The sequence below is a fragment of the Rhinoderma darwinii genome, chromosome 1 (genome assembly GCF_050947455.1).
Source record: "Rhinoderma darwinii isolate aRhiDar2 chromosome 1, aRhiDar2.hap1, whole genome shotgun sequence".
NCBI lineage: Eukaryota > Metazoa > Chordata > Amphibia > Anura > Rhinodermatidae > Rhinoderma > Rhinoderma darwinii.
Window position 1 is genome coordinate 412,686,579 of NC_134687.1, and position 72,089 is coordinate 412,758,667.

Genomic DNA, 72,089 nt, shown 5'->3' on the forward strand with positions numbered 1-72,089 from the left:
TTGCTGCGATTTTTGTTACTTTTTCGCCTGCGGCCATTGAGCGCGGCAAAAAACACAGCTAAAAACGCTTTTTCTGCCTTCCATTGATTTTAATGGGAGGTCAGAGGCGGAGCCACGGTAAGGAAGAGCATGACACTTTTTTTTACTGTGAGCAGCTAAAAACCGCTGCGGAAAATAAACTCCTCCACCTCCCATTGAAATCAATGGGAGGCGGTTTCGGACGTTTTTTTGCTGCTGATTCCGACGCGGCTTCCACGTCAAAAGCTCTGTGTAAATTGGGCCTTATATTAGCGTTTACTTTTTATTCACTTGTATGAATCCCTCCCAGAAAAGAAAGCACTATTAGGTTCTAACTGATAGTCGGGCATCCCCTGTATCGGCAGGGATCCCCACCGTTTAACTCCTGAGATGCCTCACCACAACAGGGATTCCTCTGCATCCACGACGAGACCATGCATACAGCAGAGACAGCATCACAACAGCGCATGCGTGTTCACTTCGGCAAATAATTTTATTGTTTAAAAATAGTCCACCATAAAAAATACATATAAGGTATTAATGCTATTATAGAAACCCAGATAATGTATGATTTATGCCGCATGGCTTAAAAAAAATAATTGCAAAAACTTTTCTATTTTTGTTCCCACTCCCCAGAAAAAAAAATTATTATAAATTATACGGTACATGCACCAAAATAGTGCCAAGAAAAACGACAACATGTCTGGCAAAAAAAAAACAACAAACCTTTACACAGCTATGTCAACGGGAAAATAAAAAAGTTATGAATGTGTGAATAAAAAAACCAAAAAAAACAATAGGTCGGTTCTGCAGGGGTTCACTTTATTTTTTCTTTTGTGCCTTTATTTATTTTTTGTATATAGACAAGAGAAGACTGTTCATATATAAAGGCAAACCCCAGAGATCACCATGACAACTTCACAATAGGAGCCCTCTCCATATGTTATCACCCTAATCAACATTGATTTAGGTGCTGAAGGGATTAAATGGGCTTGAGGTTTTGTATTTTATGTGGCAGAGAAGTCCCTAAGGCACTAGGGTCCGGGTGCAACTGCTACCTCTGCACCCTGTAAAACTATGCACCTGCTTACTCCTCTAACAAACCAGAGATATGATGAGGAAGAAAGAGAACACAATCCAAATCACAATGTAAAAGTGAATGTATTGCGCCACCTAGTGGCTGTGAAGTTGTATTACACAGTGTTTTTAACATTGGACACAACTACATGTTCACCACTGTGCACCATCACCCAGAGCACAAAAGTACAAGGCAGAATCAGACACCTCTAGGCTGGAGATGGTTAAAGATGTGGTTGTATCGCTGGTCTCTGACTGGAATTTTTCAGGCTCCAGATCTGTATTATAACGGTGGATGCTAGAATAGCTCTTGGCTCCCCGGGTGAGCATATACTGCATTTCTTGAATGTATTGACGATACCAGTACAGATATGGGCTAGAGCTACTAGTTGTATAGTTACAGGATAATATTACTGATTCCCCGGGATTAGCCTCCGCTTGTTGTCTTTCGGAGTTGATGACATTTCCTAGCACTGAACCTGTTACCAGAAGAGAATTGAAGATTTATAAACTGAGAAAACTTCTGCTTCATTTCTTAGAGAATAAACTTTACATTGGAAAACAAGTTTATTGCATGTTGAGAAATGTAAAGAACAGAATTATCTGAGCTGCAAAATGATGGAAGAAAGAAAGAAAGATAGAAAGAAAGAAAGAAAGAAAGAAAGAAAGAAAGAAAGAAAGAAAGAAAGAAAGAAAGAAAGAAAGAAAGAAAGAAAGACACAATACAGATATGTAGAGAATTTAGACAACAATTTTTTTAGAATATTTGCAAATGCACAAAATGAACACTCATCTAAGAATACACTATACACAGACATTCACATGTATAAACTGCGCTGTATAATATTATACTTACATGGTACAAAAGAAAGAATGGTCAAAAAAGCAATTAATAAAAGAAAAACCATAAAGCTACGCATTCTCTCTATATGCAGAAAATACAGCTGCACGGTATGACTGATGTGAACTGTAGTACAAGTACAGTAACTGCTGGTATATGGTATGGTGGTAGGGATATGACTGCAGTGTTTAGAGGCGGTATCAGCTCAAAAACACTCTGTCTTTTAAAAGAGTTTGTTTTGCTACCTCCCAGCGATCAGCTCTAATCTGTTCTCAAACCTGGCAGAAAGTGGTAAATTTTCTTGTAGCGCCACCACAGGGGAAACTAAACATGAGATAGTGCCCAGTCATATCAACGTGTTGTCTGTGTAATGCAAGACGGGATCGGCCCATCAGAGCGAGAAACGCGATTTCAAACCGCTCTTCACTCTGGCCAAGAGGCAAGGATCCTAAACAGAGGTTTTCCCTCTATCAACTAATAGGGTAAATGAGAATGGGTTTTCTAAACCAGACAACCCCTTTAAGTACAGTCATGTCATCGTCCCAGAATCCAACACATACAATATACAGAGTATTAGATCCTAACATTATATTATTACACAGTTAGGCTGATATTCTGCTAACTACAAGTATTACTTTATGCAATAGCTGGCGCCTTATATTCTAGAAGGCTTGGTCAGTGGCAGAGTTATCATTCACAGTCCTCATAGCATGTCAGCCCCCTTATCATTTTACTTTAAAACAATGTTTATTAAGTTCTACAAGTATAGGTAAACATCATCATTAGAAAAAAGAGTAAGACTTTGTTCACATCTGCATCAGATCTGGTCAAAAAAGCTGGACAAAATAACGACAGAACTCATTATAGTTGTCGTGGAAGTCAATGGCTCAAAATATATTAGACTGAAATTTAGACGAGTGTTCCAACAGACACTCACACCAGGCACTTTATCCAACATCCTAATCAGGATATTTCCTACCGATATATATCGAGAGAGGAGAAATAAAACACAGACGCTGCTGGTATGCTCAAAATACTCCTCTGGGGGTTTATTGCCAAACTCAATTATAATAATATTGTAATGTTCGTGACTGCGGGCTGTCAGCTCCAATCCCCTCCTGACAGCCGCAGCCAAGAGTCGGCAAGCACTGGCCCCAGCCTCCTCCTCAAGAAATGCCAGCGCTCACTTCGACTCACCTCAGCTGGATCCCGTAGGGTGCGCGCGCACGCTCATGCCCGCTCTTAAAGGGGCAGCGCGCGTACCAGACTTCTTGATGAACTTTGACCCGTGAGTACCCTGGACTATAAGAGGGGTCCAGCCCCCTGCTTCTTTGCCTGAGCCTTATTAATGTTTCCTAGTTTGTCTATGTGATGGCCTCCTAGTGTGTTTCCTGTTTCCTGTCCCTGTTCCAGTTCCTGTTCCTGTTCCTTGCATTCCATACCATCCTGGTCGAGCACTGTGCTGTGCCAAAGTCGTGTCGTGCTGTATTCCACGTCTGACCTGCTTCACCTCGCCTGATGTCTACCTGCTGCCTAGTACTAGCCGAGTCTGCCCTGCTGCTGTCTGAGCTGCCACAGGTACCTATATGAACTATAGACTTTCACCTGCGCCCTGTTGGCCAGCTGCCTTACCCCCAAGGCGGTACGGCCCAGTGGGTCCACAGACCCTTCGTGACAAATATCATTCAAATGGGGCTTAGACTTGAGGTTAACCAATCAGAGGCAATGTGACAATAACTCTTATTCAGCCAATAGCAGACCATAAGAATATTTCAAGTACATAATTCTAATTCTTCATTAAAATGCTGACATCAGGTAACACCTGGAGACAAGCATATAATGGGCAGTTGTTAGTGGTTTGTTCTCATGGGGGAATTTGTTGCGATAATGAGAAATAGTTGCACTTTATGTCTGGGCGTTTAGCCAACCCGCTACAATGGGGTATGAAGGCCAATTTATGAACACATGAAGATAAGATATTTCTTTGGGACTATTATATAGAGAAAAGGTCATTACAAAATGGAGAATACTTATTTTAGTAATTCGGCATCCTGCTTGATAATTCATAATGTATTTTCATACAGAGAATATAAGCAAATAAACCATCCTTCACAAACCCCCCTTTTTCTCATATTAAATTACAGAAATTATATATTATAATTATAAACCTCAAACAATATATTAATAGGGCCACAACTAATAATATAATGCCATCACCAATGTAAAGTTTGGGTATAGGGTCCCACCAGTGCGTTGAGAAGTCCTGTACATCATCATCATACTCTTCTATCTTCTGCTCTTCACTGACTGTCACCCTCAGGGTAACCCACACAATTATGGTGTCAGACTGTACAGTGGTGTCCAGTGGGGGATTTATTATTACCCTCCTCCTGGTCACTTACTTATTAAAACACTTGGATGCTGCTAACGGGTTCACTTAGTTTTTTGGTCTTCGCTTTACACTGATCTTTGCTGATGTCATCAGGACTTGGTTTGGTCCTTCTCATCTGTCAGACACCGTCTCTTTTAGTATACATCACCAGGCTGTACTGTGAGCCTGGGGTGAGTTCCCACATAGACGGATTAGTGGAGTTTTATTGTGACTACCACAAACCCTCCACATCTGTCCTCTTCCTCCGGTAAGTTACTTGTCTGCGCGGCTGCTTAGAATTGTGACACTGCCGTCAGTTCAGGACAACTTTATGTGGTAATAACGTCGGAATGCTTAAACCTATCCAAGCGATTCTGAGATTGTTTTCTCGTGACACATTGGGCTTCATGTTCGTGGTAAAATTTGGTCGATATATTCAGTGTTTATTGGTGAAAAATTGCAAAATTTAGAGAAAATTTAAAAAAAATAGAATTTTTCAGAATTTAAATGCATCTGCTTGTAAAACAGACGCTTATACCACCCAAAATAGTTACTAGTTCACATTTCCCATAAGTCTACTTTAGATTGGCATTGTTTTTTGAGCATTCTTTTATTTTTCTTGGACGTTACAAGGCTTAGAATATAAATAGCAATTTCTCATATTTTTAATAAAATTTCAAAAGCCTTTTTTTAAGGGGTCTCCGTTTATACAAACGGTCAAAACTGGGGTCATCTCGGTGTGGGCATGGCTCATTATCAGTATAATGTAAGAAGCGAAGTATTGCCTAATTTATTTATTTTTTTAGGTTCCAGTTCAGTTCTGAAGTGGCTTTGAGGGGCCTATGAATTAGAAACCCTGATAAAACACCCCATTTTAAAAACTACACCCCTCAAAGTATTCAAAACAGCATTTAGAAAGTTTTTTAACTCTTCAGGCATTTCACAAGAATTAAAGCAATGTGGAGGTGACATTTGCAAATTTCATTTTTCTTGCTGAATTTCAATTTTATTAAAAAAAAATTCTGTAACACAGAAGGTTTTACCAGAGAAATACTACAAAATATGTATTGTCCAGATTCTGCAGTTTTTAGAAATGTCCCATATGTGGCTCTAGTGTACTCGTGGACTAAACCACAAGCCCCAGAGGCCTCTTTTTTATTAGAATATATTTTAGGCAGCATGCCAGGTTTGAAGAGGTGTTGAGGTGCCAAAACAGTAGGAATCCCCCAATAGTGACCCAATTTTGGAAACTGCACCCCTCAAGGAATTCATTTATGGTTGTTGTTACCATTTTGACCGCACAGTTTTTTCACAGCACCTATTTGAATTGGGCTGTGAAATTAAAAAAATGTCATTTTTTCCAATAAGATGTCATTTGTGATCCAAATTTCTTATTTTCACAGGAAACAAAATACCCCATTTTGTTGCCCAATTTGTCCTTAGTGCGGAAATACCCCATTTGTGGTGATAAACTGCTGTTTGGGCCCATGGGAGGGCTAAGAACGAAAGGACCACCATTTGGCCTACTGGAGATTTTCTGGTGCGAAGTCATGTATGCAGAAGCCCCTGAGGTACCAGTACAGTTGAAACCCGCAAGAAGTGACCCCGTTTTAAAAACTACACCCTTGAGGCATTCATCTAGAGGTGTAGTGAGCATTTTGACCGGAGACATACGCCCCATAAACTGTAATGTTGGTTCTCACGGGTACGGCAATACCCTCAATGTGGCTGTTATCAGCTGCCTGGGCACACAGCAGTGCTCAGAAGGGAAAGATGAGGGGGATAAGCTGTGCAGAGTGCATCAGGGTAAGTAAATTGGGGTAAATTATAAACCAAGGGATGTATGATAAATTTTAAAACACTCTTTCATACAGAGCTCTGGTTTTTCGGGACACGTGTCACATTGATCTATTGTGTCCCCCCTTATCACCCTCTTATAGCATACTTTGCACCTCTTTTGACTTTTTCCCTTCTTGCCAGTTTGGGGAACATCTCCTGGAAAGTGTTGCCCTGGTACGATGCGTGTGGCCTCGCTTCCAGAAGTACTGGGTGCCCCGCCCTTCCTGGTCCCTAAAGATTAGGTTCTTGATAACCACCTCTTGAAATTCCAGGAAAGTTCCCCTCTGGCCTGTACATCAACGTAGCACGTACACATTGTACAATGCCATCTGTATGATGTGCACTGCCAGCTTCTTATACCACACCGCATGGCGCTGTAGGGCTTCAGGACTTGATCTGACAAGTCCACCCCTCCCATGTACCTATTGTAGTCCAGGATGCAGTCTGCTTTGGGGGTCTCTGTACTGGTACCTCGTACAGGTACATGGGTACTGGTGTGACATCTCTCTTGTCTTGTACGTGACACGCAATATGTTGCTGCTAGAATGTGCCCTGCTCTCACCCCTTCTTGTTTGCCCAAGCAGTTTCTTAGGGAGGCCTCTCAGATTTCTTCTAGCAGTGCCGCAAGCCGTAGGACTTCTGGAAGCGAGGCAGTTGAAGAGTGGGATGCTGGTATAAAAATTATCCAGGTAGATGTGGTAACCCTGTTCCAGCAGTGGGTGCACCAAATACCACACAATTTTTGCATTAACTCCCAGTAAGGGGGGGGGGGGCATTATGGGGGTTGACTACTGGTGTCCTTTCCTTTATATATCCTAAATTTGTAGGTATACTCTGATGCATTCTCACACAGCTTATACATCTTCACGCCATACCTTGCCTTCTTACCCGGCAGGTACTTGCGGAATTGAACCCTCCCTTTAAAATCTACCAAGGACTTATCAATAGAAATACACTTCTCGGGGGTGTATGCTTCGGAAAACCGGGCACTGAAACGGTCTAATAGGGGTCTCCGTTTATACAAACGGTCAAAACCGGGGTCATCTCGGGGTGGGCACGGCTCATTATCAGTATAATGTAAGAAGCGAAGTATTGCCTAATTTATTTATTTTTTTAGGTTCCAGTTCAGTTCTGAAGTTGCTTTGAGGGACCTATATATTAGAAACCCCTATGAAACACCCCATTTTAGAAACTAGACCCCTCAAAGTATTCACAACAGCATTTAGAACGTTTATGAACACTTTAGGTGTTTCACTGGAATTTAGAGCAAAGTAGAGGTGAAATTTTCGTTTTTTTTGTCAGAAAATCCTCTTTATACCATTTTTTTTTATAACACAAAAGTTTTTATCAGAGAAACGCAACTCAATACTTATTGCCCAGATTCTGTAGTTTTGAGAAATATCCCACATGTGGCCCTAGTGTAGTAATGGACTGCAGCACCGGCCTCCGAAGCAAAGGAGCACCTAGTGGATTTTGAGCCCTCCTTTTTATTAGGCACCATGTCCGGTTTGAAGAGGTCTTGTGGTGCCAAAACAGTGGAAACCCCCCAAAAGTGACAGCATTTTGGAAACTAGACACCTTGAGGAATTCATTGTAGTTTTCTTGGGGTGCATGCGACTTTTTGATCAGTTTTTATTCCATTTTTAAGTGGCGTGGTGACTAAAAAACAGCAATTCTACTATTGTTTTTTTATTCTATTTTTTTTACAGCGTTCACCGTGCGCTATAAATGACATGTTCACTTTATTTTGCGTGGCGATACGATTACAGCGATACCAGATGTTTATAGTTTTTTTTATGTCTTATGGCGTTTGCACAATAAAATACGTTTTGAAAAAAATCATTTACTTTTTGTGTTACCTTATTCTAAGAGCCAGAACTTTTTTATTTTTCCATCAATAAAGCCGTGCGAGGACTTATTTTTTGCGTAACGAACTGTAGTTTCCATCAATAAAATTTTTAGGTACATGCGACTTTTTGATCTCTTTTTATTCCATTTTTTGCGAGGTGAAGTGACCAAAGAATTGTGATTCTGGTACGGTTTATTATTATTTTCTTTTACGGCGTTCACCGCGCAGGATAAATAACAAAATCATTTTGTAGTTCAGGCCGTTACGGATGCGGCGATACCAATTATGTATAGTTTATTTGTTTGTTTATATATTTTTATTAATAATAAAGGACTGATAAGGGAAAAGGAGGGATTTTTACTTTTATTACTTTGAAATCTTTTATTTTCTTATTTTTACACATCTTTTTTTTACTTTTTTTTAACTTTATTACTTTGTCCCACTAGGGGACTTGAGGGCAGGAGGCCCTGATCGCTAATCTAATACACTGCACTACATGCGTAGTGCAGTGTATTAGAGCTGTCAGCTACTCACTGACAGCAAGCATAGTGGGTCCTGACTTTGTCAGGACCCACTAGGCTTCCGTCGATGGCATAGCCAGACGCCATTGTTTGGTGTCCGGTTGCCATAGTCACCATCGCCGGCCGCTATCGTGTAGCAGGCCGGCGATGGCAGCTTAACCCCTTAAAAGCCGTGATCGCTATTGAACACGGCTTTTCAGGGGTTAATCAGCGGGGACACAGCGATCGATCCCCGCTGTAGGAGCTGTGACAGCTGCTGTACGAGACAGCAGCTGTCACAGCTCCTGCATGTGTCGGGAGGACGGCCGAAATGGCCGTTACTCCCGTGACGTACTATTCCGTCATGGAGCGCGAACAGGGCGGTTTCCATGACGGAATAGTACGTCACTGAGCGTTAAGGGGTTAAGGTAAGAGGCCAAGGCAATAAGCTCCCCCCTCATATAGGCTTTATGTGTCTCCCATAAAATGGGCCTGGAGACCTGTGGGAAATCATTAAATTGAAAATATTCCTCTAACTTAGAGGCAAGAGACGCACTATTCTCGTCTTGTTCTATTATCTTGTCATTTAGTCTCCAGATCCATTCCCTTTGAGGAACACACCCCAATTCCAAAGTAATACACACCGGTGCATGATCTGAAACCGTAAGACTCCCTATATCAGCGCGCTGCAAGTTCGGCAACAAAGATAAAGGAAGGAAAAAATAATCTATTCTATGATAGGTACCATGGGGAGCAGAATAGAATGTTTAATCTTTGACCGATGGGTTACCAACCCGCCAAGCATCAACCATTCCCAATTTTGACATGAGCAATTTGAGCCTACGAAGTGTCAAGGGTGATAAAGTTTGAACCAATGAGGTAGAATCCATTGGTAAATCAAAGGAAACATTAAAGTCTTCCCCCAAAATAAGTTGACCCTCAGAAAAGGAATGAAGGGACAATAGGGTAGACCGCAACCATCTATATTGACCTACATTAGGAGCATATAGGTTAGCTACCGTAATCTTCATTCCGAAAACATGGCCCTTTAAAAAAAGGTATCGACCTCCCTCATCTATCATGGATGACTCTACCTGAAAAGGTACATTCTTATGAATAGCGATAGAAACCCCCGTGACTTAGAGGAGTAAGTACTGTGAAACCATTGCGAGTAAGTATTTACCGGTAACGTAGGGATGTGTGCAGGCCTAAAATGTGTTTCCTGTAGAAATAAAATTTCAGGAGCATGCATCCGTAAAGAACTAAAGACCTTGGACCTCTTCTGAGGGGAACCCAAGCCCTTCACATTAAAGGAGCAAAACTTTAACCTACCCATCTACGTCTCTGACCAATAAGCAGTGCAGCAGGCGACCAGACAGTAGACCGTCATCCGAGAGATACAATGCCACATACAAAAATAAGAGATACAGTAAAAATAAAAAAACGTTTAAGAAATATAAAATAAAAAATAAAACACATGAAACCAAATTAAATCAAATGAAATCCTCCCTATTGTCAGTCAGACACCTCGATTACTAGTTCTGTTATACAGTGGTAAAATGTATAAAAAATACTTTATTGAAATAAACTGCGCCCCCCTACAGCCCGCTTTGATAATTTTATTGGTAAAAATTCTATCCTACGACGATCTTACGTAGTCCAAGATACTGAAACCTGTAAAAAAAACACAGACAATAAAACATATAAGACCGTTACAAGCATACAATGTGATATACTTACATACAGAAGATGATTCTTTCCAACCCTGTCGCTGTCAGTGAGGATGTTGCTGCAGACGGAACCCCTTTCAAGAAGCCAGACGTGTCAGAAGAGATGGACACAGAGATTCCGAGAGCAGTGAAGGAGGTGGGGGGCATGTCTCAGACTGGCAGGAAACGCTTTCTATATGCAAGTCTGAGACAGTAGCAGCCATCTTGGATCCCGGACAACTGCGACCAGAACGAGGGAACGGAGCGGCAAGCAAGAAAGTGAGGCAAGAAAGTGAGGCCAGCAGGTGGGTTAACAATAATTTTACAGTTTAATTGTTTTTTTTTTGTGTTCATAAGAACGAGGGTCCCAAACCCCCAGATCCTCCTCACTGCACCCCCCACAGTGAGGGGGACATTGAATTGAGCGGCGGTCAAGCGTGCACGCTTCCATTTCATTCAAAGTGTATGGGAATGAGGGAAACAGCTTGAAACAGCTTGAAACATTCTTGACTGCCGCTCCGTACAAGCTCCGCCTGCATGGGAGTGCAAGTTTTATTTGACTCAAAATGCCCAAAATGTTAGGCTGGGTTCACACCTGCGTTCAGCTTTGCGTTATTCTCCTCTGTCAGAGCAGAGCAATGGAAAAATAAGAAGCGCCTGTTCCGCTGCACAACAGACAACACCTGCCGCCAACTAAACCCATTGACTTTAATGGGTTTTGTCGGATTTCTGTTGGGGTGTCGGTTGTTTTAACGAAAACAATAGTGCAGCATGCTGCACTATTTTATCCGGTATTCTCTGTCAGATCTGCAACGGAGCCTCCAACGCAGCTGTGAACAAAGCCTAACACAAAAGTTTTGTATTTTTTAAGCTGGTTCACAAAAAAAATAATTCTAAATTCTACTGGACCAACTGCCTATTTAGGGACAGGCAGCAGCTCCAGGAGCAACATCATAAGGGTAGGGACACACTAGGCGGATATGCTGAGTAAAACTACACAGCTTATCCGCCCCGGTAGCCGCAGGGAATTCCGACAGCAAAGCCGCACCAAATAGTGGTGCAGGTTTCGTGAGGCATGTCCGCTGCGGGAATCCTGCAGGGAAAAAAAAAGTTTCGTTTTGCCCTGGCCGTAGTTTAGGTGACGCATCTCTCTTCTGAATGTAGCCCCGCCTCCTGGGATGACGCTGTAGACCATGTGACCGCTGCAGCAGTCACATGGGATGAAACGTCATGACAGAAGGCCGGGCTGCGCTAAGAATAGAGGATCGCGTCACCAGGACTACGGCCGGGGCAAGTCTAAACTTTTTCATAAATGTAAAAAAGTACCTTTTTTTTTCCTCATTTGTGATTTTTGCGGCAGAACCGCAGCATTTCCGCAACAGAGGAGCAGCGATTCCACAGAATAAATTGACATGCTGCGGCTTAAAAAGCCACACTGCAGGTCAATTTTTTTTGCAGCGTGTGGATGAGATTTGTTCATATCTCATCCCCTCTGCTGCGACTGTAATACGCTGCGGATTTTCCGCAATAACATGTGTTGCATAAAATCCGCAGTGTTCATGCCTAGTGTGTTCCTACCCTAAGGCCGGATTCACACGAGCGTGTGCGTTTTGCGCACGCATCATTATGACACTCTGTTTGTATGTTTGTAAACAGAAAAGCACGTGGTGCTTTTCTGTTTTCATTCATAGTTTTTACTGCTGTTGCGCGAATCACGCTCGTCACACGGAAATGCTGGGCGTGATTTACACGCACCCATTGACTTCAATGGGTGCGTGATGCGCGAACAATGCACAAATATAGGACATGTCGTGAGTTTTATGCAGCGGACTCACGCTGCATGAAAATCACCCCGGGCGCAACTTAGAGGGGGGCGCCAGCACCACCTCCTCCTGCACTATAATTGTACCTGTGTCTATAGGACACAGGTACAATTAGAAGCAATGAATTGCCGGGTACGTTCCGTGCCCGGCTATTCAGCGCTTTTATACCAGTGAAGCGACTGGTACCTTTTGTACGACTGGTACGCTTCTTTCAACCCCCAGGAGACCTGCGCAGAAGAGAGCAGGTCTCCATTGCTGCTGGCCGGCGTGGGAATGGGATTAAGGTGAGTTTGAATAGTTTTTTTTTTTTTATTGTAATAAAAAAGTGTGTGGCTGTATCTACAGGGGGGGCTTTATCTACAAGGGGACTTTATCTACGGGGGGCTTTATCTACAAGGGGGGCTTTATCTACAAGGGGGACTTTATCTACAGGGGGTCGACTTTATCTACGCGGGGGCTTTATCTACACGGGGGGCCTTTATCTACAAGGGGACTTTATCTACGGGGGGACTTTATCTACGGGGGGCTTTATCTACATGCGGGGGGGCTTTATCTATGGGGTGGGGGTGTCTATCTACAGGGGGGGCTATATACTGGGGTGGGCTATCTATGGAGCACCATATACAGGGGTGGGCTATATCTACAGGGGGGCTATATACAGGGGTGGGCGATCTATGGAGCACTATATATATGGGTAGGCTATATCTACAGGGGGGCTATATACATGGGTCGGCGATCTATGGAGCACTATATACAGTTGTGGGCTATATCTACCGGGGGCTATATACAGGGGTGGGCTATATGTGGAGCACTATATACAGGGGTGGGCTATATGTGGAGCACTATATACAGGGGTGGGCTATATCTACAGGGGGGCTATATACAGGGGTGGGCTTTCTGTGGAGCACTATAGGGGAGCTATTTGTGGGATACTATATACAGGGGTGGGCTATATCTACAGGGGGACTATATACAGTGGTGGGGAATATCTACAGGGGGGCTATATACAGGGGTTGGCTATACGTGGAGCACTATTTACAGGGCTGGGCTATATCTACAGGGAGCTATATACAGGGGTGGGCTATCTGTAGAGCACTATAGGGGGAGCTATTTGTGGGAAACTATATACAGGGGTGGGCTATATGGGGGCACTATCTACAGGGGTCTCTATGGGGGGCACTATCTACAGGGGGCTCTATGGGGGGCACTATCTATAGGGGCACAGTCTGTGTATGGGACACGGTGTATTGTGCTATTATAATTAGAGGTGCAGTGTATGGCGCTATTATATTTAGGGGCGTAGTGTGTGGTATAATGATAACTTTATCTTTATTTATAGGTGTAGAAATGTTGGAAAAGTGAGAAGCTGAAGACATCTGAGCGGCAAACTGCAGAAATGGGCTGTGACCGGGAGAAGTCATCATAGAGGTCTGGACCGGATGGAGAAAAATAAATGTTCATTCTGCCTCTAATCAGCACTGTAGTCGCTGTAGGATCTGCAGCGAGATGATTATGATATGATTTATTTTTTGTGAAAAAGCATCTCCCAGCATATCCTTATCATTGTTCGGGCCATGCTGGGAGCTGTAGTTTTAAGCCGTACAAACCTGTACAGCAGGGGTTGCACTAAATTGAGCTGTATTTGTGCTGGTGCTGTATATATGTATTGAGCTTGGTTCTGGTGTTGTGTGTAGAGCTATATTGCTTGTAAAATGTACAAATGTTTTTATGCTCGAGTTATATAAAAAGAAATGTGGAAAAGAAATGACACGTCATTGATTGGTAGAGAAAACAAACACGGCGAGGGGGAAGGAAATGTCGGGAAAGAGGTTGGGGGGGCAACAAACTGAATCTTTGCCCCGGGTGCTGGAGAACCTAGCTACGCCTCTGATCACGCGCGTTGCACGGACGTATTACACGTTCGTCTGAATAAGCCCTAACAATAAGGCCCAGTTCACAGAGTATTTGGCCCTTGATATTGGGTCAGAATCAGCACCAAAAAACTTCCAAAACCGCCTCCCATTGATTTAATCTGAAATCAATGGGAGCCAGTCGAGGAAAAAATAAAAAGCAGCATGTCCTTTCTTGCTGCGGTTCCGCCTCTGACCTCCCATCGAAATCAATGGGAGGCAGAAAATGCATTTTTCGCAGCGTTTTTTTGTCCGCTGTCCTCAATCGCCGCGGGCAAAAAAACGCAGCAAAAAAACGCGGCAAGATAGTGTGGGCAGGTCAAAATCTGGCTCAAAATTCTTTAAGGAATTTTGAGGCAGATTTTTTCTGCCTGCAAAATACTCTGTGTGAACAGGGCCATATATAATCAGCACTTTGAGACACTTTACTCACTGTGTCAGAAGAGCTGCTAACTCCCACTCCAGTCCTCGTTGTCAGGCGATGTCTTCCAGGCGATGTCTTCGGTCCAGACGTCCAGTCCTTCACCTCCAGCCAGGCTCCAGGTAAGTTGTGTGTCCGCGGGTGCGCGCGCTTTGTTCGCGGGCGCGCTCGCGGGGGGGGGCTTTTGTGGGTACCCGCGCTCGGGCGCTCGCGAGTGCGCACACGGGCATTAGCGTGTGTGCGTGGGCGTTTGCGGGTGCGCTCTTGGGAGGTCGCGGGCGCGCGCGAGCGGGCGGTGTTTGACGGCCCCCATGACTAGAGGGGGGGCCCGCAGCTCACGACATTCTTTTGGTGAAAAAAACGGCCCCATTGCAGGGGCCTGTTTTTTTCTACCAAAGGCAAGTCGCGGCAGTTGCCGGGCCCCCCTTTCAATTAGGTTTGGCCGAGCCCCTCACAGCAGTACCCCTAATACCCCCTGATTGCGGCCCTGTCCGTAAGTCTCCTTCTCCTGCTGGCGCAGGGTTTTTCTATGTGGGGAAAAAAGATGGCTCCCTACCTCTTTGTATTGATCACCGTGGTTTGAATAATATCACGTTAAATAACAAGTACCTGTTACCGTTGTTACAGGGGGCGAGAATTTTCACCAAACTAGACCTTCGTGGAGCTTATAACCTCATCCGTATCCGCGAGGGAGACGAATGGAAAACCGCATTCAACACTCGTGATGGGCATTTTGAATACCTTGTCATGCCCTTTAGACTTTATAATGCTCCTGCGGTTTTCCAGGCATTTCTTAATGAAATTTTTTTAGATCTGTTGTATAGCTGTGTGGTGGTATACCTAGATGACATTTTAATCTTTTCTCCTAATATTCAGACTCATCGTGTGCATGTGCACCAAGTATTACAGCATCTACGAGAGAACTCTCTGTTTGCTAAACTGGAGAAATGCCTCTTCGAGAAAACCAGCCTGCCTTTCCTTGGGTATGTCATTTCCGACCAGGGACTTCAAATGTATCCAGCTAAACAATCATCAATTCTCAACTGGCCTCGTCCGCAAGGACTCAAAGCTGTCCAACGCCTGCTGGGATTCGCAAATTATTACTGCCAGTTTATTCCTCAATTCTCCTCTATGACAGGTCCTATTTCTGCACTGACCAAAAAGGGGGTTAATGCCAAAGACTGGACCATGGGGGCCAAAGCCGCATTCCAAGCTCTTAAAATTGCCTTCTCTTCTGCTTCAGTCCTACATAGACCGCATTTCACCAAACCCTTTGTTCTGGAAGACGATGCTTCATCTGTGGGAGTCAGAGCTATTCTTTCACAAAAGAGTTAAAGAGGGAAACTTGTGGCCTGTGGCTTTTTTTCCAAATCATTTACACCTGCAGAGAAAAATTATGGTATTGGAGATAAATAACTTTTGGCTATTAAATTGGCCTTGGAGGAGTGGAGACATTTGCTAGAGGGTGCGCGGCATCCTATTATCATCTACACAGATCATAAAAACCTCCTTTACCTGCAATCTGCTCAACGCCTGAATCCTCACCAAGCACAGTGGGCATTATTCTTCTCCAGATTTGATTTCCATCTTCACTACAGACCCGCTGGAAAGAATACCAAGGCTGACGCCTTATCTCGCTCTTTTGACCCCACAGATCAAGAGCTCAGTCCTCAGTTCATTATAGATCCAGAACGCATTATAATCGCTGCCCCAGCTGAAGTTGTACACATTCCCAGAGGGAAGACCTACTTAGCCCCTAAACAAAGGGATTGTGTTCTTCACTGGTGTCATGCCTCCAGGGTTTCTGGGCACCCTGGCATTAAAAAGACTCTCAATTTGATTGGCCGTCAGTACTGGAGGCCTTCCATGTCCCAAGATACTAAAGACTTTGTTTCAGCCTGCTCCACCTGCTCTCAGAATAAAGTTTCTCATTTAAGACCTGCCTGTCTTTTGCATCCTCTACCCGTGCCTGACTCTCCCTGGTCGCACATTGCCATGGACTTCATTACCGATCTGCCAAGTTCTGCTGGGTGTACCGTGATCTGGGTAGTTGTGGATCGCTTTTTCAAAATGGCGCATTTTGTACTTCCGTCATCTTCCCAACTGGCAACACTGTTTATCAAGCACATCTTTCGTCTTCATGGTCTTCCTAAACATATTGTCTCTGACAGAGGAGTACAGTTCACATCCAAGTTCTGGAGAGCCTTGTGCAAACTGCTGGAGGTCAAGCTTGACTTCTCTTCCGCTTACCATCCTCAATCAAATGGTCCAGTAGAGCGGATTAATCCAATACTTGAAAGTTTCCTCAGAAATTTTTGTCTCCACGGCAAGACGACTGGGCAAATCTACTTCCATGGGCCAAATTTGCCTACAACAACCATACGGGGGAATCTACCCGCTCTTCTCCTTTCTTCTTAGTGTATGGCCAGCACCCAGGAATACTTCTACCAGTTTCTGTAAACAACCAGATAAACAGAGACATAACGGCAACCATAGTAGTTATCAGCATAACTACTGCAGACATTTTTGTCATTTTTTTGTAATTCTGGAAAGCCATGCCCACTAGTCACACCCACCAGATAAACCATGCCCCCATAAGACACACCCACCAAAGACGCCAAACCCTAAGCGTCCCTGGATAATATGAAACTTGTCCCAGATAGTTATACGGTCTGTTGCCCCTACCTATATACCTTACCTAGGGTAAATGTAAGACTAAAGGGTTTAAAAGGAAAATGGAGCCTTATGGAGCCTAATGTGAACAGGGCCTGTTGCATCTCCTTACTTTTGTGTCCACCCCTGTATTTAACTCATAAAACAGCCAAAAACTTCACTGAAAACTGCAGGTGTAATCTTGGCCTTATACATTCAGATGTGGCAATCTTGACTCTGATAACTTGTTGCAGCATGATAACCTATCTCTAAAGCTATTGAAAACCATTGAAAAAGTCAAGTGAAAGTTTTTTACTGTGTATTTACTGCATTAAAAGTCAAGTTAAAGATCGCTACATCTGTGCCGTAAATCAAAGCTAGCAAAATTAAGTGTAATACTTAAAATGAATCACAAGGTGTCACTCATTGACAGGGATTTCCTATTCTCTGTGCCTAGTTTGTCCGGTAAATATGGGCTGGGTTATGTAAGAATATCATGTCACATTACAACATACTGAGATCTGTTTTAAGATCAGAATGACATGCCATTATCGTGGGAGCTAGGTATGCAGCTTCCTAGATCATCATTTTTAATTTTACCATGATACAAAGAGAGTGGCAGTCCTGGAATAGTGAAAAACGTCCATAGATTCCCGTTACAAATACAGTAAAATTCCTTCAATCTGGCCTCAATGGGAGTGGATAGGTACCGCATTGTCTATAATTGTGCAATAATCCAGAATATTTGACAAATATATAAACTCACATTTGAGAACTTTTAAGAAAACCAGAACCCCATTATAAAACGTTTATTCAAAATATTCAGCTATCACTTAAATTTTCACTCTTGTCTTCTGCTTGTGCCCTTGAGAAAGTCCATATTTTATTGCAGTTCTGTGCTGTGAATAATTGTCTTCATGGAACAGTCTCAAATAATTAATTTGCAATTCTGCACTAGTACTCACTAGACTCCATCTGTGCCCCAGCTTTAGGGTATGTTCACACGAGGGCGTCCGTAACGGCTGAAATTACGGGGATGTTTCAGCCTGAAAACATCCCCGTAATTTCAGCCGTACCGGCATGTGCAGGCGCTTGAACCCCGCGTCAATTACGGATGTAATTGGTGCTGCTATTCATTGGAGTCAATGAATAACGGCTCCAATTACGGCCAAAGAAGTGACAGATCACTTCTTTGACGCGGGTGTCTATTTACGCGCCGTCATTTGACAGCGGCGCGTAAATTACGCCTCGTGTGAACAGACAAACGTCTGCCCATTGCTTTCAATGGGCAGATGTTTGTCAGCGCTATTGAGGCGCTATTTTCGGACGTAAGTCGGGGAAAAAACGCCCAAATTACGTCCGTAAATAGGCCGTGTGAACATACCCTCAAGGCTATGTACACCTTGGAAACTGTTCTTTTTTTTCTAATAATAAGTGTGATTGGTGCAACTTTCAAAATGCTTTTTATTAAAAAATAATTGTACTTTTTGAGATACAGCTGCTTTGTATCCTGTACACAGAGCGGCTGTATCTAGCGCTGAAACCTGTATCTGTCAGGTCCGCGGGACTGACGGGTTCAGTGACAGCGGGTCCTGCGTGACTCTGACATGCAGGATCGAGCTGCTATCGATCACATCGATGTTCATAACTTAGATGTGATTGATTACAGGTGGATCCTGCATGTGCACGATTTAGGCGCCAAAATTGACCTGATGCTTTTCTTTACGCGGTGCATATTTTAAATATGCTCACGTAAAAAAAGCGTTATATGTACTAATGCCACCATTTCCCATTGATTTGTTCGGGAAGCTTCCTTAAAGAGGCTCTGTCACCACATTATTAGTGCCCTATCTCCTACATAAGGAGATCGGCGCTATAATGTAGGTGACAGTAATGCTTTTTATTTTAAAAAACAATCTATTTTTACCACTTTATTAGCGCTTTTAGATTTATGCTAATGAGTTGCTTAATGCCCAAGTGGGCGTATTTTTACTTTAGACCAAGTGGGCGTTGTACAGGGGAGTGTATTCACTCCTCTCCATTCATTTATTCAGCGCATAGGGATCCTGTTAGATCCTTATGTGCTGTCTTACACTTACACATTAACAATACTGAAGTGTTTAGACAGTGAATAGACATTCCACGGAATGTCTATTCACAATCTCTGCACTTCGTTACTCTGTGGTAGTTACAGCAGAGGACGCGTAATCTCACGAGATTACGCGGTAAATGACGGGTTACAACGAGATCACGCTTCCTCTGCTGTAACTAACATAGAAAACAGTAACGAAGTGCAGAGATTGAGAATAGACATCCCGTGGAATGTCTATTCACTGTATTAACACTTCAGTATTGTTAATGTGTTAGTATAAGACAGCACATACGGATCTAACAGGATCCCTATGCGCTGTGTAAATGAATGGAGAGGAGTGCATGATGCTGATTGGTCAGCGTCATACATTAAGCATTAAGGGCATTAATGGGGCATTAAGCAACTCATTAGCATAAATCTAAAAACGCTAATAAAGTGGTGAAAATAGATCGTTTTTTTAAATAAAAAGCATTACTGTCACTGTTATGTAGGAGATAGGGCACTTATAATGTGGTGACAGAGCCTATTTAAGCGTGTAAAATGCCCCAAAATACGCATTGAATACACGCCGTGTGAACAGGGCCTAATACTGATCAAATATAAGTTAATAGCAGTACCTTGTTGCTGCACAGGCTCTGTACTAGAATGGAGCGAGACTATTTAATAGGCCTCTTGGCGCGCCTCGTCGTGAGAAGTGTCAGTGAGTTTTCAGAGAGAGCCACAGTGACGAGTGTTGACAGAGAGCCTGTCAGGTGTCACAGGACTTACCACATAGGAGAGAACTAGAGGAGGTCTGTGAGAGGACTAGGTCATGCTAGCGTTCACCGTTTCAAAGGCATACCTTGTATGTCCTGCTGAGTGGTTTTGGACCACTTCCAGCATCTCAACCCTACCGGAGTAATGTACGACTTGGGATCTGCCAGGGAGAGTGCTTGATGACTGGAAAAGGCCCTGTGAGTGGTTTTGGACCACTCCAGCATAATCCTGTACCTAGGAAGGGTAAAAGCCACTGGCGTAGCTATAGGGGTCGCAGCGGTCGCAATTGCGACCGGGCCCCGAAGCCAGGGGGGCCCACAGCCCCCCCGCACCACATCAATAAAAAGTTACTATAGTAACTTGGGCCGCGGGCCCCTGTTACTATAGTAACAGACTGTACATACCTTCCTGGTTCCGGATCGCAGCGGAGGTCCTGCCGTCAAGCGCATGACGTCACAGCGCTATGCGCCACGCACAGAATCGAGAGGACAGAACTACCGCCGCGGCTGAAGAGGAAGGTAAGATTAGCCCTGACTGGCGGGGTCCGACTCCCGGGAACCGCCAATCAGCTGTTTTGAACGAGAGCTGCTCCCCTTCATTCCGGTGACTTCATTCCGGTCACACTGTGAATCGGTGTCGGCGATTCACAGTGTGAGTGAGTAGTGAAATGAAGGAGAAGCAGCTCTCGTACGAGTGCTGTGGCCCCTTCAAAACAGCTGATTGGCGGATCCCGGGAGTCCGACCCCGACACATCAGCTATTGATGGCCTATCCTGTGGATAGGCGATCAATGTTTAGGGACTGCACAACCCCTAAGCCTACGATGTAGCAGGCTTAGGGGGCCCATGTGACAGGATCACAGATTGTGTGATGCGGTCTGCTGGGCCCTGTATCTAAGCCAATCACATGGTAGGCTTAGATACATGGCCCATGCGTGATCCTGTCTGCTGGGCCCTGTATCTAAGCCAATCACATGGTAGGCTTAGATACATGGCCCATGCGTGATCCTGTCTGCTGGGCCCTGTATATAAGCCTACAACACTGTAGATTTAGATACAGGGTCCAGCACACAGTAATCTTATACTGTATAAGATTACTGTCTGCTGGACCCTGTATCTAAGACTACGTTGTGGTAGGCTTAGATACAGGGTCCCTCAGACAGTATCACACATGGGCCCTGTATCTAAGCCTAACACATGTGTTACTAATCGTTTATTTTGTGTGTTTTCTTACAGGTTCGGTCGTTGGACTACGGCGGATTCCAGGACTACTTCGATGACGGCTTTTTTTTTTATTATCAATAAAATAGTTAATGAGGGTTGTGTGGTTTTTTATTTTATTTAGATCAAATATTTTTTCTATGTCTTTGTTTTTTTTTTAAACTATATTACTACCGCCTTAGTAATGGCCGCCGGCTGATTGACAGCATCCATTGCTAAGGCGGGGCTTAGTGTTAGCCGGTGCAGAGGCTAGCACTAACCCCCTTTATTACCCCGGTACCCACCGCCACCAGGGGTGCTGGGAAGAGCCGGGTACGATCCAGTACCTGACCATCTGTAGTGATGGTCAGGCAAAGGGGTGGCCACAGGCTGGTAGTATCAGGAGGGGAAAGGCCAGATACAGTGGCCCTTCCCACCCTGGTAATGCTAGGCTGCTGCTGCTTTATTGTATCTGGCTGGTTATGAAAAATGGGGGGTCCCCACGTCATTTAAAAAATAAAAAATAAAAATAAATAATTGGAAAGAACAATGTGGGGTCCCCCCCCAATTTTCATAACCAGCCAGATACAACACAGCAGCAGCAGGCAGCATTACCAGGGTGATAGGTGCCACTGTTTTTGGCCTTCCCCAGCATAATACTACCAGCCTGCGGCCGCCCTGGTGCCTGCCCGTCACTACAGATTGTCGGGTACTGTTTCGTACTCGGCTCTTCCCATTAGCCCTGGTGGTGGTGGGTACCGGTGTAATAATGGGGGTTAGTGTTGGCCTTTGCAACGACTAACATTAAGCCCCGCCTTAGTAATGGGGGTTCTCAATCAGCCAGCGGCTATTACTAAGGCGGTGATAATAAAGTTTAAAAAGATACAAGCACATAGAAAAAATATTTTATTGAAATAAAAAAACACAACCCTCATTAACCATTTTATTGAGAATAAAAAAAACGCCGTCATTGAAGTCCTCGTATCTGAAGTCCAACAACCGAACCTGTAAAATAACACAAACACACAAAAATAATCAGTAACACATAAAGAAGCAAAATTATTATTCTTAGCTTTCCTGGGTCCAGCGCTGGAGCCGCAATGTCAGCGAGCTGAGTCCTGTATCTAATCCGATCATGTGTGATACCTTCTGCTGGGCCCTGTATCTAATCCAATCATGTGTGATACTGTCTGCTGGGCCCTGTATCTAATCGTATCATGTGTGATACTGTCTGCTGAGCCAATGTATCTAATCCTATCATGTGTGATACTGTCTGCTGGGTCCTATATCTAATCCAATCATGTGTGATACTGTCTGCTGAGCCCTGTATCAAATCCTATCATGTGTGATACTGTCTGCTGGGCCACTGTATCTAATCCTATCATGTGTGATACTGTCTGCTGGGCCCTATATCTAATCCAATCATGTGTGATACTGTCTGCTGAGCCACTGTATCTAATCCAATCATGTGTGATACTGTCTGCTGAGCCACTGTATCTAATCCTATCATGTGTGATACTGTCTGCTGAGCCACTGTATCTAATCCTATCATGTGTGATACTGTCTGCTCAGCCACTATATCTAATCCTATCATGTGTGATACTGTCTGCTGAGCCCTGTATCTAATCCTATCATGTGTGATACTGTCTGCTGGGCCACTGTATCTAATCCTATCATGTATGATACTGTCTGCTGGGCCCTATACCTAATCCAATCATGTGTGATACTGTCTGCTGAGCCACTGTATCTAATCCTATCATGTGTGATACTGTCTGCTGAGCCGCTGTATCTAATCCTATCATGTGTGATACTGTCTGCTCAGCCACTGTATCTAATCCTATCATGTGTGATACTGTCTGCTCAGCCACTGTATCTAATCCTATCATGTGTGATACTGTCTGCTCAGCCACTGTATCTAATCCTATCATGTGTGATACTGTCTTCTGAGCCACTGTATCTAATCCTATCCATAGTTTATAGGGTCGTAGTGCTATAGATATGCTATGCTGTCTCCTATACACACATTTTTTTGGGGGCGGACACATATGTATTGGAGCTATTCAGGAGAAAACAGCACCGTAATTTCAGCCGTAATGGCATGTGCAGGCGCCTTTCGCTGCGTCCATTACGGACGTAATTGGAGCTGTTTTTCCATGGAGTCCATGGAAAACGGCTCCATTTACGTCTGAAGAAGTGACAGGCACTTCTTTGACGCGGGCGTCTTTTTTACGCTTCGCCTTTTGACAGCGGCGCGTAAAAAAAATGACCGTCGGCACAGAACATCGTAAGACCCATTCAAAAGAATGGGCAGATGTTTGCCAACGCTTTTGAGCAGCATTTTCGGACGTAATTCAATGCTAAAACGCCCGAATTACGTCCGTAAATAGGGTGTGTGAACCCAGCCTTAGTGACGCCCCGGCTGCTAGTGCTGCATTGTTGGGTTACTTAGGAGACCCAGCGATGCAGCTGAAAGCTGCGGACCGTCGGCCATGAGGAGTTTGCGGGGGGTGGCCCAATAAGAACTTTTGCATTGGGGCCCATGAGCCTTTAGCTACGCCCCTGGTAAAAGCCTAATCACCCTGCCCAAGAAAGTGTCCAAACACCAGAAACTGTGCTGCCAAGTCAAGGGCCAACGACACTTGTAACCACCAAGCTAAGTGCCACTTAGAGACTGTTGTCAATGACAAGCTAAGTGTCTCTTTGATACTGTAAGCGCCACTCTTTGTGCCTACCCTATACATGCTATGCTAAATACGACTGCTTGGAATTATTATGCCTTGTGCCCCACCTGGAATAAAGCCTTGTTTCTTTGGACAGTACTGTGTCTGTCTCCATCACTGCGCCATTCTCAGTTGGGATCCCGTGTAAGGGTTAAGGGCTACATAAATAACAAAACTCTTACAAGCCCAGATTCACAGTTATAAGTCCCAAAGGTCCAGCTGAAAACATCCCTATTTACAGCTAATTTAGAGCCCATCCCGTTCTATGAAGTGCTAGACTCATGTGCACATTAATACCAGCATAATTTGGGATGTGATTAAGATTGGACATATACATATTCTGCATAGATAATGGGCCCTCACCAACATTTTGTTTTCTAGTAGCCCCAGCGGCGTCGCTAGGGTCTTAAAAGACCAAGGGCACAAGCCCAGAGACATATATTTACAACCCCCCCTGCCAAAAAAAACAAATAATTTTACATACATATCGGGTATGTTCTAAGTGTATGTTCACACGGAAAATCCAAAATGGCTGAAAATGACGGAGCTTTTTTCAAGGGAAAACAGTCCCTAATTTTCAGCCGTATTTGTAGCTGAAAACTATTTTAGAGGTCTTTTTTTTAAGTCATTTTTGGAATTGACACTATGAAAAAAAGCTCCAAAAACGGCTCAAGAAGTGACACGCTCCTTTTTACGGAGCGTCTTTTTACGCACCGTTTTTTAAAACGTAAAAAAACGCCCCATCTGAACTTAATGCAGTTTTTCCCATTGATTTCAATGGGCAGATGTTTGTCGCGTTTAGCTACTGTTTTTCTAGGTGTATTTCAAGGCGTTTATGCCCCGGAATACACATGAAAACACAGCATGTGAACATACCCTAGGGCTACTATAGCTACACCGCTGGATAGAATTGAATGCATTGTCTCAGCAGACCGTATCATACATGATAGGCTTAGATACATGGCCCCAGCAGATAGTATCACATGTGATCGACTTAGATACAGGGCCACAGCAGTAAGTATCCTTGTACTAACCCTCAGGGGCAAATTTGGCCTTTCTGGAGCAAAGTTATGTCATGGGGCTCTAATCAAAGACACCCGTAGAGAGTGCCCCACACACAGCCCCCTGTCTATAGTGTCACAACCCCCCCTGTATGGTTACACACAGTCCCCCTGCCATATATCCCCCTTGTAGACAGTGCCATGCAATCCCCTGTAGGTAGTCCCACATACCCACCTTGTCTCAGCAGACAGTATCACACACGATAGGCTTAGAAACATGGCCCAGCAGACAGTATCAAACATGATAGACTTAGATACAGGGTCCCAACAGTAAATATCCTTGTACTAACATATGTCCACCCCCCCCCAAAAAAAAAATGTGTGTGTATATGTATGTGTATAGGTGTATATAGGAGACAGCATATCTGTAGCACTCTAACCCTATAACTATAGGATTAGATACAGTGGCTCAGCAGACAGTATCACACATGATAGGCTTAGATATAGGGCCCAACTCGCTGACTTTGCGGCTCCAGTGCTGGAACCCAGGGCTGTTTAGTGCCCTGGTCAGTGTCCTCCTTTTTGATTGATGTTTAAATGTATTTCTAAATTGTGATCATACATATTGTTGTTACTATTGCTAGGTGACTCCTCTGTAGTGGTGATTTCCCTTTACCAATATGGCCGTTTGATAACTTCCTGTACGAACTGCACATGTGCGAACATGCTCAGTAGGATAGAACATAGCTTACAGGGGTTTTCCGAGTTAAAAATATATGTTTTAATGCTTTTAACTTCTGAATGTAAATACATTTGTAATGTACTTAAAGGTTCCAATATGGCCCCGTTTCCAGATGTAGCCGTGGGGCACATGACTGGTGATGTCACTCTCTGGCCGCTGTGTTTTTCTTCCGGGTATATGACACGTCACTAGTGACGTGCCGTGTATGGGCTGTTTTGATATACAGCCAGTATGCTCGAGAGAACAGCTGGGACCACGCATGCGCGTTACTGGCTGTATAACAGAACAGCCCATACACGGCACGTTATTAGTGACGTGTCGTACACCCGGAAGAAAATTGATGATAAACACAGCGGCCAGAGAGTGACGTCACCAGTTATGTGCCCCACGGCAGCATCTGGAAACTGGGCCAATTTGGAGACTGTAAGATAAAAGCATTAACACATACACGTTATAACTTGGAAAACTCATTTAATTTCTCAACGGTGATCTCCCTTTACCAATATGGCCGTTTGACAACTTCCTGTACGAACTGCACATGTGCGGACATGCTCAGTAGGATAGAACACTGTCGGCTTAATTTCTCATCAGTCCTCACTTGTTTCTCTCTGGGCATGCGCAATATCGGCACTAAAACACACTGGCACCTGGATCCCATGGCATTATGGTAACAAGTATTTTTTACACAGATGTATATTGTATATGATTAGTATACTATTGAGCACTTTATACACTTTACAAGTTTAAAACACTAGTACACTTTATAAATAAATTATAGTTGCTTCATCAGTTGTAATGGATCTTCTGGTCAGTTCCAATATGGATTCCTTACTGTGAATTACTGTATTTTTATGACTGTTTTGTTAATCACTTGTAAATAAGGATCAATTGTCACTTCCTTACATAAACTTCTGTTGTGTACACATGAATTATGCTTGAGGAAGGCTACAGTGTTAGAGCCGAAACGTCGCACCAAGGCGGATAAACAAACCTACCGTATAAACAAACCTACTTTTTTCACCATTACTTGGAGGGCGACCTACTTTTGTATATTTTTTTTATATGGATAGGATTAGATACAGTGGCTCAGCAGGCAGTATCATACATGATAGGATTATATATAGGGCCCAGCTCGTTGATATTGCGGCTCCAGCGCTGGATCCAGGAAAGGTAAGAATAATAATTGCTTTGCTTTTTTGTGTTACAAAGTTTTTCTGAGTTTTTTTACAGGTTCGGTTGTTGGACTACTTTAATGACAGCTTTTTTGTTCTCAATAATTATTTGTGGGGTGGAAACTGAAAATAAACAGCGATTCCTCCATGGTTTTTTGCGTGCCGTTTTTACGGAATTCACTGCCCAAATAAAACAACATGTTAACTTTATTCTGAGGGTAAATACGATTACGGCAATACCAATATAGTTTTTTCTATATTTTACTACTTTTCCAAGTAAAAACCTAAGTGTAAAAAAGAATTTATTTTGTGTCGCCATAACTTTTTTATTTTTCCGTGGATTAAGTGGTATGAGGGCTTATTTGTGCGGGATTAGCTGTAGTTTTTAATAATACCATTTTGGTGTACATGCGACGGTTTGATTTTTTTGTGGGAAATTAGGTGACCAAAAAATAGAGATTCTGGCATTTACAATATTTTTTTTTTACGGCGTTCACCGTGTGGGTTAAATAATGATATATTGTAATAGTTCAGACTTTTACGACGCGGCGATACCAATTATGTTTATTTTATTTTTTTTTTACTATGCGCTAGGGGCAAAATATGGAAAAGGTTTTTTTTTGAGCTTTTCATTTATTTTTATTTTTTTACACAAAAAAAACTTTATTTAACTCATTTTTTAATTTTTTATTAGTCCCCCTAGGGGACTTCAACCAGCGATCGTTAGATCACTTGCACGATATACTGCAATACTAATATATTGCAGTATATCGTGATTCTGATGGAGGCAGGGCTTAATAGGTGCACAAAGACGGCGGACCTGGGGTCTTCATTAGGCTCCCAGGCAGCTATAGGAACCATCGTCCCCCCGCGATTGCATTGCAGGGGGCGGGAAGAGCTGTTAGAGGGGGTCGCCCCCCTCTTTCTAACGATTTAAATTCTGCGGTCGCTATTGACCGCAGCATTTAAAGAGTTAAACGAGCGGGATTGCGCTCGAGCACGATGCCGCTCATTACTCTGAAATGTCGGCTGTAACAAACAACCGACACCCGCATCGTATGGAGCGTGTTCACTCCGTGAGCCCGTTCCATACTTCCCGCTACCCAACTTTGGCGTATGGATACGTCCAATGTCGGGAAGGGGTTAAAACGTTATTACTATCACCTTAATAATGGCCGCTGGCTGATTGACAGCATCCATTACTAAGGCGGGGCTTAATGTTGGGCTACCAGGGGTACCGGGAAGAGCCGGGTGTGATACAGTACCCAACCATCTGTGATGACGGTCAAGCACTGGGGATATTGCAGGCTGGTATTATTAGGCTGGGAAAGCCCAAAAACAGTGGTCCTTCCCACCCTGGTAATGCTAGCCTGCTGCTACTGTGTTGTATCTGGCTGGTTATGAAAAATCAGGGGGACCCCACATCATTTTTTCCAATCATGTATTTAAAAAACAAAAACCCCACAAAGATATTTTTTTCAGTTTCCCAGTATATTATATGATACAATAAATGATGGTGTGGAAAACTTCAACTTGCCCCGCAAAAAAACAAACCCTAATACGGCTGTAGTGACGGAAAAATAAAAAAGTTATGGCTTTTGAACGGTGGAGATAAAAAAGCGAAATTGAAAAACAGAAAAATGACTGCCAAGGGAAGGGGTTAAACTTGTCATTACAGAATAGAAAACATTATTAGGTCAGTAAAATCTGCAGATGCAGGTAAATGAGTAGTTACATGACTTCCTGCCATGCTCGCAGCAAACAGGAAACCCACCAATGTGTGGGCTGAGTGCCCCATTGACATGACTCAATATCAGAGGAACAATCTTTTTGTGGTGGAGGAGTAGAACATAAACAAGGTTCTTAAGATGCTTATAAGCTATGCAGCTATTTAAAAGAAGGAAATGTCAAGATATAAGCAGATATTAAAATACACAGATCAGTTAAAGTTGTAGCAATAAAATAACCCCTACCCATGTGCCGTAGTAGAATATATGGTCCTTACAAAACGGGTGTTCTGTCTTCCATTAGACATAACGTATAGATGTAGTCATCTTTATCTTGACTTAAAAGGCATTAAATGGAAACTTTAAAATGACTTTTTCAATTACTTTTCAAGGGCGTTTGTTATCAGAGTCCAGATAAAAATGGCTACATATGTAGAGCTTTTAACAAAACACAGCTCTCTATGGCAGACTTGGACCAGCCAGGTATTACATGGTCTGAAATTCAGTTCTCAGGGGCATTATGTAATACTACTGTCCCATATTACCAACTTCTGCAAGGGAAATGTATGGCTAGCCACAACTTCTCCTAGCAGTTTCAGAAGCTGGACCCATGTCGATCAGCTGATCGCCGAGATGGCTTCTATTAGAAAAGAAGTTGCCATTATAAGACAACCCCTTCTGATTTAATGGAGAGAGCTTCTCTGTTCAGGATCCTCATCTTTGGGACAGAGTATTAACAAAAGTTGTCTCTCGCTCTGGAGAATCTGTCCTGTCTTGAATTACATAAACAACCTATTGATTTGAATGAGCATTATGCAATACTTAATTTCCCCTGAGGTGGCGCTGCATGAAAATGTAAAACTTACTGCCAGACTTCCGCACAGATCACAGCTGTTCGCTGGGGGATACTTTAGTATCTTCTTATTGTCAAGGGACCTTTCTAACAAGTAGGGATTGTCCAAAGTGGAGAACCCCTTTAAAGTACATTTACTATACATCTGCATTATATTTCTTGTACAGCTATGCTGAACTATTTTTAAAGGGAATTTCTTATGTATTTGATTTTAATTTAATTAATAAGAAATAAGTGTGTAGAAGAGAAATAATGGGAGAATTTAATAATGTCGCAATCAGCCCAAAAGTCGCAAAAATTGTGGCTTTTGAGTAATGTCCACCTCTCTCGCCAGCCACTTTAAAAACAAGTAGGCAGAGCTTAGCGGAAAATGGCATGGTTACCTATGGCACGACACATTTACTATAATTTACACTAGTGACTGGGACTGGCATAGATTTTATGAAGTGGCGCACCTACAGCCGAAGAAGCAACAAATTTATTTAGAGGCATGTGCTTCCTAATAAATTAGTTGCATCTTACTCCGGCTTGATTCTTATTAACTCTGGTGCAGTCATAGTTGGTAGGGGAGAGTATTGAGTGGGCTCAGGGGCTGAACCTGCTCCACACGCCACAGTTGTTGGCTGTATGTCACAGCCGACACCTCACTATGAGGCTGGGTTCACACGACCTACAGTGAAGGAAATAAGTATTTGATCCCTTGCTGATTTTGTAAGTTTGCCCACTGTCAAAGTCATGAACAGTCTAGAATTTTTAGGCTAGGTTAATTTTACCAGTGAGAGATAAATTATATAAAAAAAAAAAAAAGAAAATCACATAGTCAAAATTATATATATTTATTTGCATTGTGCACAGAGAAATAAGTATTTGATCCCCTACCAACCATTAAGAGTTCAGCCTCCTCCAGACCAGTTACACGCTCCAAATCAACTTGGTGCCTGCATTAAAGACAGCTGTCTTAAATGGTCACCTGTATAAAAGACTCCTGTACACAGACTCAATTAATCAGTCTGACTCTAACCTCTACAACATGGGCAAGACGAAAGAGCTTTCTAAGGATGTCAGGGACAAGATCATAGACCTGCACAAGGCTGGAATGGGCTACAAAACCATAAGTAAGACGCTGGGTGAGAAGGAGACAACTGTTGGTGCAATAGTAAGAAAATGGAAGACATACAAAATGACTGTCAATCGACATCGATCTGGGGCTCCATGCAAAATCTCACCTCGTGGGGTATCCTTGATCCTGAGGAAGGTGAGAGCTCAGCCGAAAACTACACGGGGGGAACTTGTTAATGATCTCAAGGCAGCTGGGACCACAGTCACCAAGAAAACCATTGGTAACACATTACGCCGTAATGGATTAAAATCCTGCAGTGCCCGCAAGGTCCCCCTGCTCAAGAAGACACATGTACAGGCCCGTCTGAAGTTTGCAAATGAACATCTGGATGATTCTGAGAGTGATTGGGAGAAGGTGCTGTGGTCAGATGAGACTAAAATTGAGCTAATTGGCATTAACTCAACTCGCCGTGTTTGGAGGAAGAGAAATGCTGCCTATGACCCAAAGAACACCGTCCCCACTGTCAACCATGGAGGTGGAAACATTATGTTTTGGGGGTGTTTCTCTGCTAAGGGCACAGGACTACTTCACCGCATCAATGGGAGAATGAGTGGAGCCATGTACCGTCAAATCCTGAGTGACAACCTCCTTCCCTCCACCAGGACATTAAAAATGGCTCATGGCTGGGTCTTCCAGCACGACAATGACCCGAAACATACAGCCAAGGCAACAAAGGAGTGGCTCAAAAAGAAGCACATTAAGGTCATGGAGTGGCCTAGCCAGTCTCCAGACCTTAATCCCATCGAAAACTTATGGAGGGAGCTGAAGATCCGAGTTGCCAAGCGACAGCCTCGAAATCTTAATGATTTACAGATGATCTGCAAAGAGGAGTGGGCCAAAATTCCATCTAACATGTGTGCAAACCCCATCATCAACTACAAAAAACATCTGACTGCTGTGCTTGCCAACAAGAGTTTTGCCACCAAGTATTAACTCTTGTTTGCCAAAGGGATCAAATACTTATTTCTCTGTGCACAATGCAAATAAATATATATAATTTTGACAATGTGATTTTCTTTTCTTTTTTTTTATATAATCTATCTCTCACTGGTAAAATTAACCTAGCCTAAAAATTCTAGACTGTTTGTTCATGTCTTTGACAGTGGGCAAACTTACAAAATCAGCAAGGGATCAAATACTTATTTCCTTCACTGTATTTTCAGACGTATTGGAGGCGTTTTACGCCTCGAAATACGTCTGAAAACAAGCCTCGAATACGTCGGCAAACATCTGCCCATTCATTTCAATGGGTTTGCCGATGTACTGTGCCGACAACCTGTAATTTTACGCGTCGCTGTAAAAAGACGGCGCGTAAAATGACAGCCTCGTCAAATAAGTGCAGGACACTTCTTGGGACGTAATTGGAGCCGTTTTTCATTGAATCCAATGAAGAACAGCTCCAAATTACGTCCGTAATTGACGCCTCACAAAACGCGAGTACGAGCAATTACGTCTGAAATGCAGGAACTGTTTTCTCCTGAAAACAGCTCCGTAATTTCAGCCATAATGGACGTTATCGTGTGCACATACCCTAACAGCCAGGATTAGAGACAACTCCAATCCCCATGATTTAACCACTTAGATGCTGACTGCGGAATCTAAGCTGTAAGGAAAATGGAGGAGCCCATTCTGTCAGTTTATAAAACAGCTGATTTCTGCTAACAGAGAGACGCTCTGTGTGTCCGGCACCAGCGAATTCAGTAGCGATCATCTGTTTTAAAGTGCTGGGCTGGAGGCAGTGAGGGCAGAGCTGCAAAGGCAATGTAAGCAGCAATGCGGCGCTTAGGGTATGTTCACATGCAGTAGTAAAATATGTCTGAAATTACGGAGCTGTTTTCGCTTGAAAACAACTCCTGATTTTCAGACGTTTTTTTTTAACAACTCGCGTTTTTCGCTGCGTTTTTGAAGCTGTTTTTCAATGGAGTCAAATGAAGAACGCCTCCAAAAACGTCCCAAGAAGTGTCCTGCACTTCTTTTGACGAGCCGTCATTTTACGCTCCGTATTTTGACAGTGACGCGTAAAATAAAGGCTCGTGAGAACAGAACATCGTAATTCCCATTGAAAGCAATGGGTAGATGTTTGTAGGCGTATTAGGGGCGTTTTTTCAGGCGTAATTCGAGGCGTAAAATGCCCGAATTACGTCTGAAAACACTGCGTGTGAACATACCCTGAATGTTATGGCCGCTCCCCACTATGCGTGTGTACTACCATGGACCTCCCGAAATACTCTCTGCTTATACGGACAGTGCTTTGGCAATTTTCAGCTGCACTCCTCCCTCTAATGGCCTCATCTTCAGAGACAAAGGCTCTACTGTAGCAGTTTGAGCTACGTGCCAAAAGAGCCTCTCTGTAGATGTCAGTGAAGTGTGTGTGCCCAATGCTTGCCACAATTGATTGTGGGTACTGAGGGCACTTGCAGATGCTGCAGTTTGATATCACCCAGTGAGCCAGGCAGCAGCACTGGTTTAGAATGGTACAAATAGGACATGGGGAAAGGGACCGAAAACCAGGGATTTAAAGTAAAAGAACCAGCCAGTAGTAATTGCGACAGCATTTTAACACAAATAGGGTGCTTTATTTTTTTTTTAACTGAGTGGTACACTTTAACATGCTGTTCTTACCGCACGGTATATTCTGTAAAAACAAAACCCAAAAACAATGGAGGAATCACAGTTTTTTTTCTATTCTACCCCACAAAGTTGTTTTTTCCGTTGTTCAGTACATTATATGATACAACAAATGATGCTGTTAAAAACTCAACTCGTCTCCCAAAAAACAAACCCTCATATGACTATGTCATCGGAAAAATAAAAAAGTTATAGTTTTGGAAGATGGGAGGAAGAAAGAAAATGAACATGGCTAAGGGTATGTTCACACGGGCTATTTTCAGGCGTTTTTCAGGCCGTAAAAGTCCCCAAAAAGGCTGAAAAGTCGGAAGCAGAACACCTACAAACATCTGCCCATTGATTTCAATGGGAAATACGAAGTTCTGTTTGGACGGAGTGTTATTTTACGCCTCATTTTCAAATAACGGCATTTTCAAAAGACGCCCCATAAAAAGATGTGCATGTCACTTCTTGAGTCGTTTTTGGAGCCGTTTTTCATTGACTCAATAGAAAACCAGCTCCAAAAACGACCGTAAAAAACACCGCAAAAAACGCGAGTGGCTTAAAAAATGTCTCAAAATCAAGAGCTGTTTTCCCTTGAAAACAGCTCCGTATTTTCAGACGTTTTTTGTTGAGCGTGTGAACATACCCTAAGGGTTAAAGGAGTTGTCCAACAATCAATTTTTTTTTTTTCAAAAGCCCAGTACAGTAATGGCACCTAAAAAGAGACTCACCCATGCCCATATTGACTTACTTGGTGCTTCTCTTTGATATACTGGTGCCCCTCATCTTCAGTTTGTACTGCTTTCTACAAAGAGCCGAATGGGCGGCCCATTTGGTCACACCACGTGACCGCGGTTTGCTTTTGGGAAACCACAGCTCCCAGATGCTCCCTGTGTCTCCTAGCACCAAGTTTATGTGGATGTTTCCCTGCGCACGATGGTTGCAGCTGTCATACAGCCAAGCTGGGCATACTGGAATACAGGGGAGGCAAGCAGAGCAGAGAGACACAGTGGTCTTAAAGAGCAATAATAAAGAATAATAATTTTGCAGTCAGGGCACATTGAACCATCAATGACATCTTGGAAATACCCCTTTGAGGAAGAAATATCAGGATAAAATTCCTCTTTAAATTAGGATGTTGATAAAATCTGTACCAGCCTCTCATATGCAAATATAGTAAACTTGCGTCTAACTAAGTACCTGACTATAGCAAAGTTTTACTATATTGCGGGAATTCCATTTGCATTAAAATACTGTATAACTGAATGCAGCTATAATGGGCTATTTACTATAGCTAGTGAAGATTTTTAGCTAAGGGTTTGCCCATATTAAATACAGTACAGTGTTTCTTCAAGTTACAATGGCCTCAGGTTACAATATTTTCAAAGTATAATGGACTCTTCTGGGCTTTTGGAACTTGAAACCATATTCAACATATGGATGTAGTCGTCTTTATTTTGACTTTTAACGCATTAAATACACAGTGTCAAGAAAACTTGAACTTTACTTTTTCATTGTCTTTTCAATGGCTTTTGTTGTGTAACAACACGCTGCAGCAACTTATCAGATAAAGATGGCCACATCCGTACAATGCCACAGACAGTCCGATTCTGCGGCACGTGATTGGCCGAAGATCTATCCAATTAGCATGGGCATTTAAAGGGGTTAACCATGTTTTTTTTTTTAAATTGATGGCCTATCCTTAGAACTTAGGATAGGCCATCAATATTAGATTGGTGGGGCTCTGACTCTCGGAACCCCCATGATCAGCTGTTTGAAGGGGTCACGGCTCTCCTAAGAATAGGCCATCAATTTTAAAAAAAAACAGATAACCACTTTAACTGGCAAAACACCTCTATTGCTGAAGTGCATGTACAGATGTAGCCATCTTTATCTTGACTTTTAATGCATTAAATACACAGTGTCAAGAAACTTTAACAACTTTTTCAATGGCTTTTGTTGTGTGATATCACGCTGCAGCAAGTTATCAGAGTCAAGATAAAGATGGCTACATCCGTACTAATCGGTTGTCTAGCAGCGCCTCTCTACAGTACAGTACAGGACTACATGTCCTGTACTGCTCTTTACCTGTGCCAGGAAGGGCTGCTCATCTGCACATCAGGCCCATTTTATTTTTACGGTTCACTGTGTACTCTACAGGACTCTGAAGAAGCTCCTGTCCTCATCATAAAAAGTGTTTTCCAGCTTAAAGCAGCTTTTTATATGTAAAGACTTAATTTATCTGTATTATTTATCTGAGATATGGTCTCAAGTTATAATTTTTTCAAATTAAAATGGCCAAACCAGAACCAATTAATATTGTAACATGGGTACTTGTCAGTTTTGTTCCAAGCAGGGCAGTTCTATTACTGGTTCATCGATGGTGCTCTTAACTATTGTTATAATACATCGTATCAATTATATACACCAGATGTGAAACATAAATAGTGTACTCTTTGCATATCATAAAGATGGGAAACCTCAGAACTCAGCAACCAGAAAACAAGCAACTTGTCTTGGTTACAAATATTTTCCATATGTCTGAAAAGGTTTCATGTAATGTAGGTCAGCAGCTACATGTTAACCACATTATGTAGTATATATCCTGCACTGAGGTTAACGACTGGGAAAAAAACGCACACTTTGTGTGTCATATATATGTGTCATATATAGAGTCATAATTCAGGAGTTATCCAAAATACCTTTATTAAAAATGTTGTAAGGTTTTGCTTGTATTTTGCATGTATTCACATACATTACAGGCTGCACCGTGATGTTCCCAGTCAAATCCGTCAGTGTACTGAACATAATTCAGCAAAAATTAGTTTATGAGTGCTCAGAAAAGGAGACAGATGGTCTGAAGATCGAGCCATCAGTGCACTATACTGACGGATTTGTCTGGGAACAGGACAGAGCAGCCTGCAATGTATGTGAATATTTGCAGGCTGCACAAGCAAACTGTTACAAAACGTTTTATAAGGACCTATTGTGGAAATGATTTTTATCCCCAAAAAAACTTTCAACGGTATCCATAGCTTTTAAACCCTTACTGCCAGTTTGTGCCTTTCTTACAAAGCCCTATTTTTTTAAATCTGACATTTGTCACTTTATGTGGGAATAACTTTTTTCGTGACACATTGTACTTTATGTTAGTGGCAATTTTTGTCGATACATTCTGTGTTTATTTGTGAAAACCACCAAAATGTATGTAACATTTTTAAAAAACTGCATTTTAAAAATTGTAATTTCAATTCTTGTAAAACAGATAAACCACACAAAATATGTACTAATTAACACTTACAATATGTCTTCTTTATGTGGGTACCCTTATTTAAATGTCCTTTTATTTTTTTAGGACCTTACATGGCTTATAAGATAAGCAGCAAATTCTCCTATTTTCAAGACCATTTCCAAAATTATTAATTAGAAACACCCCATAAATCACCCCATTTTGGAAACTGCACCCCTCAAAGTATTTAAAACAGCATTTAGGAAGTTTGTTAACCATTTAGGTCTTTCATAAGAATTAAAGAAAAATGGAGGTGAAATGTAAATATGTAACTATTTTGCAGATAATAAATTGAAATATAATTTTTTTTCTGTAACATAGCAAGTGTTAACAAAGAAACACAACTCAATCTTTATTACGCCTTAGTCTGATTCTGCAGTTTTTAGACATATTTCACATGTGGCCCGAGTGTGCAACTTGACTGAATAGAGACATTAAAAATGCAATAACACCTTGTAGATTTTGGGGTCTGTTTTTTAATGTGGATGTTTTCCAGGCACCATTATAGGTTTGCAGAGTCCATTAGTTGCCAAAACATAAGAGACACCCAAAAAATACCCATTTTTGAGACTATACCCCTTAAGGGGTTTATCTAGGGGTGTAGTGAACTTTTTGTCCCAACAGGTGTTTCATAAATTTTATTAGAATTGGGCCATGAAAATAAAAAACTAAATGTTTCCAATATTATGTAGTTTTAGCTCAAATTGCTTAATTTTCACAAGGGGTAATAGGAGAAAAAACAACTCACAACTTACTATGCAATTTTTTCAGAGTATGGCAATACCCCATATGTGGTTGCGAAATGCTGTTTGGGCACACTACATGGCTCAAAAGAGAGAGTACTATTTGCCTTCTGGAATGCAGGTTGTGCTGGATTGTTGTCCAGGCATCATGTTGCATTGCCCTGAGGTACCAGTGCAGTGAAAACCCCCGAGAAGTGACCCCATTATGGAAATTACACTCCTCAAGGCATTTATCAAGGGCTGTCGTGAGCATTTAGACCCCACAAGTGTTTCCCAGAAGTGAATTCGCAATTGATGGAGCAAAGTGAAAATTGCAATTTTTCCACTGATATGCCATTTCACTGTGCAATATGTGGCGCCCAACTTGTGCCACTGGAGAAACACACTGCATAAATGGTCAAGTGGGTTCTCCCAGGTATGGCAATGGCATAGATGTGGATCTAAGCTGTTGTTTGGGCATGCTGCAGGGCTCAGAAGGGAGGGAGCGCCTTTTGGCTTTTGGATTGCAGACTTTGCTTGGTAGTTGTTCTGTTTGGGGTTTTACTGGTATTTCAGTTTATAAGGTGGTGGCATATGTAAGCTGTGAGGAGTACATCAGGGCATTATAAGGTACTATAATAATGGGGTAAATAAATAATAGAAATAATGCATAGACGTGTGGTACACTTTGAAGCAATCCTTTATGCACAGGCCAGTGTCTGCATCTTTTTGGGACCTTTCCTCCATTGTAGCACGGGAAACTTCTCTAAACAAGTGTTGCCCTGGTAAAATACAGTCCGCTTGCAGCAGACGTGATTGGGTCCTCCCCTTCCTGGGCTCCCAAATATTAGGGTCTTGATAATCACCTCTTGAATCTAAAGAAATGTTTTCTTTGGCCTGCACATCAGGATTTTTTTTCATGCCTACCAATTTCAAGTACCGTAAATTCAATTTTTTTTATTAGTTTTAATTCCATTTTTGGGAAGCAAGGTCACAAAAAAACAGCAATTGTAGCATTGCTTTTTATTTATTTTTATGGTGTTCACTGTGCGGTATAAATTACATGTTGACTTTATTTGGTGGGTTAGTACGATTACAGCGATACGAAAATTATGCCGTTTATTTATGTTTTACTACTTTTCCACAATAAAACCTCTTTTTATTTTCAAAATAATGTTTTTTATGTTGCCATATGCTGAGAGTCATAAAGGTTTTATTTTTTCATCGCTGTGTGAGGCCTCATGCACACGATCGTATTTTTGCGGCCGCAATTTATCCGCATCTTTCTGGATAAATTGCGGACCCATTCTTTTCTATGGCCCCATGCACATGACCGTGATTTACACTGATCTGTGTGGGGCCCGCAATTGCGGATCGCAAAAACTCAGGACATGGCATTATATGGTCCACAATTACGGATTCACCAATACTGGTGAATTGTTGTGGATCCGTGACTCCAAGTGATACAGATGCACAGCAAGGTTTTTTTTCGGTCCGATGGTCCGCTACAGACCCGTGGATTTACGGACCACAAAACCAATGTGGTCGTGTGCATGAGGCCTGAGAGCTTGGTTTTTGCAGGACAATATGTCATTTTTATTGGTAAAATGTTGGGGCACAGGCAACTTTTTCATTCCTTTTTATTAAATTTTTGGAAGGCGAGGTGATTTTAAAACAGCAATTATGACATTGTTTTGAAGTTGTTGTTTTGTACGCCGTTCATTGCGCTGCTAAAATGACATGTTAACTTTATCAGTACATTTACGGAGATACCAAATGTATATAGTTTTTTTATGTTTTACAGATTATCCGAATATTCACTGCCTGTTTGAACGTTTAAAATTAAATTCAATAATAAATCATTAAAAGCTGTGCACTTATGCCATAAAGATCTGAACACACGGTTATTGGCACACAGATCAAAAACCTACAACAAAGTATCTAGAGCTATATTGGCTCGATATTGTTGTTACAGAACTTGTCACAGTGGTAGCAAATACTAGTATGATCTGTTTGCCACAGATTAACGAAGTTGTACCCGTTTCTGCGCCCCTATGTTTGTAGGGGTGCGTCCTTAGTGGTACAACTGCTACTAAATTATCAAAGCCGGTCAGAACATTTCTGCTGTATTTGTTTCCCGGCATGTGCAGGACACTGATATCTGGTCATATTTTACTTTGTTGCAGGTTTTTGATCTGTGTGCCAACGCCTGTGTTCAGATCTTTATGGCATTAGTGCCCAGCTTTTAAAGATTTTATGATTTATTATTGAATTCAATTTTAAATGTTCAGACAGGCAGTGAATATTCAGAGATTTATTTAAACGTATATCATATACACCTATTTTTTGTATGCCTTTACAGATTTTGCACATTAAAATTACTTTAACAAAAATCTGGAGCGTATCATATTGTAACTGTCAGTTTTACACTGACAGGCAGTCGTTTAGGCCCTGCCTTCGTAACTGTATGTGCTATGCGGTTTAATTCAATAACATTTTAGGCAGGTAAAACATTAATACAGTTTGTTCTTATAGAAGAGGCTGGACGCAGCACGCAGGGCTTCAGAGGGAAGCCTCCATGACAGGACCTCGTAGGGAAAGAGTTAATTAAGAGGGAGAAGGAGGGAGTAGCAGGGGGAGGTAGAAGAGGGGTAGGGAGGAGTCAGGGGACGTTACCAGTCTTCCCGCTGTTTTCGGCATTGAGCCGGAAGCAGCGGGAGGAAGAACACAGAAAGTTATAAGCTCCCTCTGCTGCCGCGCTCCGTGCTTACCTGCCATGTCGGAGGTCGGCATGCTTGAACAGCTGCGTGCGGCAGCTGCATTCCACGGTCCCGGGTGGTTGGAGGAGACCGTGGCTGCACTGTCCAGGATCCCGGAGGCTGACTCGCCTCCACGCCAGGCCCGGCGCTCAGGGTCAGTAGCTCTGGGGGACAGGCTACCCTCCCCCGGCCCCCTCCCTAGTGCTAGTACTGTGGCGGCGGGGGGGGAGTTGGCAACCCGTGCTCCTGCTCGTATGAAGCAGAGAGCGTCGTCAGGGGCGGTGGTGGCTCAGGCCGGGACTCCCCATCGCTCCCGGCGGTCCCGCCCTCCAGAACGCCTCAGCCCGGAGGTGGTCCCGCGGACACGGCGTCGCAGGGGGAGCCCTTCAAAGGACGCTGCAGGCCAGGCAGCTGGGAGGGCCGCCTCTTCCCAGGCCCTGCGTCCTGGCTGGAATCCCCAGCCGCGACGAGGTCTGGCGGTACACAGGGGGTCGCAGGCCGGGCTCCCTGTCACCCCTCCTACATCAGACGCAAGATCCAGAGAACAGCCTACGGCCGCCCCGCATGATGATGTTCCGGCCAGGGGGCAGGCTTCCTCGAGACCTTCAAGGAGGACGCCTAGATCATCAGCGGCGACGAGGCAACAGGTCCGATCGGAAGTCTGGGTCCATGCGGTCGGGCGGCAGGTAGCCGGCCCATCTGTCAGCATGTCGTTGTCCCCGTGTAGGAGATGTCGGTGGGATGGCCAGTCGTCAGCGAGAGAGGATCTGGAGGATGGCGAAGTGGACGATTTTCGACGAGGTCAGGATTGTCCGGCTGACGAGAACACAGCGCTGGTCAGCCCGGTGAGTGCGTAACTCCTTCTTTGCCGTATCCAGCGATTTTTATATCGGGTGTCGGGGGGGCAGCAAGCGTGGCATCGGCTGCCGGTAGCGGCGCGGTCGGGCGTGACGGCGTTGGCTTAGCGGATTTAGTGGGTTGCTTGCGGGAGTTGGTCGGGCGCTTGGATAGGGCTGCGGGGCCTGTAGTTACGGCGGGGTCCCCGGCGGTAGTTTGGGAAGGTCCCCGTGAGGTTGGATTGTTACAGTCGCGGGCCGGGGTTGTGGAAGGGTTGGCGGCGTCTAAGGAGGCGGTCGCGGTATCCGTGCAGACCGAGGCGCAAAAATATGGCGATCGGGTGCGACTTGACGATCGTGCTCGTGGCGAGGTGTATGTATGCTTCGAGGGTCCGTTAGGGGCACACCTAAAACAGGAGGTCCGTGAGCGGATCTGGAAGGACGAGTATGTGGAGATTTTTTCTCTTCTGCCGCTTGCAAAATTCAATTTGGATAAAGGCAAGCGGGACGAGAGTAAGAAGGAGGAAGAGGAACGTCAGCGGTATAGGCTTATCCCGCAGACGTTCGTCAATTGGTCGCAAGCGTTTGCCATTTTAGCCAGCGTGATCGGAGAGAAGGCGCCTGAAAATTGCTCGGCGTTATTTTGCTATTTTGATGCCATCGGGGAGGCTCATAGGGCATACGGGGGTCAGGCGTGGTAAGGTACGATGAGCAATTCCGACAGCGAAAGGCGGTTCGGCCGGCGATTCGGTGGGACCAGAAGGATATTGCGTTTTCGTTGAGGGTGACGGCTCGGGTGAAGCAGTCCTTTCCCGGGAGCGTTGGCCAAGTAGGTCAGTCTAGCCAGGCCGGGCAAGGTTCAGGGGCAAAACTGGGATTCTGCTGGCAATTTAATGATGGCCAGTGTAAGTTCGGGGCCACATGTAAGTTCAAGCACGTGTGTTCAGAATGTAATGGTTCATCCCACGGGGCTGCCAAGTGTATGCGGAAGAAGCGGTCAGGGAACCAGTCCTCCTCGGCTGGTCAAGGGGTTGTCGCCGGTGAGGGTGGAAAGGATGGTCCCGTATCTAAATGAGTATCCAGATAGGGTTGCGGCCAAGTTAATTTATGAAGGGTTTCGTGTTGGTTTCGTTATTCCTCCTCCTCCTTATGAGGTTCCGGTGACGCGGCGCAATCTTAAGTCGGCTTACTTGCATGCCGAGATCGTGTCGAAAAAACTGTTAAAAGAAGTTTCGTTGGGGCGCATGGCGGGGCCGTATGTTGATCCGCCAATAAAGGATTTAGTGGTGTCCCCATTGGGTATTGTGCCAAAGCGAGAGCCCCAAAAATTTCGTTTAATTCAGCATTTATCTTTTCCCAAGGGCTCGTCGGTGAATGATGGGATTGATCATGAGTTGTGCTCCGTAGTGTACACATCATTCGACAAGGCGGTGGGGCTAGTTCGCGCTGCGGGGCCCGGCGCGCTGTTAGCAAAAACCGATATTGAGGCGGCTTTCCGGTTGTTGCCGGTTCATCCAGAGAGCCAAAGGTTGTTGGGTTGTTTTTGGAATGGGGCTTTTTATGTGGATAGGTGTCTTCCGATGGGGTGTTCCCTTTCTTGCGCATATTTCGAGGCATTTAGTAGCTTCGTGGAATGGGTGACTAAGGGCGTAGCCGGGGTCGACTCTTTGATACATTACCTGGATGATTTTTTGTGCGTCGGCCCGGGGGGTTCGCCTATTTGCGGTAATTTGCTGCATTCATTGCAGAAGGTTGCGAAGGATTTTGGGATCCCCTTGGCGCCAAAAAAGACTGAGGGCCCGGTCTCTACCATTTGTTTTTTGGGAATTGAAATTGATTCGGTGGCAATGGAGTGTCGACTTCCTGCGGATAAATTAGGGTCATTGAGTCAGGAGGTACGGCGGGCTTGTAGGTTGAAGAAGATGACGTTGCGCGATCTCCAGTCTCTGCTGGGGAAGTTGAATTTCGCTTGCCAGATTATGCCGATGGGGAGAGTTTTTAGTAGACGTTTGGCGGCAGCGACGGCGGGGGTTCGGGCGCCACATCACTTTGTGCGGCTCAGGGAAGAGCATCGGGCTGATCATCAGGTTTGGGATGATTTTCTTGGTCAGTATAATGGTCGCTCTCTATGGATGGCTCCAGCGCAGGATACGAGTGATTTAAATTTTTTTACGGATGCGGCTGGGGCAGGTGGGTTTGGTGCGTACAGGGGTGGTCCTTGGTGTGCAGGTAACTGGCCGGCTAGCTGGGTGTCCAGTGGACTCACGCGGAATCTGGCCCTGCTCGAGCTGTTCCCTATCGTGGTTGCGGCAACCATTTGGTAGGACAGGCTCAGGGATAAGAAGGTCCGTTTTTACTGCGACAACATGGGGGTTGTGCTGGCCATTAATAACATCACCGCATACTCTCCTCCGGTAGTTCAGTTGTTGCGACATTTAGTTTTGGTGTGCTTGTCTTTGAACGCGTGGGTGGTTGCGGTGCATGTGCCGGGGGTACGGAATTGTATCGCTGATGCTCTTTCTCGCTTGCAATGGGATCGATTTCGTCAATTGGCACCGGGAGTGGAGCATCTCGGTTTGGCTTGTCCGGAACATCTCTGGGATCTGGTTTCGGTCCCGTAGAGCGATTGGTCGAAAGGTCATTGGCACGTACGACATGGAGTGCTTATTCTGCTTGTTGGAAGCAGTGGGGGGAGTGGGTAAGAGAGTTGGGTAACGTCAGCACGGATCAAGACAGGTTGGTGGCACTTTTGTATTGGTTGGGGGACGCTTGGGAGGCGGGGTTTTCATTGGCGAAGGTCAATCGTTTCGTTTCTGCTTTGGCTTTTGGTTTTAAGTTGCGGGGCTTTCGGGATGTGACTAAGGAATTTTTAGTAGGACAAGCTTTAAAGGGTCTGCGTCGAGGTAGGGTCGAAGCAGATTGTAGACGGCCCGTGTCTTTTGCTCTCCTCGTTTCTTTGGGCGTATCGCTAGTGTTTGTCTGTCGTTCTTCGTCCGAGGTTGAGTTATTTCAGTTAGCATTTTCCTTAGCGTTTTTTGGTGCATTTCGACTTGGCAAGCTGGTTTCACCTAGTACCAAGCTGGCAGGGGGGTTGAGACTGGAGGAGGTGGGTCTATGTGGGGATAGACTCGAGGTATGGTTGCGGCGGTCAAAAACTGACCAAATGGGCAAAGGAAAGCGCATAGTTTTGTTTGCCCTCCCGGGATCGGCGATGTGTCCGGTCACTTGTATGCGTGCTTTTAAACCACAGGTGGGGTCGCCCGAGTTGCCGTTGCTACGTCACGAGAATGGGTCATTTTTGTCCAGATATCAATTTGGTGCAGTATTTGAGAAATGCTTGGCGGCGGTCGGAGTCGCTGCAGGCCCTTACTCATCTCACTCCTTTAGGATTGGCGCAGCAACCGAGGCGGGGCGCTGGGGGTTGGACGACGAGGGGGTGCGGCACATTGGCCATTGGGAGTCCAACAGGTTTAGGTCCTACGTGCGCCCTCATTTGTTATGAGTCATGTTGTTATTTGGTGTTAAAAGCGTGTGTGCTTGTATTTAATTTTCTTTTCCGTTTCAGATCAGCTCCCGTGTCTTGTGTGGTTGTTGGGCCACTCTTACGTGGGCCACTCTTACGTGAGGGCGGACGTCCGCCCTGACGGCCACCAGCTGCGCATTCTGCGGCAGGACACGGTTTTGCATTGGCTGGGATTTAGAGGTATGTTGTGGAGCCGGGTTTTAGCAGAGTTTCAGACATACTCTCGGCTGGATAGGGTTCCGGAAGTCCTGGTATTGCACGTGGGGGGAAATGATTTGTGGGTTCGCCCTTTTCGGAAGTTGGTGCGGGATATCAAACATGATATGTTATGTTTGTGGGCATCTTATCCCAGACTAGTGATAGTTTGGTCCGACATAGTTCCAAGGAAGCATTGGCGGCTGGCTTGGTCGGTGGAGAGGGTCAATAAGGCTCGCATTAAAGTGAATCGGGCGGTGTCCCGTTTTGTGGCCAAGAATGGGGGCATTTGTGTGCGGCACAGGGATTTGGAGTCAGGAGTAGGGAATTACTGGAGGAGTGATGGGGTGCATCTGACCGAGGTTGGGATTGATTTGTGGAGCCTGGCGCTAGCAGAAGGAATTGAAAGGGTGGTGCTGGTGTGGCGGAACTCACAGGCTTAAGGTGGTCAAGGCCTGTTTCGCTGTGGCGGGGGGAGTCCTTGAGGTTGGTCAGTACGAAATGGTGGGGGGGTCGCATCGGGGGTATGCGTCCCCCAAAAAAGGTACATGGTTTGAAGACTTCATAGGGTGTTATCCCTTTGAAGTGGTCTTCTGGTGGTTGGAGCCATCTGCAGAGGTGAGCGGTGCCTCCGAGCTGGTTTACGGCTGGAGGTAAATTGTTGGTGGTGGTTGCAGATGGCTAACTCAAGGTAAAGCATATCTAAAAATGGCTTTAAGGACTTCCCCTGCTCGGATTAATGTTAATGTTAATTGTTATTTATGATTCTGACCCATGTTGGGTCATGTGAATTATAGGAGGAATTCTCTGGTTGGATTCCTAATTAGTTATCCGAATGTTTCGGATCAAAATTGCATTTTATAAAACAATGTAAATTAATAAACGGCTGCTGTGGCCATTTCACATCCAACCTCGGTTGTCACGTGTCTTTTTCTCAGAGGTAGGGGTGAAAAAAGAAGGGATAAGTAGAATGTTCAATAACACACGACTCTACTTAGGCAAGTCAAGAAGAGGCTGGACGCAGCACGCAGGGCTTCAGAGGGAAGCCTCCATGACAGGACCTAGTAGGGAAAGGGTTAATTAAGAGGGAGAAGGAGGGAGTAGCAGGGGGAGGTAGAAGAGGGGTAGGGAGGAGTCAGGGGACGTTACCAGTCTTCCCGCTGTTTTTGGCATTGAGCCTGAAGCAGCAGGAGGAAGAACACAGAAAGTTATAAGCTCCCACCCTCCCGCCCTTTATTGGGGTGGTGTCCCTTGTGTTGTTCTTTGTGTGCGTTTGTCTATGATTGTTTTGTTTTATCGTATGCTTATTTAACGTGTTGTTTTTATTTTTTCATTTGGAGCAGGTCCAGGTGTCATAGCAGCTGGCGGGGGGAGTCCTTGAGGTTGGTCAGTACGAAATGGTGGGGGGGTCGCATCGGGGGTATGCGTCCCCCAAAAAAGGTACATGGTTTGAAGACTTCATAGGGTGTTATCCCTTTGAAGTGGTCTTCTGGTGGTTGGAGCCATCTGCAGAGGTGAGTGGTGCCTCCGAGCTGGTTTACGGCTGGAGGTAAATTGTTGGTGGTGGTTGCAGATGGCTAACTCGAGGTAAAGCATATCTAAAAATGGCTTCAAGGACTTCCCCTGCTCGGATTAATGTTAATGTTAATTGTTATTTATGATTCTGACCCATGTTGGGTCATGTAAATTATAGGAGGAATTCTCTGGTTGGATTCCTAATTGGTTATCCGAATGTTTCGGATCAAAATTGCATTTTATAAAACAATGTAAATTAATAAACGGCTGCTGTGGCCATTTCACATCCAACCTCGGTTGTCACGTGTCTTTTTCTCAGAGGTAGGGGTGAAAAAAGAAGGGATAAGTAGAATGTTCAATAACACACGACTCTACTTAGGCAAGTCAAGATTAATACAGAATCTGTGAGGAAACAATTATGGCATGCTCTGCCACACGCTGGATTACTACAATGCTTCTAGGGGAGATGAGGGCCTCACAAGGTGTGAATATGTCTGTAATATAATTGGCTTCTTGTCCTGACAGTCCAATGCCCCCAGGCAGATATAAAGTATATTTACGTCTTATTTCAAGCACCATTCTCACTTTTAAAGTATATTTGTTTCTAATTGTGTATGAGAAGTTAAAGATTTGTACTGTGTTTGGCTGAGAATTGACGTCATGGTTTAAATGCATTTTTTGCTGCAAATCTCTGCAAAGCTGCACCATTTTTCCGCACTTTTTTCGAAAATCGCATCAAAAAATGCATTTGAACTGCAATGTGAATTCTCGACCTTGAAGCATACCTAATTTTTCAGGTGACTTTTCAGAATAAGATGTGATATATGTGTGTACATGTGGAATAACACGATTTCTGGTCATTGTTTGACATGTATTCTGCATCTTTTAGCAGTTTTCTCCTCTGCAGGCTCTATCTCTAATTCTTATTTTTACCTGAGCTAGTGAGTGGCGGTTAACTGCTATCATGTCTGCTATTAACTGCAAACAGAGAAAAGGAGAATCCTGCTCTTCTATCTCCATCTAATATACATATATATATATATATATATATATATATATATATATATATATATATATATATATATATATCACCAGCAAAATAGATGATGTCATACAGCAGTAGTGAGTAGTGTAGCTGAGAATTCAGCACAGGGGTGAGAAAGAACACTTATTAGGAGCTGCAAAATCATGGAGAACACCATACAACAGTCATCTCTACGGTGTCTCCTCTCCTCTGTCTCTCCCACTCTGCTCCTTCCTCCCCCTCATCCTCTTCATAGACTTCTGTGGGCAGCTGTAGCATGATCCTTCAGTGAACTGATAGTCCATCTTATCTTGAGGAGCTGGAAAAAGCAGTAATTTCAGAGTAAGTGAACAGTTGCGGGGGGTCTAATAAGTAGAGAAAGAGGCATTTTTCTCTGGAAAGATCAGGACCGGCCTTAGGTGTGTACAACAGGGCACATTACCTTTACACAGTTTATGGGGCACCATCTTAACTCCAGCTTCCGATCCTTCTATTAGGAGTGTTGAGCCAACGGAGGCTGTAGAACAGCACTCCAAAGGACACCCCTAACCCTGTTTACAGTACATCCCTATGAGGAGCCATCAGCAGAATTCATCTTTTGACTCCCAGCACAGCACCTTTCAAAGTGAAATAACCGTATGTTCCTCCCCTTCCTAATTCCTCTCTGAAATTTCTACTTTCCCTCTTCCACCTCTTGCTTTATCCTCTTCACTTTCCAACTTCCTTCTTCACTTCTATGGAGTTTAGTCACAACCTTCTCCCCCCTCCTCTTATGCCTATACTTCTCCCCCAAACCTGCCTTCTCCTCTCATCACAAATCTTTCCCCCCTCCCCCATCTACTTAAGGCTGGGTTTTCACACTGAAAGTTTGGTGCATTTTTGGGTGAGATTACCGTGAATTTTTGGCAAAACGCCAACTTTTTTGACCCGATTTCGTGGTAATCACACACAAATAAACGCAACAACTCCGCCATGTGAAAACCCAGGCTAATAGTCCATTCAAATGTTTCTATTGAGCTGCAGTTAGAACCACATAAAAAATCTGCATCTGAAAAGCGCACGCATTTTTACTGTGATTTGGTATATTTTTCATTGCGGCTGCAGTTAAATACGTGACCGCAATAAAAACGCAACAAATCATGGTAAAAACGTATGGGTTTTCCTGAACAGCAACGTATGAATAGACTCTAAGGCCCAATGCACACGAACGTATTAAATCTGCGTATGAATTGCGGCCCCATTCATTTCAATGGGCCCATGCACCCGACCGTGGTTTCCACGGTCCGTGCATGGCCCTGGAGCCTGGACCGCAAAAAGAATGGACATGTTTTATTACGGCCGTGTTTTGCGGTCCAGGCTCATAGAAATTAATGCACATGGACACGTGCACTGCCCGCGATTTGCGGGCGGCCCGCAGGTGAAACTCTGCGGCCCTCCGACCCGAAAATCATGACCGTGCACATGGCTACGGTCGTGTGCATGAGGCCTAAGTGTGTTTTATTTTTTAAAATGTTTTACTGTTGCATTAACCTAAGATATGAGATTTTTGCGTATAGTCAGAAAACTCAGGCAGTCACTTACCACCCACATCTCAATCCATATATCAATAAAACGCCTACATGCCAGTGAGCAACCAGTACATATTTGAGTAAACTCTGCTGCATTTGTCATACATGTAATAAACTATTTAATGCTTATTACGAATCTTATCTTTTATTTTAAAAAATGAATTCACAAAGAATAAATTATATCATATGCAAATTTTTGGTAGCAAATGTTTAAAAAGGTTGGAAGAAAACGGTTTCCATTGAAGCATATATTACATGCAAAAATCGGTATACATTGGTGCAATGCGTGTGTCAGAGGTCCTGTGGAAAGAAAGAGACAAGAGACATATTAATTACACAATAACGTATTTTGTCCTGCTAATGGGAGCATAATATGGGGAAAGGTCCGCTGCACTATTAGCCCAATAGCACAAAAAATATTTTGCCTTTTGGCTAATAGCAGCTTTCAAAGTATTCAGCGGACTTATAGTCCTCACCAGAGATTGATAGTTGCCATGTATACAGACAGATATTTGCCAGCCATCAATCACTAGAGGGTCGGGGAAACCAGGGAGAGCACTCTCCTCATGAATATAGCAGATTTATAACTATGAGTATTGTTTGTTAGTTGCTAGTAGCCAAACAGCCCAATTGTTTTTTGTGCCGTTTGGGCTAATAGTGCAGCGGACCTTCCCTGTACTATGCTCCCATTAAACAGAATAGAATATTACAGATGTGCTGTTTCTAAACAACCTGAATTTGCAGTGGGAATTGATTCAATGCTTCAGTTACCCATGTAGTGGTGAAGTAATAGTTCTATGGCTGCACAGAGGGGCACTCCCTTCCCCCGCACTGCCTCGTAGAGACTTTTCGCAAGTATCCTGGATGGAGGACTTTTGCGGTACGAACACACATGTCCAGATGTGAATGTCATTTAATTAAATCCTATTCACATATTACAATGGTTAACAAATGCATATTTGGCTTTGTGTGTTTGTCATGACTTTAGGTAGTTTTTTTTCCACCATTGATTTCAATGCAAAAAACGCAAAAAAAAAGGAGGAGGGGGCGTGTACAAGCAGAGCTGACGCTCCGTGGCTTTTCTCAGACAGCACTTCCAGCTGTGTGGAGACACGGCGTGTCATCAACTATGTTTACAGGCGGCGGGACCAGAAGAGGCGGAGCTCTGAAGAGCTCATGAAATATCCACCCCGGCCACTGCCTGTAAACCTAGTTGATGACGCGCCGTGCCCTGCTCAGCCGGAATTGCTGGCTGAGAAAAGACACGGAACGTCACAGGAAATTAAAAATTCACTCTGGGTGCGGTCACGTGACCGCAAATCAGAACCAAGTAACAAAGCCAGAGGTAAATAGATATTATATTAGAAAGTTACTTATATATGTCCAATTAGGTTAAAATATAAATACAATTTATTCATGGACAACCCCTTTAAGCTTGAAAATGTATTTGCAGTAATTTCCTGTCCTTAGCATAGTTTGCATGCGACCACATTTTTAGAACAGACTCAGAGGCCTGGGTCTTTCAACCGCATATTACTGCTCCTTCCCTCAAGACAAACATCTGAAATTTTAAGCACATACTGTACCTTAAATGGACCAGAGTTTTGCTGTTGATACCAAGTTAAATATTATCCCTTTGATGACTAAAAGCCTCAATCCAAGAACAGAGAAGGACAAACTGTTTAAGTGCATATCTATAAGAAAACAATGAGTGAAAATTCATGTTAAATAATGATGAAACAGATAATGACGCCCCTTCTGTGTTGATGGGTGCAGATTATGGAGGTTATTATATAGGTGGGCTAAGCAACTAATAAATCTAAGCCAGAGTATAGCCTTAGAATGCTCCCCCTTCTGTCAAACAGCTTTAGCGAGCTGGAGTTGGGGTTGCCCATGAAGGGGAAAAAACTCCAGGTTACCCATTAAGAAGTGTTCGGATATCAAACAATGGGATTTAATTGTAATAATACTAATTCTGCAAACAAGGTGAAGTAAAGACCCATCCTTATCCACTAATGAACTGGTTTCCAACCTGTGGCTCAGCTGTTGAAAAACAAAAACCCTAAGCAAACTGGGAGTTACAGTTTGGGCAACACTGCCCCGAATGAACCTCATAATAGCCTACTTTATTTCTTAACAATGCTAGTATCTTGTTTCGTTTTTAACTTTACTTACCTGTTATAAAATTCTCACTAATAGTTCTTGTTAGACATGTCTGAGAAGTATCATCTAAAAACAGTGAACATCATGTCAGTAATTTATTCATACACTAATAAAAGAAAAGAAGGGCTTGAACTATTTTGAATATGGCCTTTATAATAAAGTAATGATCAACAAAAAACAATTATTTATGTATAAATATGTAAATTAGAGTATGTCATGTGTATCTGCAGCAACCAAGGGGCAGTGTGGTTTGACCCAGCGAGACAGCTGGCAGGCCGGACGTCCGGAGTACTAGTGCTCTATCACAGTCTGGTCAAGGTGTTCACAGTGGCAGGGTTCACCTCCAATAAGTGGAATACTACATATCCTTGGCCGCAAATTCCTGAGAGGCATCCTTGCTATTAGCACCAATAGAATGTATTGTGCAGCATGGGTATTAGAGGGAATGACAAAAAAATCGAGAGGGATCAATTTACATGTCTATATCCATATTATAGCCGCAACACCCGGACACCTGAGATTACCACGGGTTTTATAGTGATTTAAGTTCAGATTAGTAGAATGGAAGGGAGTCTGGGTGTTGCGGCCATAATACAATAACTTAATGTGGCTGTATCATCAATTGTAGGAAAGTCTCGGGGATAAGTAGGGGCATTTTTAAACTCACATGTGAACAGCGCAGAGTGAAGTACACACCAGCCTAAGATATAATTTACCTATAGAATTTTCCTGAGGGACAGCTTCTCCGCCATAGTTGACTTTACAGGATAGGTTCTTGGAGGGATTGTCCGTGTCCCATATGACTGCGCTGTATCTCCACACATCATTGTTGGACTTATCCAGCACAGCTTTATCATTCAGCTGTATTGCTCGTTCATCTACATCCAATGTGTTATTAGGAGATGGGAAGTCAGTAACCAGGCACACCGTGTCCGGGAGACCCGCTTCTGGCGTGTAGGACTTCAGCTGATATACCGAAGGAATTGTCCGTTCTGTTCCTAAAAAATCAAGAAAATGTACTCTTTTTTTCTTCAAAATGCCAACTGTGCACCACAGAGGTGATGTGAAGTCAGCCATAATCAAATGATTAATAAAAATGTGCATAATTTTTTTCACGCTGAATTTATTCGTTTTTTGGTTTATTTGTTCTTACTTGTAATTTGCCCATTCATTTAAATCTCTGTGAAGAGATTAGAACCTTTGATAGTTTTTGGTTTGTTTAGCTCTAGATGTGGCTCAAGACTGCCTGTCCTATTTAAGGATGATACTAAAGAAAAAAGATTGGAAACCTTTGCTGTATTGCATATGTTGGTATATTGAGGTCTGTGGATTACAAGGGAGGTACCATACATATATACATATTTCTGCATTTTATCAGATAGTGCTTTGAGATTTTTTTCAACATTCTGGAGGCAGAGGAATAAAATAAAGGTTGTATATCTTCAATAATTTAATTTCTGACAAAATAATAAAAGAGGACCCTTGTCAATGATCCTTAAAGTATCATTAAAGGGACTCATCATATCAATACATCACTACAATGTAACAAGAGAAGTCAGAACCGGAATAATCAGGTAACATACAGGTTATAAGCTCTGTGTTCCTCTACTGTAAAATACGTCGGTTGTCTAATCCTCCAACGTTACATGGTAGTCCTTAGAAAAACATTAGTAGCCATATCAGATCCCCTTGACGTGGATACATACTGTCAGCTTCTAAATTTACCGAAATCCTTTTTTTTTTCCAAATAGAATTAAAGCTTTTAACAATTTGAGTGTAATAATTACTAGGCAGCACCTTCACCCTAGTGCCCGATCCAAATACAAGCTGCCGGGCCGCATTAGTGGCACAACTAGTAACCTCTCTACAGTGACTACCTACAAACTCTCCAGTAGACATTGGGGCACATATATTGCATGTATAATAACTGACCGACAGTTGTCTGTCCGAGAGTGTGGCTCAATATATTGCATTTCAGGTTGGCTACAATAGAACTGATATAGAACGTTCAGCAAATATGTAGTGAGCAAAACCTGCCAAAGAAATACTTTATCATCTCTATTTTACAGTAAGTAGATGGCGCTTTCTAAAGCCTCTGAACACCGTCCATGACCATAGTACTCATTACCATGAATTGTGATCTCAAGCCAAGTAATACCATCTGCACATAGATACATGATTCTAAGATAGGTAATAGTTTACTGTTGAAAAACTCACGTAGAATACTCTGACAAGCGCATTCACTTTGATATAAACTAACCCTGGGATGCATAATTTGTACATACTTACTAGGCTTGATAGTTAGCACAGTTCCTTTCCCAAAAAGTAATTTGTAACTTCCTCCACTATAGTCACACAATGGTTAATCATGTAACAAATTCTGAATTTTGGACACGGTACCACAACAAGAATAGTGTAAAAGTTGTAGATAGATCTTATCATGATACATGATATACTGCAAATGAAGGATACTAGTATAGTAATGGGTTATTTAACTGAATGAGCTACATTATGAGGGTTAAAAGGGTTATGAGGGTTATGAGGGTTCAATTAGCTGAACTCTATCGTTGCTAAAGTTTACAAATGGCCCATCAATACCACCCCATTTGTTCAGCAGCTTACAATGACAAAGAAAAGGACATGTTCACATTTCCCTTGCCGCAACCAGTAATATTACATGGCGTCTATTGATCATGATCTGTGACAATGAGATACAAAGTATCTGTTGGGGGGGGTCTAGGTCTGAGACCCCCACAGATCACTAGAATGACAGGTTGTGGTTCTTTTTAGCCTCTCCCAGCTTTATTAGGGAGCGGAGCTGTCAGGCCATACACAATAATCCACGTGTGCATATTTACTTTCGATGACCATTCTAGTTGTTGGACATTATCGAATGTGTTGCTATTTACAATATAGTGAGAAATCGCTTCATGCAGTACTCACCTAAACTAATAGTCAGCTGTGTGCCCGAGCCGAATATGTGCTTGTAGCTATTATATACACAGTACAATAAAGTTCCACAAAAAGGACAAGCTGCTGTATGTCTTTGCAGACCATTTGTCATCATAAAATATTTTTTGTATTTGCACTTGCAAAATAATAAAAATAAGGACACACAAGTACCTTATTGCAAAATAATATAGTATAGTTTTAGAATGTGGCTCTATTTATATGGATTCCAGCAAAAATAAAATGAAGTTATTATATAATAAGATTATGATGGGTTCCCCAAGTGTGACCTTATTGGAAAAAGTAAAAGCATAAAATCAGGAGACAAAATATGACATCAATGGACAAGTATCACAATGTCTAAAAATATGGGTCACAAGTATTTACACCCTCTTAATAAATATGATCACTTACTGGGATAAACGCTGAGCTTTGTTCCTTCTCCAAAAACAAACTTCCGAGCACCAGTATTATCACAGTCAAAAACTCTAGTACATAAACCAGTTATCACGTCTATATAGTATGTTACTGCTCATGTATGTCTTAATAATCCAGAAAAGAAGTGAGGGAGAGACTGGAGGCACGTAGTATAAGTATGTACTTATTCATGAGAAAACACTGTTTATAGTCCATAAAACAGTGTCGTCCCCCCCCCCCCCCGCATGGGTTCAAATCTACATTTTTATTGTAGGACATTCTGTGTTTTTGATAAGAATTACATAACTGTAGTAAATCTGGTAGCATTAAAAGTATGATGTTGAAGCTTTATTCCAGTTAGAATACCTCTATTATAATGTAATATATATGTTATAACATATCTATGGTCGTTTATATGACATACGTAACGAAAACTTCAATAATTCTCTCAAAAGCCTCATTTAAAAAATCTATTGGACAAACAATACTTATCCTAATAAACCATGATGACTTACTTGCAATAACTTTCAATTGTGTCCCAACTCCAAATATCAATTTTCCCCATCCTACACCTGTATTCACACATGCACCGACAACTTTACAAAAAAAGATACCCTCTACAGTTACAGTCTACAGTCTACAACTACTTCGGCAAACCATGTTCTATTTCTTAAAGGATAATACTACACAAAAGACAAGATCTTATTTCTTACCATTCATCTGACAAACCAATGTCTTTATATTGTATAAATTATAAGGTCATCAAGTAACAATAGCACATCATAGTAAGAAAAATACGGTGATAGAGGTGACAAATAAACACTATCTTACTAGGTATAACACGCAGTCTTGTGCCCGCTCCAAAGATGAACTTGAAACCTGTTCCACTAGTTCACATTGTTATACACCTTAACATAAATGGGGCAGTCCAATGTCTGTATTACTGCCAGCGAGAAAAAGAAAACTAAGTGCAAAAATGGACCTAAGGAAATCTATGCAATAGTAAGTATCAAATACAGAACCTGGATTGTCGGATATTAAATATATATATATATATATATATATATATATATATATATATATATATATATATATATATATATATATATATGTATATAAACGGGGGGCCACCTTGTTTGGGGTCACAGTACAATACAGCAGTCTGTATAAGCATTACAAAATAAAAAAAAAAGCTAACTACTGTACATAGGTTCAAGAAGCACATTGCCAGCATCAACAAATATCAGCCAGAATGCATATGGCAGGACCGGCTGTCCCTAAACCCGTCAGTCCCGCTGACCTGACAGATTCAGGTCTCAGCACTAGATACAGCTGCTCTGTATACAGAATACAAAGCAGCTGTGTCTCAAAAAGTTAAAATCATTTTTAATAAAAAGCATTTAGTAAGTTGCACCAAATACACTGATACATATTTTTATATATAAATATTAATTTTTAAAAAAACACACAAAAAAATTATGTCAAAGAAGCCTTTAAAATAGTTTGGATGGGCCATAGACAGTTCAAATAAAACAGCTAAAGCAGCTCTTCTGTATAAGGACTCTGCAAACAACTTCTTATACAGTATCCCGGCAGAACCCCACAGTGACTTTTTCTCTTCTTTAAAGGGATTGTCCAGTTTCAGCAATATAGATCAGTCATTGTTTACTTCCAGTGGATACAATTCTGTCCATGGTCATGTGATGGACACACAGGTGCTAGGATTGTTAAAAGGACACCGCTCTGATACACATACTGTAACTGTAACATGCCGTGCACCTGTATGTACATCACATGACCATAGACAGAATTGTATCCACTGGAAGTAAACAATGACTGTTCCTACTAAATAACAGCAAGCAGAGATCTTGAAAATGAGTGAGAAATTTATTTTCGAACATTCTATAACTTTATTTATTAAAGAATAACATTAATTTATTGAGACCAGGCAACCCCATTAAACACCTTAAAATCAAAGGAGAGCTACTCACAGCAATGATAACTTACTATATCACACAATTGTGTTCCATACCATTTCATGATACTTCACATTTAGTAGTTCTAATATTTATATTGGGTCCTCTAATGCAGTAAATTTAACAGCTACAACATCTATGTATATGATGAGGGATTATACCATGCTAAAGCTAGACTATTCACTAAATGGACTGAGTACAATATTACTGGGAAAATATGCGGACATCATTGAATTTACTTATATCTTTATGAATACTCACTTGGTAGCACAGTCAGTTGTGTCCCTGATCCAAATACATACTTATAATTGCTGTTAACACCGTAGTAAGCACCATAGCAAAAACCTTGTACCAAATGTACACTCACCTTTGTACAGTATGTAGCAAAACCTAGAGAACAGTTTAAAGTGCTTTTCCATTATTACATTAATGGGATCTCAGGAACGTGGGGGTCCCAGCAGTTTTCATTGTATATGCCATTGATATGCGACTAAACTTAATGCATGGAAAAACACTAATTTATCTCATGCAAGCTAAAACTGAATTTATGGTCAGTATATATATATCAGAATCCAAAATACAAGACAGCACTCCAAATTCAGTGAAAAATTAGGATCACTTTAGTCACCACTTACGACTTTTCAGACCTACTCCGTGGGACCTTTCTTTGCTTGAGAAAGGCCCCATGGAGTAGGGCTGAAACGTCGCAAGTGGTGATTAAAGTGATCCTATTTCTTTACTGCATTTGGAGTGCTGTCTTGTATTTTGGATTCTGCTGAGTATTCTAGGACATTGGTCGTGTGTCCGAACAGGAACATTGCACCCTGCACTAATTGAACGGTGCTGCTTTTTTTCGCAGTTTTTTGACATATATATATATATATATATATATATATATATATATATATATATATATATACCTGTATATACTAAATACCTAAGTCTGCTATTAAGTGCATATTATTATTTTAGTACAAACTGTTATAATCTCCACATTATATTGTGAACTCCATGTAATATAATTAATAAACACTTACTAGGAACAACAAGAAGATTGGTTCCTGCACCAAAAGTCAATTTGCCTAAATTCGTATTACACAATAAGTTCTGGCTTTACAATATCTCATAACTCACATATGTTTATTATATTTTATTTTTCATAATTACATACACGTTACACCTCATAGAATGGTGTAAGTATGCCATGTTATTAAGGGTCCTCTATAGGATTTTGGTAAATCTACTTGTAAAATCAGGACAAGCCTAAGCCTTATAAGGGTATACAGACATCATAGAGCGGGTCCACATTTAGGATCTTCCCTATTAGCCAGAACAGAGACCCGCATTAATGAGTGTCTTTAGATCTGGAGAACAACCATGTGTCAAATGGTGACCCATTCTCATGAATGGGCACTAATGGCTTATCACCGTCGGTTTCTGCTGCTGGACCTGTGGCAAACAACTGATCACCAATGGGACTACATCGGTTTTCCTGATGAAACAGTCCCTTTAACTTTAGTAATAGAGTTATCAGGTTGCACAGAAGAAGCATCAATTGCAGACTGAGCTAGCCTACATCTGTCCGAATGAAATAAAGTGAAAGCCTTGGTGTAAGGTTATTTTAAGACAGTACAAATATGTTGTCTTTAGCTTAGCCTTATTAGAAGGCTAGATAATATACACTTACCAGATGTAATGTACAGCCTGGTTCCTTGCCCAAATATCAGCTTGTTGAAGCCAGTACTATCACAACGCTGAATGACATTACAAAAAGCTAAAGCCTTTAACATCATGGATGCCAAACACTAGAAACTAACTGTTACGGTATTATTATTATTTTTTTAACTAATATATACAATAACAGTTAAAGAGGCTCTGTCACCAGAATATAAGTGCCCTATCTCCTACATAATCTGATCGGCACTGTAATTTAGATAACAGCAGTGTTTTTATTTTGAAAAACAATCAATTTTGAGCAAGTTATGAACAATTTTCGATTTATGCTAATTCTTAATAGACAACTGGGCGTGTTTTTACTTTTTACCAACTGGGCGTTGTGAAGAGAAGTGTATGACGCTGACAAATCAGTGACCAATCAGTGTCATACACTTCTTATTGTTCCAGCCCAGCTTCTTTCACTGCACACACAACGTGATATCGATGTGAATGACAGCACAGCGTGATCTCGCGAGAACACGCTGTGCTGTCTGTTACTCACACATTAACTTTACCGAAGTGTCGTGAGAGTGAATAGACATCGCCCCCAGCCGGGATGCGATGTCTATTCACACTCCCGACACTTCGGTAAAGTTTCTGTGGGACTTACTCACACAGCACAGCGTGATCTCGCTGTGAATGACAGCACAGTGTGATCTCGCAAGATCACGCTGTGTGTGCAGTGAAAGAAGCTAGGCTGGAATGATGAGAAGTGTATGACGCTGATTGGTCACTGATTGGTCAGCGTCATACACTCCGCTGTACAACGCCCAGTTGGTAAAAAGTAAAAAAAACGCACAGTTGTCTATTAAGATAATCATTAGCATAAATATAAAATTGTTCATAACTTGCTCAAAATTATCGTTTTTCAAAATAAAAACCACTGTTGTAATCTACATTACAGCGCCGATCAGATTAGGTAGGGAGATAGGGAATTTATAATCTGGTGACAGAGCCTCTTTAAATTACATTAATGCATATTACTGCACAGCATATTAGACTCGCTTTAACCTAAAATATAGGCCAACACCAGATATTTACCAATACTGTAGTATACACCCGAACACCGTTACATCGGTTTTCCGAGAAAAGCCGATAAGAAACCAAGCGGCTTAGCGCTCACCCGAGCGCTTGTGCAGCTTCCTTTTAGCGATAGGTGGGGGTCTCAGCGTTCGGACCCCCATAAAACCCTGTATAAAACTTCTGACATGTTATTATGACTTGTCAGAAATTTTGTGAACGTTTAGTTACCCTTTAAGTAACTACCAGGAATGATACTGCCCCAAGTCAATGTACACTAAACCTTACTACTTACCAGTTACTGACACCTTGGTGCCTCCTCCAAATATCATTGTCCAGCCACTAGCCGTTTTAGCACTGTGAAGCAGGTCGTGACACAAACACCCTCATCCTTAGAATAAAGCCAGTTTCTAAGACTTGCGAATAAAGATAATATATTTCCTCCTTAGGTTACTGAATATGACATCCAATTTCTCTGTCCAGGTTCTTATTAATCTGTTGATAGTGTTGATTCATAGCTAATAAATTATTGATGGTAAATATACAGGACAGTATCGAACTAGGGTTCATTTGATTGTTATGCCCATTGTTATCATTGCACATAAAGGACATGTCATTAATAAGGTCAAATTGGATATTTGTGAATCATAAGAAACAGACCCTAGCGGCAAGTGGATGGCTACAAAGTCAGCTCCAAATGTACAGCAGTCTTCTATTTCACCTTCTCGGGCCATTATTGTATCATAGGTGGGTGCCCACTAGAGAATCCTCCGGTACTCTGGTGGGCAAGTCGAACCCTGGTCCAGGATTATTGATTACTGATAGTAGAACTGCAAGGCTGTGTTCATACTTCTTTTTAAAAGCAGGAATGGAACCTAAACAACGTTTCATTGAGAGCTTTACATTTTTCTTGATCCATTTTTGATCCATTTAAAAAAACTTAATCAAAATACAAACTGGGTCTGATAAGTAAAGTATTTCTAGGTATTAACGTATCTTCAAGGATGCACACACACACACACACACACACACACACACACACACACATACAAACACACACACACACATTTTCATATATTAAAATTAAAAAGTGAGAATATACACATTAAACACAAAGAATTATAGATCTTTAGAATAAGAATGTATTACTCATATTATTGTCTTATAATTGTGAGTTTATGAGAAACGTTTTCCTACTTTAGTGTACAGTGAGACACTCTTCACAACCAATAGTTATGTTATTTTTCAGCTTGTGCTTGATGAAGAAAATGCAAACATAATTATGATTGTGTGATGATAAAGTGATGACTGGAAACATTTTTTACCCCCTCAATACTTTACACATATATCTGCAGTAACTCTACTGTAAGACTTACTTTTAAAGGTTGTTTCATGCCCTCGGTAATGTCTTATTTCACAGCTGGTAGTATCTGAAATTCTACAACTAAAGGATTTTGCCAAACCGCTCAGTGATGCCTACAAATTGGCCTACTTTCCAATGTAATATTTACTTCTGATTAGTTAGCAAGATTGCCTGTAGAGGGTGCATGCCAAAACAGAACACAATATAGGTGACACACAATAATAGCAACAACAATTAAAACAAACACATGTTATGTATATATATATATATATATATATATATATATATACAGGGGCGTAGCTAAAGGCTCATGGGCTCCTATGCAAAGGTTCTTCTTGGGCCCCCCCCCCCAAACTTCTCAGGGCCGTTGGCCCACAGCTTTCAGCTGCATCGCTGGGTCTTCCAAGTGATCCAACAATGCAACACTAGCAGCCAGGGGCGTCACTAAGGACTTAAAACATCAGGGGGAATAGCCCCAATACATATGTGCCCCTCAAAAAAAAAATGTGTGCGTGTATGAATATGTGCATATATATATATATATATATATATATATATATATACACACTACCGTTCAAAAGTTTGGGGTCACCCAGACAATTTTGTGTTTTCCATGAAAACTCACACTTATATTTATCAAATGAGTTGCAAAATGACTAGAAAATATAGTTAAGACATTGACAAGGTTAGAAATAATGATTTTTATTTGAAATAATAATTTTCTCCTTCAAACTTTGATTTCGTCAAAGAATGCTCCATTTGCAGCAATTACAGCATTGCAGACCTTTGCCATCCTAGTTGTTAATTTGCTGAGGTAATCTGGAGAAATTTCACCCCATGCTTCCAGAAGGCCCTCCCACAAGTTGGATTGGCTTGATGGGCACTTCTTGCGTACCATACGGTCAAGCTGCTCCCACAACAGCTCTATGGGGTTGAGATCTGGTGACTCCGCTGGCCACTCCATTACAGATAGAATACCAGCTGCCGGCTTCTTCCCTAAATAGTTCTTGCATAATTTGGAGGTGTGCTTTGGGTCATTGTCCTGTTGTAGGATGAAATTGGCTCCAATCAAGCGCTGTCCACAGGGTATGGCATGGCGTTGCAAAATGGAGTGATAGCCTTCCTTATTCAAAATCTATTTTACCTTCTACAAATCTCCCACTTTACCAGCACCAAAGCAACACCAGACCATCACATTACCTCCTTAACCCCTTAGTGACCAGCCCATTTTAGGCCCTAATGACCAAGCTATTTTATTCGTTTTTCTATAGTCGCATTCAAAGAGCTATAACGTTTTTATTTTTTCGTCTACATAGCTGTATGAGGACTTGTTTTTTGCGGGATTAGTTGTGCTTTTTAATAGCACCATTTTTGGGTACATATAATTTTTATATTAACTTTTATTAACCCTTTTGGGGGGGATTATAAAAAAACCCTGAAATTCCGCCATTGTTCTATGCGTTTTTAAATTGACGCCGTTCACTATGCGACGTAAATAACATGTTACCTTTATTCTATGGGTCGGTACGATTACGGCGATACCACATATGTAGAGGTTTTTTTATGTTTTACGACTTTTGCACAATAAAAACACTTTTTGTTTTTGCATCGTCGCTTTCCAAGAGCCGTAATTTTTTTATTTTTCCATCAATGTAGTGATTTTTTGGGCTTGTTTTCTGTGGGACAAGACGTAGTTTTGAATGGTACTGTTTTGGGGTGCATGGGACTTATTGATTCATTTTTATTATGACTTTTTTGGGGGGCAATGGAAAAAAATTGCAATTTCGCCATGGTTTTTTGTGTTTTTTTTTTACGGTGTTCACTTTGCGGTTTAAATTACATATTAACTTTATTAATGGAGTCATTACGGTCGCGGCGATACCACATATGTGTACTTTTTTTTTTTTTTTTACACTTTTACTAAATAAAACCACTTTTTATGGAAAAAAATGGTTTTATTTATTTTTTTACTGTACTTTTTATTAATAATCTTTATTTCACTTTGATGACTTATTTTATTAGTCCCACTAGGGGACTTTACTGTGCGATATTCCGATCGCTGCTATAATGCTCTGGTATACTTCGTATACCAGAGCATTATTGCCTGTCAGTGTAAATCTGACAGGCAATCTGTTAGGACGTGCATCCGGCGCGTCCTAACAGGCATATGTCCAGGGCAGACCTGGGGGCTTTTATCAGGCCCCCGGCTGCCATGACACCCCATCGGAGACCCGCGATTTCATTCGCGGGCCGCCGATGGGTGACAGAGGGAGCGCAATCCCTCTGTAAACAAAGTTAAATGCCGCAGTCGCTATTGACGGCGGCATTTAACGGGTTAAACGGCCGCGATCGAAGTAAACTTCGATCGCGGGCGTTGGAGCAGGAGCTCAGCTGTCATCAGACAGCAGAGCCCCGGCTCCTGCCTGCACGGGAGACCCGTGCAGGACTTAGACTAGGCTGACGTGAAAAGGCGTCAGCCTAGCCTAAAGCCCATTAGTGACCGACGTAAAAAGGCGTATTAGTGGTCACTAAGGTGGCGTCAAGCACTCTTCCAGCATCTTTTCAGTTGTTCTGCATCTCACAAATGTTCTTCTGTGTGATCCAAACACCTCAAACTTCGATTCGTCTGTCCATAACATTTTTTTCCAATCTTACTCTGTCCAATGTCTGTGTGCTTTTGCCCATATTAATCTTTTCCTTTTATTAGCCAGTCTCAGATATGGCTTTTTCTTTGCCACTCTGCCCTGAAGGCCAGCATCCCGGAGTCGCCTCTTCACTGTAGACGTTGACACTGGCGTTTTGCGGGTATTATTTAATGAAGCTGCCAGTTGAGGACCTGTGATGTGTCTATTTCTCAAACTATAGACTCTAATGTACTTGTCTTGTTGCTCAGTTGTGCAGCGGGGACTCCCACTTCTCTTTCTACTCTGTTTAGAGCCTGTGTGTGCTGTCCTCTAAAGGGAGTAGTACACACCGTTGTAGGAAATCTTCAGCTTCTTGGCAATTTCTCGCATGGAATAGCCTTCATTTCTAAGAACAAGAATAGACTGTCGAGTTTCACATGAAAGCTCTCTTTTTCTAGCCATTTTGAGAGTTTAATCAAACCCACAAATGTAATGCTCCAGATTCTCAACTAGCTCAAAGGAAGGTCAGTTTTATAGCTCCTCTAAACATCAAAACTGTTTACAGCGGTGCTAACATAATTGCACAAGGTTTTTCAAGTGTTTTCTAATCATCCATTAGCCTTCTAACACAGTTAGCAAACACAATGTGCCATTAGAACACTGGAGTGATGGTTGCTGGAAATGGGCCTCTATACACCTATGTAGATATTGCATAAAAAAACAGACGTTTGCAGCTAGAATAGTCATTTAGCACATTAACAATGTATAGAGTGTATTTCTGATTAATTTAATGTTATCTTCATTGAAAAAAACTGTGCTTTTCTTTCAAAAATAAGGAAATTTCTAAGTGACCCTAAACTTTTGAACGGTAGTGTATATATATATATATATATATATATATATATATATATGAGACAGCATATCTATAGCACTACGACCCCAAAGCTATGGATAAGATTAGATACAGCGGCTCAGCAGACGGTATCAGACATTATAGGATTAGATACAGTGGCTCAACAAACAGTATCACACATGATAGGATTAGACACAGTAGCTCAGCAGACAGTATCACACATGATAGGATTAGATACAGCGGCTCAGCAGACAGTATCACACATGATAGCATTAGACACAGTGGCTCAGCAGACAGTATCACACATGATAGGATTAGATACACAGCTCAACAGTACCACATATTGTAGGATTAGATATAGGGCCCAGCAGACAGTATCACACATGATAGGACATTATAGGATTAGATACAGTGGCTCAACAAACAGTATCACACATGATAGGATTAGACACAGTTTCTCAGTAGACAGTATCACACATGATAGGATTAGATATAGGACCAAGCAGACAGTATCACACATGATGGGATTAGATAACAGTGGCTCAGCAGACAGTATCACACATGTTTGGATTAGATATAGGGCCCAGCAGACAGTATCACACATGATAGGATTAGATATAAGGCCCAGCAGACAGCATCACACATGATGGGATTAGAGACAGTGGCTCAGCAGACAGTATCACACATGATTGGATTAGATATAGGGCCCAGCAGACAGTATCACACATGATTGGATTAGATATAGGGCCCCGCAGACAGTATCACACATGATAGGATTAGATACAGTGGCTCAGCAGACAGTATCACACATGATAGGATTAGATATAGGGCCCAGCTCGCTGACATTGCAGCTCCAGCGCTGGACCCAGGAAAGGTAAAAATAATAATTATTTTCCTTTTTGACGTGATACTAATTATTTTTGTGTGTTTGTTTTTTTACAAGTTCGGTTGTTGGACTACTTCAGATTCGAAGACTACTTCGATAACTGCGTTTTTTTTATTCTCAATAAAATAGATAACGAGGGTTGTGTGGAATTTTTATTTCAATAAAATATTTTATCTATGTCTTTGTATTTGTTTAACCTTTATAACTACCGCCCTAGTAATTGTCACTGGCTGATTCACAACGCCCATTACTAAGGGGGGACTTAATGTTAGACATGAAGAGGTTAACACTAATCCCCATTATTACCCTGGTACCCAACGCCACCAGTTAGAGCCGGGTATGATCTAGTACCCGACCATCTGTAGTGACAGAGGGGCACTGGGGCGGCCGCAGTCTGGTATTATTAGGCTGGGAAAGGCCAAAAACTGTGACCCTTCCCACCCTGGTAATGCTAGGCTGCTGCTGCTATGTTGTATCTGGCTGGTTATAAAAATGGGGGAACCCAACATCGTGCTGTCCAATTATTTATAATAAAAAAAATGACGTGGGGTCCCCCCCATTTTTCATAACCAGCCAGATACAACACAGCAGCAGCAGGCTAGCATTACCAGGGTGGGAAGGGCCACGGTTTTTGGCCTTTCCCAGCCTAATAATCCCAGCCTGCGGTCACCCCAGTATCCGACCATCACTATAGATGGTCGGGTACTGGATCGTACCCGGCTCTTCCTGGCACCCCTGGTGGCGGTGGGTACCAGGGTAATAATGGGGATTAGTGTTAACCTCTTCATGTCTAACATTAAGTCCCCCCTTAGTAATGGGCGTTGTGAATCAGCCTTTTCACTGGCTAACGCTGTCAATCTGTCAGCAGCCATTAGTAAGTTGGCAGCGATAAAGTAAAAAAAAAAAATACAAAGACATAGAAAACACAACCCTCATTAACCATTTTATTGAGAATAAAAAAAAGCAGTCATCGAAGTAGTCCTCAAATCCGACGTAGTCCAACACCTGAACCTGTAAAAAAACACACAAAAAAAACACATTAGTAAGGGCCTGTTCACATCACCGCTGCCCTTCCGTTAATGTGTTCCGTCGGGTTAACCCCTCAACAGAAAGGCAAACTGAAACCTACGCCAAGGAGACACCTCCGTGGGCGAGTACGCCATCCACTTCTGCACCCTGGCGGGAGAACTGTTGTGGAACAATGAGGCCCTGGTGGCTACATTCTGGCATGGACTGTCTCCTAAAATTAAGGACGAGCTTGCCGCTCGAGATCTACCGTCTACCCTGACTTACCTCATCCTTCTGGCCGCCCGGATTGATAGAAGGATCCAAGAACGGTTCCAAGAGGCTCGCCGGTCTGTGTCCCCAAAAGACCCAAAACCTATGGTTGGTAGGAGAGACAACCTTGGGTAAAGAAGGACTTCCGTCTAAATTGTCCATACCTGTGACCATAGTGTCCGGCGAGAGAATGCATCGGGTCTCTGTGTATCTGGACTCTGGATCTGCTGCTAATTTCATTCGTAGAGAGATGGTGGATGTTCTCCAATTGCCCACAACCCCTCTGGAGAGGCCGTTGATGGTTGCATCAGTAAATGGACTACATCTGCCAGACCCAGTTATAGCTGTGACCAAGCCGCTGTGGCTTCAAGTGAGATCTCTCCACTCCGAGCTTCTATCGTTCTTTGTCTTGTCCAAGGCCATTATGTGCTGCTGGGCCTGCCTTGGCTCCCACTACATGCCCCAGTCCTGGACTGGAACTCTGGAGAGATTCTCCAGTGGGGCCCCGAGTGTCACAACCATTGCCTAGTACAGATTCGTTCGGCTCAGCCTCCTCTGCCCCGGTCATTGGCAGGATTGCCTGGTCATTATGCTGCATTTTCGGACGTCTTCAGCAAGAGGGAGGTGCAGATGCTGCCCCCACACCGGGCGTATGACTGTCCTATCGAGCTGATCCCTGGTGCATCCCTTCCCCGTGGTAGGGTATATCCTGTCTCCTTGCCAGAGACTTTGTCCATGTCCACCTATCTTAAGGAGAGCTTGGAGAGGGGTTTCATATGGAAGTCTTCCTCCCCAGCAGGAGCCGGGTTCTTCTTCGTCAAGAAAAGGGATGGTTCCCTGCGTCCTTGCATTGACTGCCTGGGTCTCAACTAGATCACGGTGAAAAAGAAGTATCCGTTGCCACTGATCTCAGAACTGTTTGATCGTATACGTGGTGCCAAGATTTTTTCCAAACTAGACCTGCGTGGGGCTTACATCCTAATCCGGATTCGCCGGGGTGACGAATGGAAGAATGCATTTAACACCCGTGATGGACACTATGAATATCTAGTAATGCCCTTTGGCCTATGTAATGGCCACTGTCTTCCAGGAGTTCGTTAATGACATCTTCCGTGACCTCCTCTATGTTTGTGTTGTGGTCTATCTTGATGACATCTTGATTTTTTCTTCAGATCCTATAACTCATCAAAGACATGTCCGTCAAATTTTGCTGCGGTTAAGGGAGAATCGTCTGTACGCCAAGTTGGAGACGTGCATGTTTGAGAAAGATGCTCTACCCTTCCTGGGCTACATCGTCTCGAATAGAGGTCTCAAGATGGATCCTGAAAAAGTAATGTTCGCCCTGGAATGGCCACGCCCTCAAGGCTTGAGGGCCATACAGCGCTTTCTGCTATTCGCCAATTTTTACAGACAGTTCATTCCAAACTTCTCCTCACTGACATCTCCAATCTCTAACCTCACCAAGAAGGGCATGAATGCCAAGGTGTGGACTCCTGAGGCAGAGTCCACATTCAATAGCCTGAAGAGGGCCTTCACGTCAGACTCTATCCTCCATCATCCAGATGTTTCGCGACAGTTCTCGTTGGAGGTGGACGCCTCATCCGTCGGTGCTGGTGCACTCCTGTTCCAGAGAGGTTCCAAGGGCAAGTCAATGGTATGTGGATATTTCTCTAAGCTCTTCTCTTCCGCAGAACGCAACTACTCGATTGGGGATCGGAAGTTACTGGCCATAAAATGGCCCTGGAGGAGTGGAGACATCTACTAGAGGGCGCAGCTCATTCCATCCTGATTTTTACAGACCACAAGAATCTCACCTATCTCCAGACGGCCCAATGGCTGAACCCTCGTCAGGCCAGGTGGTCGCTGTTCTATAACAGGTTCCAGTTTGAGCTCCATTATCGCCCGGCCGACAAGAATGTGAGGGCCGATGCCTTGTCCAGGTCATTCGAGACAGAGGACGCCATGGAGATTCCACAGAATATTATTGATCCATCTTGCATTGTCTCTGTCAACCGCTTGCAAGTTAAAGACATTCCTCCAGACTATAGACTGTGACCTGCGTCCTGTTGGCCAGCTGCCATACCGTCAAGGCGGTATGGCCCAGTGGGTCCACGCACCCAACATGACATGTAGCAGCTGCTATAGGTCAGGTCGGGCACCTAACTACTGTATGGGGGTGCCTAAGTCTTATATGGGGTGCTTAACTACAATATGGGTCGCCTAACCACTATATGGGGCACCTAACCACTTTATGAGGTCGTCTAACTACTATATCAGGGCACATGGGAGGCTAACTATTACATTATATAAAAATATTGGGACACACTTCAATTCATGATGAGGTGCATAGTGCATAAACGTCGCCAACGCTCTGCTGACTCAATAACTGCAGAGTTTCAAACCTCCACTGGCCCCTCAGTTTCAGTGAAGGGAAATCTTAATCTTCAGTACACCAAGATACTTTGGACAATTCTATGCTTCTAACTTTGTGGGAACAGTTTGGGGAAGGCCTTTTTCTGTTCTGGCATGACTATGCCCCAGTGCACAAAACAAAGTCCATAAAGGCATGGTTTGGTATGGTGTGTAAACACTTGACTGGCCCTCACAGAGCCCTAACCTCAGCCTCATCAAACACCTTTGCGATAAACTACAATGGAGATTGTGAGCCAGAACCTCTCGTCCAACATCAGTGTCTCACCTCACAATTGCTCTTCTGGATGAATGGGCAAAAATTCCCATATACACACTCAAAAATCTTGTAGAAAGCCTTCCCAGAATAGTTGAAGCTGTTTTAGCTGAAAAGGTTAACCAACTCCATATTAATGCCTATGGATTTAGAATGGGATGTTGAAAAGCTCCTGTAGGTGTAATGTGTAGGTGTCTCAATACATTTGTCCATATAGTGTATATGGGGGCACTTAACTACTCTCTGGGAGCGCCTAACTACTATATAAGAGGACCTAACTACTATATGTAGGTGCCTAACCACTATATGGAGCCTAACTACTATATGGGTACAAAAAAGAATACTACTTTTGTGTGAGGGCAGAAAGGGGGATGTTTTTACTTTTTGGAGAACTATTACTATTTAGTGCCTACCGGGGGCACTATTACTGTTTTGGGGCACTATTACTGTATGGAGCACAAGAGTGGTGTACTATTATTTTGCGGAGCCTAAAGGCAGCATTATTACCATCTTCACATGAATTGTGAGTTTTTGTAGAAGGTGAGGAATAGGTGGGGAATGTGCTTGCAAATAGATGAGTAAAATATATCTGTGTGTCAAAATCTGCAGAGACGAGTTGTGGTTGGGAGAAGTCGTCATGGTGGTTTTGGTTGGGTGAAGAAGAAAAGGGAAAATTAATGACTACAACCAGAGAAGACGTCACCTGTGAGTTGATATTTACTTACATAGTCTGCAGAGCGCTTTTAGAACTATAATCTGTCACTATATGGGCACTGTATAGTGGTAATATCAGTCTTAGAATAGTGTTTTTATTCAGTAACAATATAGTGGTAATATTCAGTCACTATGTGGAGGTAATATGTGCCCATGACGTGGAGGTATTAATCAATAAGTGTATGGAGATATTATTCAGTGACTGGGTAGTGGTAATATATGGTCATGGTGTGGAGGTATTATTTAGTAACATTATGTTGGCATTATTCTGTCAATATGTAGTGGTAATATGTGGACATGGTGTGGAGATATTATTTAGTAACAGTATGGTGGTATTATTCAGTCACTATGTGATGGTTATATGTGGTCATGGTGGGTGGTATTATTCAGTAACAGTATGGTGGTTTTATTCAGTTACTATGTGGTAGAAATATGTGGTCATGTTGTTGCTGTATTATTCAGTAAGGTGCTGGAAGTTTGTCTCATGTATCTGGAGCTATGCTGACTGCAGTGCATCCCACATTTGCTGGAGGGTGCGTGGGGGAGGATCCATAGAGCAAACAAGACGATTGAGGTGGTCCCACAGATGCTAAATTGGATTTAAGTCTGGAGAATTAGGGGACATGGAAGTATTTGGAAGTCTTGGTCATACTCTTCCAACCACTGTCTGACATTTCTAGCCATGTGACATTTGGCATTGTCTTGATGGTAGATTCCATCTTCCACAGGGAAGACAAACAGCATGTATGGGTGGATATGATCTGAAACGATGGATTTATACCCAAATTGGTTCAGAGTGCCTTCCACATGTATGAGTGGCCCTGAGAATTCCATGAAAAAATTCCCCGGAACATAAAGCTGCTGCCACCAGCTTGTGTTCTTCCAGCAATGGTTGCAGGGTGTTTGTTCTCTGATGTTTCTCGCCTGACACACCAACGTCCATCCGTTCGATGAAGCAGAAAACGTGACTCATCTGAGAAGGCAACCCTTCGCCGATCATCGGTGGTCCAATTCCGATACTGCCGTGCAAATTGAAGCCTTTTTTTCCAATGAACCTTTGTTAGCATAGGAGCAGCATTTGCTTTGGAGCCCTAATGCAGTAGGGTTTGCTGAACTGTAGTTTTAGACACACGTCTGGTAGCCCCCTGGTTGATTTTTACGGTGAGCTGCTCCACTGTAGCGTGTCGTTCAATGGCACGTGGTGCTCCGCAGTTTCCACGTTGGTTTTTCCCAATGGTGCCATTTGTCCACTCATGATACACTTTTACCACAGCAGCGTGTGAACAGTTCAAAAACTGCGCTGTTTGAGAAATACGGCCACCCTTGGCCCCAAAGTCAATAATCATCCCTTTTTGCAACTCTGATATGTCATCCCTTTTACCCATGGAAACAACGAGTGATATGTGTTCAGACAGTCTATCGCACACCTTATATACCCACCAAGCCAGCCCACAACACATCACTTCCTTCATGGGCTACGCGCTGCCAACGAAAGTAGGAGGTGGTCATAATAATCTGTCTCAACTGTGAGATAGAGAAAGGAGAGCAAGATGTTCTCTTCCTTATGTGTGCAGTATATAGGTGACATGATAGCATTTAGGTTCCATCCAGTAGCTCAGAAACTGAGCATTAGAGAAAGAGCCTAAAGAGGTGAATACTGCCAAAAAATGCAGAATCCAAGTCATATAATGGTCAGAAATAGTGTTTTTGCTCATGTACACACATATGACTGTTTATTCTGCTTCTTCTGGCAAGTCAGACAAAAGTTTAGGCACACTATAAGACAGACAAATGGGCTGGTGTGTCATGCAATGCAGCATAATTTCTCAGCCCTTGAATGCAGCAGATGTTGTAATTTGGTCAGTGTTCTCTTTTTGATTGGTACTCTTTTATAGGAAAAAATGCAAATAACTAAAATTACATATTTCTATATATTTTATTCCTTATATACCATATATGAAAGCTGGCAATTCAACAAAAAAGGTAGATGATAGATAGATAGATAGATAGATAGATAGATAGATAGATAGATAGATAGATAGATAGATAGATAGATAGATAGATAGATAGATAGATGGATGGATGGATGGATGGATGGATGGATGGATGGATGGATGGATGGATGGATAGATAGATAGATAGATAGATAGATAGATAGATAGATAGATAGATAGATAGATAGATAGATAGATAGATAGATAGATAGATAGATAGATAGATATTGAACAGAGATTAGAAATGAAAAACAAAATATTACTTTTGAAATAAAATAAATGAATAATGTAATTTGTCTCAGGAGCAGATCTTCACTGCAATACAATCTGAAAAGAGATGAAGATTACACATTTTATAAAAAATTATACATAATTTAAACAAGGTATTTTTTTGTATCTGTGAACATGCTAGGGTGTGCACGACATGACAAGATTATGGGGCGCCCCTGTTGTGTTTTTGAAGTTATAGAAGAAGTGCTAATACTGGTCCAATAATGGTGCCAAGCGTACCCAAATAACACCGCAATACAGCACTAAATAACAGTACAATTCATTGTCCCTATAATACTGCCATACAGTACTCAAATAAAGCTTTCCCAATATCCTGAGCAGAGGGCCCCCTCTATTAACTCAAAATTACATAGAAGAATGTATAGAAAAAGGTTATCTCAACCAGAAAAACCCTTTAAGTTATTGTCGTAATAGTTTCAGGAGGAAAAAAGTTGCAGCAATTGATCTGTGTTTCTTTCATCATATAACAAAGTCTAGAGCTCTTACTTGATTTACATTATCTTATCTATTACTATTTTTTTTAAAACATTTTCTCTTCTTTCTCTTTGCCATGTGATAAAAATGAATAGAGAAGAGCCTGCTTTATGACTTTCTCTGTATCTTTCCTATAGATATTACCTCATAGTGCAATGAACTTCTTCGTCATAATCGTGTTTAGGGCTATCGCTTTGGTCAATAGCACTCTAATCCCCATGACGTTCAAAGACAGAGTGTTGCTTCTTTCTGA

The 72,089-nt window shown here is 42.6% G+C and overlaps 2 gene segments (V, D, J or C); both read right to left on the minus strand.

The window, feature by feature from the left end:
* Positions 1 to 1,248: 1,248 nt before the first annotated feature.
* LOC142759357 (Ig kappa chain V-IV region S107B-like) lies at positions 1,249 to 39,805 on the minus strand. The segment is given in 2 exon segments: positions 1,249 to 1,574; positions 39,784 to 39,805. Coding segments are annotated over 2 exon segments (348 nt in total).
* An 8,833-nt stretch (positions 39,806 to 48,638) lies between these two features.
* Positions 48,639 to 57,727, minus strand: LOC142759429 (T cell receptor alpha chain constant-like). The segment is given in 5 exon segments: positions 48,639 to 48,732; positions 50,019 to 50,126; positions 50,608 to 50,661; positions 51,312 to 51,593; positions 57,625 to 57,727. Coding segments are annotated over 4 exon segments (546 nt in total).
* Positions 57,728 to 72,089: the final 14,362 nt, after the last annotated feature.